This window comes from Salvia splendens, chromosome 4 (assembly GCF_004379255.2).
Source record: "Salvia splendens isolate huo1 chromosome 4, SspV2, whole genome shotgun sequence".
Classification (NCBI taxonomy): Eukaryota; Viridiplantae; Streptophyta; class Magnoliopsida; order Lamiales; family Lamiaceae; genus Salvia; species Salvia splendens.
The window spans coordinates 29,684,369-29,753,578 of record NC_056035.1 but is presented as its reverse complement, the minus strand read 5'-3'; the positions used below and the strand labels follow the sequence as shown (position 1 = coordinate 29,753,578).

The 69,210-nt window shown below is 38.8% G+C and overlaps 7 protein-coding genes, 1 long non-coding RNA gene and 7 other non-coding genes across 20 annotated transcripts in view; 13 read left to right on the top strand and 2 right to left on the bottom strand.

Annotated features, from left to right (window-relative positions):
* LOC121800466 overlaps positions 1-1,467 on the top strand; it is a 3,399-nt gene extending 1,932 nt beyond the window's left edge. Inside the window, exon 2 of the long non-coding RNA XR_006050514.1 lies at positions 1,202-1,467. This is a non-coding gene — a long non-coding RNA (uncharacterized LOC121800466). The remainder of the gene's footprint in view (positions 1-1,201) is intronic.
* Positions 1,468-5,385: 3,918 nt separating this feature from the next.
* Positions 5,386-9,484, bottom strand: LOC121799375 (cellulose synthase A catalytic subunit 7 [UDP-forming]-like). Its single transcript, XM_042198724.1, has 11 exons — positions 9,260-9,484; positions 8,996-9,191; positions 8,645-8,941; positions 8,483-8,570; positions 7,784-8,396; positions 7,445-7,708; positions 7,158-7,370; positions 6,896-7,082; positions 6,627-6,823; positions 6,183-6,536; positions 5,386-6,104 (listed from the first exon to the last, which is right to left on the bottom strand). The coding sequence occupies exons 1-11, from the start codon at positions 9,332-9,334 to the stop codon at positions 5,523-5,525; spliced, it is 3,066 nt and encodes a 1,021-aa protein (XP_042054658.1). The 5' UTR covers positions 9,335-9,484; the 3' UTR covers positions 5,386-5,522.
* A 7,177-nt stretch (positions 9,485-16,661) lies between these two features.
* On the top strand, positions 16,662-24,496 carry LOC121799374 (eukaryotic translation initiation factor-like). Its single transcript, XM_042198723.1, has 9 exons — positions 16,662-17,081; positions 20,157-20,228; positions 20,643-20,738; positions 20,999-21,223; positions 21,342-21,433; positions 21,636-21,723; positions 21,870-22,220; positions 22,346-22,588; positions 22,976-24,496. The coding sequence occupies exons 1-9, from the start codon at positions 16,920-16,922 to the stop codon at positions 24,005-24,007; spliced, it is 2,361 nt and encodes a 786-aa protein (XP_042054657.1). The 5' UTR covers positions 16,662-16,919; the 3' UTR covers positions 24,008-24,496.
* Positions 17,576-17,679, top strand: LOC121801667. The gene has a single exon (XR_006050611.1). It is a non-coding gene; the product is annotated as a small nucleolar RNA snoR103 (small nucleolar RNA).
* Positions 17,726-17,830, top strand: LOC121801664. The gene has a single exon (XR_006050609.1). It is a non-coding gene; the product is annotated as a small nucleolar RNA snoR103 (small nucleolar RNA).
* On the top strand, positions 17,877-17,981 carry LOC121801666. The gene has a single exon (XR_006050610.1). It is a non-coding gene; the product is annotated as a small nucleolar RNA snoR103 (small nucleolar RNA).
* On the top strand, positions 18,028-18,132 carry LOC121801668. The gene has a single exon (XR_006050612.1). It is a non-coding gene; the product is annotated as a small nucleolar RNA snoR103 (small nucleolar RNA).
* On the top strand, positions 18,385-18,489 carry LOC121801663. Its single transcript, XR_006050608.1, has one exon. It is a non-coding gene; the product is annotated as a small nucleolar RNA snoR103 (small nucleolar RNA).
* On the top strand, positions 18,536-18,641 carry LOC121801669. The gene has a single exon (XR_006050613.1). It is a non-coding gene; the product is annotated as a small nucleolar RNA snoR103 (small nucleolar RNA).
* On the top strand, positions 18,687-18,792 carry LOC121801670. Its single transcript, XR_006050614.1, has one exon. It is a non-coding gene; the product is annotated as a small nucleolar RNA snoR103 (small nucleolar RNA).
* A 7,489-nt stretch (positions 24,497-31,985) lies between the features above and the next one.
* Positions 31,986-36,658, top strand: LOC121800215 (protein MULTIPOLAR SPINDLE 1-like). Of its 4 annotated transcripts, none has more exons than XR_006050455.1 (12): positions 31,986-32,202; positions 32,293-32,350; positions 32,571-32,711; positions 32,798-32,860; positions 33,263-33,348; positions 33,429-33,483; positions 33,951-34,064; positions 34,174-34,360; positions 34,442-34,512; positions 34,584-34,769; positions 35,148-36,151; positions 36,368-36,658. XR_006050455.1 is itself a non-coding variant. In XM_042199798.1 (11 exons), exons 1-10 carry the CDS (start codon positions 32,020-32,022, stop codon positions 34,766-34,768), a joined length of 1,143 nt encoding a protein of 380 aa, XP_042055732.1. In that variant the 5' UTR covers positions 31,986-32,019; the 3' UTR covers position 34,769; positions 35,148-36,658. The 4 variants fall into 4 exon arrangements, 2 of the variants coding, with proteins under 2 accessions (XP_042055732.1, XP_042055733.1); XR_006050454.1 differs by having other exon boundaries at positions 36,364-36,658; XM_042199798.1 differs by having other exon boundaries at positions 35,148-36,658.
* Positions 36,659-39,622: 2,964 nt separating this feature from the next.
* On the top strand, positions 39,623-42,313 carry LOC121799372. 2 transcript variants are annotated; one of them, XM_042198719.1, is made up of 4 exons: positions 39,623-39,645; positions 39,727-39,845; positions 40,138-40,664; positions 41,555-42,313. In XM_042198719.1, the coding sequence occupies exons 2-4, from the start codon at positions 39,761-39,763 to the stop codon at positions 42,110-42,112; spliced, it is 1,170 nt and encodes a 389-aa protein (XP_042054653.1). In that variant the 5' UTR covers positions 39,623-39,645; positions 39,727-39,760; the 3' UTR covers positions 42,113-42,313. The 2 variants fall into 2 exon arrangements, with proteins under 2 accessions (XP_042054653.1, XP_042054652.1); XM_042198718.1 differs by lacking the exon at positions 39,623-39,645 and having other exon boundaries at positions 39,654-39,845.
* A 77-nt stretch (positions 42,314-42,390) lies between these two features.
* LOC121799373 lies at positions 42,391-45,030 on the bottom strand. 2 transcript variants are annotated; one of them, XM_042198721.1, is made up of 4 exons: positions 44,339-45,030; positions 43,669-43,739; positions 42,934-43,414; positions 42,391-42,859 (listed from the first exon to the last, which is right to left on the bottom strand). In XM_042198721.1, the coding sequence occupies exons 1-4, from the start codon at positions 44,444-44,446 to the stop codon at positions 42,665-42,667; spliced, it is 855 nt and encodes a 284-aa protein (XP_042054655.1). In that variant the 5' UTR covers positions 44,447-45,030; the 3' UTR covers positions 42,391-42,664. The 2 variants fall into 2 exon arrangements, with proteins under 2 accessions (XP_042054655.1, XP_042054654.1); XM_042198720.1 differs by having other exon boundaries at positions 42,934-43,429; positions 44,339-45,029.
* Positions 45,031-57,991: 12,961 nt separating this feature from the next.
* On the top strand, positions 57,992-61,952 carry LOC121799370 (signal recognition particle receptor subunit alpha homolog). The gene is made up of 10 exons (XM_042198717.1): positions 57,992-58,148; positions 58,681-59,690; positions 60,139-60,223; positions 60,359-60,454; positions 60,616-60,768; positions 60,847-60,954; positions 61,051-61,170; positions 61,317-61,442; positions 61,528-61,611; positions 61,687-61,952. Exons 2-10 carry the CDS (start codon positions 58,705-58,707, stop codon positions 61,810-61,812), a joined length of 1,884 nt encoding a protein of 627 aa, XP_042054651.1. The 5' UTR covers positions 57,992-58,148; positions 58,681-58,704; the 3' UTR covers positions 61,813-61,952.
* Positions 61,953-64,145: 2,193 nt separating this feature from the next.
* On the top strand, positions 64,146-64,955 carry LOC121800492 (mavicyanin-like). Its single transcript, XM_042200058.1, has 2 exons — positions 64,146-64,311; positions 64,528-64,955. The coding sequence occupies exons 1-2, from the start codon at positions 64,167-64,169 to the stop codon at positions 64,890-64,892; spliced, it is 510 nt and encodes a 169-aa protein (XP_042055992.1). The 5' UTR covers positions 64,146-64,166; the 3' UTR covers positions 64,893-64,955.
* The last annotated feature ends 4,255 nt before the right edge of the window (positions 64,956-69,210 follow it).

Here is a 69,210-nt window from a genome sequence, read left to right as displayed (position 1 = left end):
GGCCTTATCAAGAGACGAGAAGTTTTACCTGGAACGGAGATCGACGCCGGAGGTCGAGAACTATGGCAGAGAAAGGGAGGGCGTGAGGCAGAGAGGAGAAATGGGAGGAGAGAGAAAAGAGAAAGAAAGAGAATTGAGACTGTCGCTCGCCAGCGACGCCAAGACCGGCCGAGAAAAAGAGAGAGTTAGGCGTGAGATTTAATTTGAGTTTTGGGTTCATCTTTGGGCATAATTATTAATGAATACTTGGGCTCTTCCTTTTCTTTTGTTGGGCAATTTCTTTAGAATTTATTAAATAGAAATGTTTGGGCCTTTTTTTATTTATTTTTATACCTAGTTTAATTTAAGTATGAGTTCAAGCATTGAATTTTGTTGGTTTTAATGATTTTTTTTGTTGTTCTGTAATTAAATTATTTGGAGTGACCAAATGATTAATTACTTTTAAAATAGAGATCAATAAGTTTTGACAGAATGAAATTATTTTGTTGGAACCTCGAACATAGGATGCATACCCATGTAGGATTATTGCTTGTCATGCACCTTAGGTTTCTTCTTCAGACAATGGAATCAATATCCTCTTTTAAGAAGGGCGTGTTCATAGAGTTTGATTTCCGAGGTCGAGCTTCTATAGAGTTTTATTTGGAAGCTTTGAGGAGAACTTTATATCCAACACATTAAGTGTGGATACAATGATCAAGTATATATGAAATGATCTTTTGTTTGATAAAATCGCACTTACTTTTTTTCAAATATTATCGTGCCATAAATGATTTTGTTTTATGATGCCTATTTGTTTGGCGATGTCAAATGAATGAATGGATGAAGGAAGGAAGGAAACAAATTTGGACTCCTATAGGACCAAGATCCTATTCGAGTTAGTGTACACAAAGGAATTGACCGTGTGTCATCGTAAGGGTTGGACGGTCAATGTGATCGTGGAAGGTGGCCACCTTCCCGACACATAATGAGCTATCAGATATGGCGGATTACTGGAATGAACTTGGTCTGATCAGACAAACTTTATGAAAATGAACTTAGTAAGCTCGGGCCTTTAAGAAAAACCTCTGAGTGTTAGGGTGATGGCATGATGATGATGATGATGATGATGATGATGATGATTTTTCTTATATATGTGTAACCTTAGGCAAGGTGTCCACTGAGTACCATGTACTCAGCCCTACATATATTTCTAAATGTGCAGGTTGAGCAGTGATGAAATGGTGGTTGGGTGGAGTTGGTGGTCGTCTCATCTCTTTTGTAGGATTTTCGTGGCATATGTCTTCATACATATGGCCATGTGTTTACAACTCCTTCCGTTGTGCACTATTGTAATATTATGTACTAGATGGATCATAAGAACAATGGTTAGTAACGAGTGACTTATGTTAAACACTCTTTGAAATTTCATGATTCTTTCGTTGTCTTGTGAACCTCATTTGTATTATTAAGAAGTACTTTTTGGTCTTATAGTATTTCTTTCACCCCCTTTCAATCCCCTCTTCTTAATCCCCTCCCCTAGTCACGATTTACCGAGCAATGTTATCCTTAGCAAGGCGCGGTCGTGACAAGATAATAGAACAATAAAATGTCAAAGCAACCCTAAATTGGGTTGCAGTATACTAAAAACATTCATAAATCTAACTGTGATTACATAAATTTACCATACGGGCCGTAGGTCCTTTATAAAAATAAAAATATTTATCACAAATATATAATTAATCGGGTTTAATCGGGTATTAGTAGGGTACCCTAATACGGGTTTCGGGTACCTTAAACCCAAAAAATCCTAGCATTAACTATCCAAACCCGTACCTGAACCCATAATTTCGAGTTTCGGGTACCCAAAACCCGTCGGGTATTGAGTCGGGATCGGGTATACCCGAAACCCGAGAACTAAATTTGCACCCCTACTTGAAATTAAAATTCAACATCATTCTTTATTTTTATTTTTTTGGAAAAATATCAATATATACTCCTTAGATATATCTGCAACAATATTTTACAAATTAAATAAAACATTATTATTACTGCTACTATATTTACAAAATTATTTTACAAGTCATCATATTGTTATCTAAGAGGCAGATGTTATTTTATATTCCATCAAAATAACACATATATCTACAATACGTTATATAGGGTCCTCTTATAATGCTTATATAACATCATAATTCTTAACTAACACTAAATCTACAAACATTAAATTTTGAGATGGGTGGATGAGATTAAAGCTCACAAATATTAATAAATAGTAGACAAAATATCAACAAAAGGGTAAGATCGTCATTTTATTATTATATGATAATTTTCGTGATTTTTTATATTAACATAATGTATTACAAAATATCAACACAATGACATGTGTATTTAACACAAATACACAAAAATATCAACACGGTTTTATTGATATTTTTCATGCATTATATTGAAATATTTTGATGCATTTGTTGATATACAAAAACTGAAATAAAAATCATCAAATTTAATCATCTGAACGTCGTCGGAATAATACAATTGAGATCTCGATAGAATTCTTATAAAATTACATTTAATTTGATATATTTTTTGAAAAAACATAATTGAAATCGAGAGAGTTATATAAATTTAAAGTTATCAGATGATTTTGAAAAGAGAAAAAGTAGTTAGTTTTAACTAATATATATAAAAATTAACATTAATAGCCTTTAATTTTATTTAGTAATTATTTAAATTTAAGATATAATCCACTTAACACTATTTCAACCACTAGATCTCCTAATTTAATGACTAAGAATTGGTCTTAATTTAGGATTGCTAATTAGTTAACATTTATCACAACCAACATTTTATATATTGAATAGATAATACTCCTTCCGTTTCTGAAAAGTATAAACATTTGGTTCGTCATTTATTTTAATGTACAATTGGTAAAGTAAGAGAGAGATAAAAGGTGCCTGATGCAATTTTCAATCCAAAATGCCCTATAAAAAATACATTTTCCCAAAAGATAGAAGAAAAAGAAAAAAAAAAGAGAAAAGAAAAAGAGGAAACATAAACTAAGGAGAAAAAAGAAAGAAGAAAGGAAGATAAAATACTAATAAGAAAGAAGAAAATGAAGAAAAAAAGAAAGAAGATAGAAACTAAAGAAGAAGAAAAAAGCACATGTTTGGTACTATTTAATTGAGAATTTTTAAAAATATCCTATATAACCAAAAAATAAGAAAATATCGAATGTTCGTGTATTTGCAAGCTAAATAACATGTCATATTGATTTGACACATTTTGCCACGATGTGGTAATGTGCCAAGTTTATTCCCCACCAGCTTTGATTTGACGGAATTATATTTTAAATTTAAAAATAGTTAAATTATATTTTAAGTTTAAATGTAAACCCTTTTGAAATAGTTAAACAACACATTACTCATACACATCATTTTGTTGGCTAGTGATAAAATGCAAAGTCTATATATTTTACAAACTCCAAACTCTTCAACACGGTGTCAACACAACATCAACACAATGTCAACACAGTGCGTAAAATTTTAAGATTTTGATGTCAATACAATGTCAACACGACGTCAACCGTTGACACTGTGTTGATATTTTCTGTTGATGTTATTTTTGTCATCTGTTTGACATTTTTTAATGGTTCAGATCATAGTTTGGAGTTCGTACAATATATAGAGTTTGCGTTTTATTACATTCCTCATTTTGTTTACAACTTCATTACACTACACTACTAATATGTGGAGTCCACCCTCTACTAAGACTACATTTTATCTCTTTCTCTTACTTTATCAATTATATATTAAAATACATGGCAAACCAGATGTTCATACTTTTTAGGGACGTAGGGAGTATTATCTATTCAATATATATAATGTGGGTTGTGATCAATTGCTATCTAGTGGTTGAAATAGTATCATGTGAATTATATTTTAAATTTAAATAATCAGTAAATAAAATTAAAGGGTATTAATGTCAGTTAGTTAAAACTAACTACTTTCCCCCTCTTCAAAATCATCTCAAAACTTTAAATTTACTTAACTCTCTCGATTGCAATTATATTTTCGCAAAAAATATATCGAATTAAAGGTAATTTTATAAGAATTCTAATGAGATATCAATTGTATATGTTATGCGACGTTCGGATGATTAAATTTGATAATTTTTATTTCAGTTTCGTATATCAACAAATGCATCAAAATATTTCAATATAATGCATGAAAAATATTAGTAAAACTGTGTTGATATTTTTGTGTACTTGTGTTGAAATACTCATGTCATTGATATTTGTAATACATTGTGTTGATATAAAAAAACCACGAAAATTATCATATGATAACAGAATGACGATCTTACTCTTTTATTGATATTTTATCTAATATTTATTGAAATTCGTGAGTTTTAATCTCATCCACTCATCTCAAAATTTAAGGGTGTAGATTTAGTCTTAATTTTGGATTATGTGCTATAAGCATTATAAGAATACCCTATATAATGTATTGCAGATATATATGTTATTTTGATGGAATATAAAATAAAATCTGCCCCTTAGATAACAATATGATGACTTGTAAAATAATTTTGTAAATATAGTAGTAGTTTTAGTTGATTTGTAAAATATTGTTGCAGATACAGGAAGGAATATCTATGTAATCTTGTTGTTCCACAATACAATTATGTATATATTGATATTTTTCAAAAAAGAAAAAAGAAAAAAAGAATGATGTTGAATTGTTAACTTCAAGTGCTCCAAAATCCAAATAACTAGGTCTATTGTGAACCAAGAAAGAATCATTGTTGCAAGTGAGAGGGAAAATCCAACAAAATTGAAATGGGAGTCATGAGATTATTCTTTGACGATTTCAACACATGGAGATTCATCGAAAATAGTTATCTTTTGGCTGCTCGCAAAAATTTTAAAGATATTACATATTGAATATTTTAATACTCCCTTCATCCCTAACTAAATGTCCACATTTACTTGAACTTTAAGAAAATATAAAGAAAAGTGGGTTGAAACAATGAGACAAGTTCCTTTTGTCTCGGTGGCAGTAGGAATTCGTATGTACTTCTACTAGGCCCAATATTTGCGTTGTTGTTAACATGGTAGCAAAATATCAACATGTTTTGTTGTTATTGGCCAAAGACATGGATTGCAAAAATGTGTGATTTTAAATTAATAAAAATTAGAATGAAAATTAATTAATGTTTCGTTAATTAAAGAACATTTGTCAACTTCGAAAAACGTACATAGGAATCCGATCCCAATCAGTTGAACATGCAATTGCACAAACATATAAATACTTCAAAGCTTAGTCTATGAGCATACTTTCATCATAATCATGCATATACGTTCGCACACACACAACACAACACAACACACGCACGCATACACATACGTTTCAACCATCAATTCAAAACCTTTTTTCACTCGATCTATATGTATGTGACTAAAGAAAATACCGATTAAAGTACAAAAAAAGATGGGAAATCGGTGTTCCAACTGCGTACAAAATTCATGAGTGTGGGAAAAGAAATCAGCAATTGATCCCACATTTGTTTGTATCAGGACCCTTAGTCCTGAGTATGAATGGATCAATCCTGACCCAAAGCAATGAGAAAATGGAGGCAAGAAGGATAGACCATATGACAACAATGGTGGGAGTCCTGTTCTGCTTTCCCATCAACCCCTTGAGGAATGGATAAAGATGCACGATGACCCAGAAGGCGAAGAAGAGCTTTCCAAAGAGAGGGCCCCACGATTGGTAGCCGTTGTTGATGGCATCAGATATCCCAGCCACCACCCCCACCAAGTTTATGATGAGGATGGTGGTTGGTGGGATGAGCAACGTGGTCCACTTGAAGGCGTACAGCTCGCTGAAGTCCTCATCGTCTGACGCCTTAGACGTGACCGTGAAGTTGGTGTCTATCCCCGCCAGCACCTTCAACACCCCCTGGATCACCGCAAATAGATGTGCCGATATGCCTCCAATCACCCAGAACTGCTCGTTCCTCCACCACTCCTCGATGCTCACCCCGCTCCACCTCAGCTCCAGGATCCCTGTGATGAAGATGGACAGGAACAGCGCGATGAAGAAGAGGCTCGCGAAAGTGCTTATCTGGATCACAATCAATTTCATTGTTATATATACGAGTACAATATTTATTTATTTATACCATACCATACCATACCATACCTCTGGCATTATGAATTTTCCTGTGAGTAAGCAGATGGCTGGGAGTGTGCAGTAGGCCAGTAGGGGCAGAGCAGTGAAGGGATAGACGGTGGTGTTGACGTATGCAAACCGCTCCAGCCACTTGAGCTTGCCCTCCTTGTGACCGTACAAGAGGGGGCTGTGGTGACTGAAGAAGATCTCCACTGATCCCAGGGCCCACCGCAGCACCTGGTTCAGACGGTCCGACAGATTTATTGGAGCTGATCCCTTGAATGCAGGCCTCTTAGGCATACAGTAGATTGACCTCCACCCGCGGCAGTGCATCTTGAATCCTGTCAGGATATCCTCTGTGATTGACCCGTAGATCCACCCTAACTAAAGTAGTCATGATCGATTGATCAACAAATAAGTTCAAGTTAGTATTTATTCTGTGAAGTGGAGTAGTATTTATCTGTGTTACGTTACCTCTAAGCCCCATTCTGTTTTGTCTTCATATCCGCAGCTTATCACATGGATGGCTTCCTTGAGCAGAGCTGCAGGGCTGGAAGAAGGTGGTACGCCGCCTTCCACCATCAGAGTCGAGGTCACAAATATGGGCGACTGCCCGAATTTCTTCTCAAAGTTCATCTGCGACTTGAGGACCTCCTTGTCGTCTTCAAATCCTGCACTTGTTTCTGTTGGTTAAGAAATATCATGATGACTTGAATGGTCAATAAATAGAGAAACAAACACACCTTGAACATCTGCTTCTCCGTGTGGGATCTTCTTGTGGCGGCGTCCGAAGCAGCAGTCGCAGCTCACCATCTTCGGCCTCTTACGCCCCTTTGGAGGATCGTAGCCGTACAATGCTTGTCTCCTAAACACGCATCCTGTTCCCACATACACTGGGCCTTGAATCCCATCAAGACCTTTCATGTTGATCTGTAAAAACAAAACAAAAATGAATTTACTAACAGTATGTATGTTGTGGGGAAAATGAATTTACTACTAACTTACATCGAAAAACACGGTGTTTCTATTGGCATATCGGTCGTGTCTGTCAATGCCATCAAATCTCTGAGGGAATTGCACATAACAGACCTTCTTCCCAACCTGTGGATCCATCAAGAAGCACATGGCTTCTCTCACAGCCTTGCTGTTGTTGATGTAGTGATCGCAATCCAAGTTGAGCATGAAGGGGGCATTGGTCAGAACACCGGCAACACGAATCTACAAACACAATAATTAGAGTATATACAATATATATGGAGTAACAAAGTAGAATGTGTGTGTGATATCTTTACCAGAGAATTCATGGCGCCAGCTTTCTTGTGATGCTGGAAGCCCGGCCTCTTCTCACGGGAGACGTAGACGAGGCGAGGAAGCTCGTGGCCTTCGACATCAAGCCCCCCATTCTGGCCTAGAAACACTTGAATCATACCAGGATGATCTTTGGTGTTGTTGCCCGGCCAGGGCGTCCCATCTTGCATGATCCATCCTCCCGGGGGCACCTTGGTCGCCTTAGCCACCATTGCGTTTATCCTCACCTTGAACTCCTCGTATTCTCTCTGTGTGATTGTGTGATCAGTAACACAACAAATTAAATTAATTAACACTATTAGTAATAGTAGTGCTTTCTTTACCTTCATAGCTCTTCTCTCCTTGACAAAAGTTGGCTGCACTTTGTCCTTGAGATAGTCCACCTTCTCAGAAAAGTACCATTCGGGCGCTCGAGGCTCGATGGTGAATTTCTTGCAAAAGGGCACCCATTTCCTGGCGAACTCGGCGGTCTCAGAGAGGGCCTCGAAGGTGCACATGGAAGCACCATCATCAGAGATGTAGCAAGATATTTTGTCAACAGGATAATCCACAGCCAGTATGGAAAGCACAGTGTTTGCGGTAACGAGAGGCGGCTCCTTCAACGGGTCCACCGTACTGACGAATATGTCGACAGGGGCTAGCATGTTAGGCTCACCCTCTCTCTCATACCTGAGGGAGAGGCGGTCGAGGTAGGTCTCGCGATCGATGGGGAACCATTTGGGGAACTGGTCGAGGATCCAGGAGAGGGCGAACCAGATCTCGCAGACGATGGAGGTGAGCCAGAGGCCGATGGCGTCATGCACCGGGTTCAAGATCCGATAGCGGAGGAACAGGGCCAGCACCACAAGGCGGGTAACGATTACCATGCGGTAAGGGTTGATCTTGCTCGAAGCAATTGGCACTTTCCGTGACAGTGGCTGCCGCGCCTCGTCTATACTGTAAGTAAATATTAGTAGTAGTATACAAATTAGTATGGAGTAATTAAATTTGCACAAGAGTAATTAAATTGTAGGAGGACTGACATGGCCATGTCAGGATCTGCTAAATCATCATATTCATCCATTCTCTCCTTCAATACCAAATCTTTCCTATCATCCCATCTTCCACTTGCTGCAAAATTCATGTAGGAGTATTTATGTATATGAAGTAGTAACAAAACATATATATATATATATTAGTTATACCATGATCATCGGTGACGGGATGCACCCGCTTATGCAAAGTGGTCCCCATTTGATCTCCATAGGTTGAAATGGGGAACTCTCCGCTGACCGGACGGGAGCGGCCGCCAGAGATAACCGGTGGATACTGGGCGTTTATGTTTATATCGTCATGATCTTCATGGCCTCTCCCATAGCTCATCTTACCATGAAGCATCGCTTCAGCAATATCAGTGTTCTTTTTGTGCTCATCAATGTTGAATTCATGCTCGATGTCGTCAGTGTCCTCCTCCTCGTCGTCTCCCTCAACCCGAGGGCTCCCTGCAAATTAATAATTAGGCCTACATATAATTAATTTAGTACTCTATTACTTGCCTTTGAGGCGCTTGTATCTGGTTTTGCACTGTGGGCAAAGCTGGCTGCCCTCTCTCCTCTCGTACTCGTAGCAAGGCCGGCACACTGGGAACCCGCATTCGTTGCACGCAACAAACAGCTCTCCCTCCACCGTTAGCCCCATCTCGTCCCCGCATATCTCGCATACTTGCCCGCTCAACTTCTTCAAAGGCTTAGGCTGCACAAATAATATAATCTCTCATTTTAATAAATATAAATACTACTACTACTACTAAGTTTACTTACCTCTTCATGGCCGTGGATGACGACGAGCTCGTTCCGGTTGTGGGAACCGGCCACCAGCCCTGCGCTGGCTTCCATTGTAATTGTGTGTGTAGATAGATCTCAAGTTTCCAATCGATCGAATATATTTAACTTTACAAGCTACGAAAGTGTATGTGTGTGCGTGGAGGGTTGCTTGCTGTTGGTTGCAGAGTCTCCATTGCCTCCAACTTAAGCTTCTTTTGTTTCAACCACCTTTCTCTTTCATCTTCCACCAAACTTATACACACCAAATTACACACCAAAACATACCATACTCTGATACGAAATTTATTATTAACTTTTAATTATAGATCGTGAATTCCACCGACTACCTTCTCCGATCTTTTAATTAATTGGAACTTGGGCTTTGTTGTTTAGTGTTTGGGCCGGCAGGTGGGAGTAATAATGTTAGACTGGAAATTCAACTTGGGCTGTTGGTTTAAGTAAGAAGATTGGGCTGGAGTTTTAGTATGTGGGCTACGAATAAAATTTCAGAACGAAGAAAGACCAAAGGAATAGGATTTTGGGAATAAGATGAATATCACATAAGATGCATGCTTTGTTTTTAATTTTCTAAAATCGTGACTTTCACGTGCTATGTTCTTTCAATAACGTGATTTTTGCATGTTATTTTAAAGCCAGAGTGGAAAATCGAGTTGAGAAAGTAAGCATGGGCTTTTTTAAAAAAATTAAGGATTATGTCCTAAGTAAATTTGATATGAAATGCGAGGTGGAGTATGTTTATTATGTCGTGTTTTGTTTTTTATGGAACCTATCTAGAGTGGTTTTTTCATGTATAGTTAATCAAATTTGGGTCTGGGTGTAGGGTGAACCCTACTTAGGCTAGTGTACACTGATGGTAAATCGTGCACCATCTTTCCAGTTGGCCGGTCTAGTGACTTGGAATGTGACCACATTCACTGTCATGTATAGTTCAAATATGATTGATATTTATGGATAATGGGTCGCGCCACCATGTTTTTACGATGGAAATGATTTTGGTGTCTCGGGCTCTTTCTAAAGTTAAAACCATGAGGTCACTTAATGGTGACATGATAAATAATTTTGAGAAAATATTTTCGGCATAAGTCCAATGAGTGCATCAAGTACTCAGTCATGCATGTGTTTTATGAATGTGCAAGTTGAGTTGTGACGAGCGTGCTGCGTTAAGCAAGGCCTATACGAAGTTGTCTAGTTAAAAGTTCTGAATGTGTTATGTCTTCATACTAATACTATTATTCTCTCAAATGCTTCCGCTGAACGTTGTTTAGTTTATCTTTTAATATCTTTGAATATTGTTTTTGTCAATTATTGAACTACTATGACTTGCTACTCTGACTTGAATGGTTGAATTTCCACTTTTGATTCATGTTGCGAACCGCTGATCTTTTTTCCATTTCTTCTCTGCTTCTTTAATCTTTCACTAGTTGCGATCAAATGAGATTTTCATCCTTGAAAAAGGCGGTCGTGACATTACTACTTGCAAATATACAATGCAAAAATAGTGTAACTAAAGGTAAATACCATGATATCGAACATAGAGAATATGATTGCAATTGGCTATTATATACTCCGCTATCTAGAGACACGTGATTCTGAGTTTGAATTTATAAACTAGGTAGAACTAAATAATTAAATAAATAACAGAAAGCATATAAAACAAGATAAATCGGACAAAGAATGGACTTTCATGAATTATGATTTCACAACTTAGTCTACTAATTAACGGTTCATCATCCAAACGGTAGAGCACAAACGATATCTTTCACGACCAACCACCGACAATACAACATGGGGTACTATCTCGCCGATGAGATCTATCCGAAGTGACTGACGTTCATGAAGACACTCAACATGCTACAAGAATCCAAGCGGATTCTTTTTGCCCAACTACAAGAGAAGGCTCGAAAAAATGTCGAAAGATCATTCGAGGTTCTGCAAGCACAATTCAACATTGTTAATGCCTCGGGTCGAATGTGGTACGTAAACAATCTAACCGGCAACAATTTATGTGTGTATTGTCCTACACAACATGATTGTCGAAGATGAAGGTCCAGCTGCGGCAAATGGGTTCGACGATGATACCTCCAGAAGCTCAATCGTAAGCGACTACGCCAGAATGCGTCGAACCATTAAGCGGGCACATACGTCGTCGAGCACTTGCACGCGTTGCTGCTGCCCACGCCCAACTCCAAGAAGATCTAATTGAACATTTGGGCGAGATTTGACAACGAGTTAGTGATTCTCAATAAATTGTAATTTTAACATTTTAGTATCATTTTATTTCTAATTTCATTTTTAATATAATGTCTTTTTTTAATATAAATGTTATTTCTAAAGCTTATCTACTATATTGTTTAAGTGAATTAAATTGATTGAAAAAATAAAATAAAAAAGAATAAAATAGTGAAATCCATATATAATTTAGAGATAAGATAGATGATTGTAGGTTCTGTTTTTAATTAAAAAGTTTATTAAAAAGGATTAAAAGTGTCATAAATCATTAAAGAGATTAAGAGATGAGTTAGATGGTCATCCGCAACGCTGTCTCTTATCCATCTCTTAACCGTCTCATCTCTTCATTATTCATGGACCCCACTGTACTTTTCATCTCATCTCTTAACTAAGAGACATCACATGCAACCCTCCATCTCTTAACCATCTCATCCCTTAACTATTCATTCAATTTCATTTTTTATTTTTATTTCCAACAAATTCAATTAATAAAAACACACTTAATTAAATAAAATAAAATTACAACTTAAAATTCAAAAAAATAAAAAAAATACATAATTAAAATCCTAAAAAAATAAAAATTACATAATTTAAAATACAATTTTATTGAAATTATAAAAACTACTCCGCCGGCACATTTGCTTAAATGGATCCATGAATGGATTAAATTTGGGAGAAGAATAATGTTTTGAGATGAAGAATGTAGAGTGTTTGAGAGTGTTTGAGTGATAATAGAGTGTTTTTTTGTGGATTAATTTGTAGGAATGATTTGATATTTATAGAAGTGATTGGGGGCTTAAAAAAATAAAAAATTTGTAAAAAACGACTATAAACGGCTAGTATAATTTTGGGATTATTTTTATTTTTCGAATTTGTTTTCTGAATTTTAGAAAAAATAATAAAAAATACATTTTCAACGGGAATAAACGACTCCCACTCGCGGGCCGGCGAGTGGGCGTCACGGACGAACCACAACTCGCCACGACGCCAACGCGCGTGGCGAGACAGCTCGCCAAGTGTCTCTCCGCGACGAGTTAAGGGACGGGATGGGGACGAGACGGAGCCCGCAACGCTGTCTCGCGTTGCAGCGTCCCGTCCCGTCACCATCCCGCCGGATCCCCCGTCAAGCCGAGACGCCGCGCGAGACGTCACGCCACGCGCTCCCGCGACGTGGCGCGCTCTGGGGCCATGCGTGACGCCCACTCGCCGGCCCGCGAGTGGGTTTCGTCACGTTGACGCAATAATTCATTTTTTTTTAATTTGAATTTAATTAAAAAAAATAAAATTTTGAAAACGGTAATATTACCGTTTTCGACCATTTTCCTTTTTTTTATTTTTATTTTATATTTTTTACTCTATAAATACTCATATTTCATTCTCATTTCACACGCCAACACACATCTAATCCTCTCAAATCATCTCTCTTTCCTCTCCAATTTTCATCTGAAATCATCTCTTTTATTCTTCCTCCAAATTTAATCTATCTAATGGATCCATATGAGCAAATGCGTCGAATAATGGAAGAATCACTTGAAGAAGATCGACGTCGGGAGGTGGAGGAAGTCGTGCCGCCCAAAGACGCTCTCGGACTTACATCCATCGTAACCGGGAGGAAGCCGCCGCAAGGTTAGTCCGCGGCTACTTCTGCGATAACCCGGTGTGGGGAGATGCATACTTCCGTCGTTGTTTCCGCATGCGGCGACCGCTAATTCTCTAGATCGCAAATACATTGGCAGCCCGGGAAGAGTTCTTCCAAGAAAGGTTCGACGCCATCGGCCGTCCCAGCCACACGACGCTGCAGAAAATGTACTGCAGCAATCCGTCAGCTTGCGACTGGACAAACGGCGGATGTGTTTGACGAATACCTCCACATTGGAGAAAGCACTGGGAGAATGTGCTTGATCCAATTCTGCAAAGGCGTCCGGGCAGCCTTCACCGACGAATTTCTTCGGAAGCCAAGCACGACATATTGCCAGTTCCTGCTCCGCCTTCACGAAGAAGTGCACGGATTCCCCGGGATGCTTGGCAGCGTCGATTGCATGCACTAGCAATGGAAGAATTGCCTAGTAGCGTGGATGGGGTTGTACACGAGCGGCCACAAAGGCACCCACCCCACCGTTATACTTGAGGCCGTCGCCGACTACCGGCTATGGATCCGGCATACGTACTTCGGGGTCCCCGGCTCGAACAACGACATAAACGTGCTCCACCAATCCGACCTCTTCGCCGAAGTTTTGGATGGTAAAGCGCCGGCCATCAACTTCACCGCTAACAACCGGCGCTATAAAATGGGGTACTATCTTGCCGATGGCATCTACCCGAAGTGGTCAACCTTCGTGAAGACGTGCACCAGGCCTGTGAACGCAAAGCAGGCTCTTTTTGCGCAGAAGCAGGAGGCTGCTAGGAAGGATGTGGAGCGGGCGTTCGGGGTTCTCCAAGCGCGTTTCAACATTATCAAAGCCCCGGCTCGTACGTGGTTCATGGAGAGCATGGTCGACATCATGTATACGTGCATAATCTTGCACAACATGATTGTCCAAGATGAAGGACCCGAGGCGGGAAATTGGTTCGACCCTGAAGCCCCCGAAAGCTCAACCGCAAATAGTCCGCCTCGAAGTGGAGTGCATCCGTCTATACAAGAACGGTTGTCTATTCGGGCAAGGACACATTACTCTACCACCCACGCCCAACTCCAAGATGATCTAATGAAACACATTTGGGCAAAATTTGGAGGAGGAAATTAAATTATGTATTTTTAATTTTTTTAGGATTTTTAATTATGTTTTGTTTTATTGTTTTAAGAATGTGATGTTGTAATTTTATTTTATTTAATGAAATGTGTTTTTATTAATTGAATTTGTAGGAAATAGAAATAAAAATAAAAATGAAATTGAATGAATAATAATTTAAGGGACGGTTAAGGGACGGATAAGGGATGGAGGGTTGCAGGTTCCGTTTTTTAGTTAAGAGATGGAGTAAAAAAGTTAAGAGATAGAGTAAAAAAGTACACTGAGACCGATGAAAAGTAATTTAATGGACGGTTAAAAGACGGATAAGTGATAGCGTTGGCGTTGCGGATGACCCTTAAGGGTGTCCACTATGGCATGGACGCGGCTACGGGCGGGCGGCAGGTGGGCTATAGTGGAGGGGGCGGGCGGACGGCGAAATCGGGGCGGTAGGGGGGCGGACGGGCATCAGCCGGCTCCGGGGCGAGGACGCGGCTATAGCCGAAATTTTTTTTTTATTTTTTTTTTATTTTTACATTTCAATTCACCTATAAATACACCTCACTTCATTCATTATTTTCACACAATTCCAACTCTATATCTATAAAAATTTCTCTCACTACAATTTGGGGTCGGAAATGAACAATTTGTGGAGAGACAGCTGGAATGCTCTGGTTCAACAAGTGCAACACCAGGCCGCCCAGGAGGAAGCAGCCCGTTTGGCGGAGGAGGCGGAGAATGTGATCCCTCGTGCTATTACTCATCGGCGGACAATCCCACGAGACCACGTCGGTGCGCACCATCGTCTAATGGATGATTACTTTGTGGACGAGATATTCCGCCGGAGATTCAGGATGTCGCGACGGCTGTTCAACTATATAGCGACGAATTTGGCAGAGCGTTACCGGTGCTTTACCCTCCGGCGTGATGCGGCTGGTCGGATCGGGTTGTCTACGCAACAGAAGTGCACCGCTGCAATCCGGCAGCTTGCCTACGCCGGACCAGCGGACATGTTCGATGAATACCTACATATGGGTGAGACGACTGGCCTCACGGTGCTCAGACAGTTCTGTAAGGGGATCCGGGAAATTTTCGCTGGGGAGTTTCTACGTAAGCCCAATCCGGATGAGTGTCAGCGCCTACTGGATATGCACGGTTCGATGCACGGGTTCCCAAGAATGTTAGGAAGCATCGATTGCATGCATTGGGAGTGGAGGAACTGCCCCGTGGCATGGAAAGGCCAGTTCACTACTGGATTCAAAAGCAAACATCCAACGATGATTCTGGAAGCCGTTGCGGACTACCGTCTGCGGATCTGGCATGCGTATTTCGGTGTGGCAGGTTCGAACAACGACATCAATGTTCTTCAGTCATCGCCGCTCTTCAACGAGGAGTGCCGGGGGGAGGGTCCAGAAATCAGCTTTGTAGGAAACGGTACGCAGTACAGTAGGGCCTACTATTTGGCAGATGGGATATATCCGCGCTGGCCCGTATTCGTGAAGACTGTCCGCCAACCGGTTGGACCGAAGAAACAATATTTTGCGCGCAAACAAGAGAGTGCTAGGAAGGATGTTGAGCGGTTTTTTGGTGTCCTCCAATCGCGGTTGGCTATTATACGGTGTCCGGCATGAGTTTGGCACGAAGATGATGTCGCGAATATTATGTTAGCCTGTATCATATTGCATAATATGATAATAGAAGATGAAGGCTTTGCGGCAGAGCGATTGGCACCTGAAGAAGGCGCAAGTACAAGTCACGGTGTTGCCTCCGCGCCGATCCAGATGGGCGTACCACGAAGCAATGAATATTTGATCCAACGCTTCGCTGATATGCGCAGGACCACATCACATAACACACTGCAGGCCGATTTGATTGAAGAAGTGTGGGCGCGTAGGGGAGGTGGTGGCGCAATGTAAACATGTTAGTGATTTGTACTAGATTAAATGTAGTGTGTAATTTTAATTTTTATTTAGTGGGTAATTTTAATTTTAATTTTAATTTTAATTTTAATTCTACTTCGTATAGTCGTGTTCTTCTAATTACGTATAGCACGATAAATTTGTTCATAATTACTTGAAACATTATAAAATGAAAGTTGATTATAAAATTTGAGGGCTATTGGAGGTGTCCACTATAGTGGCGGAAATAGAATTTTGGGGCTATGGACAATAAAATTGGGGCTATGGACAAAAATTGAGGCGGGGCTATTGGGCGTGTCCGTCTTATAGTGGACACTCTAAGACCTGAATGATTTAAGCAAAGTTTTATCTCTCTATATTTCTATAACAATAGTGAGACTCATGAATAGTAATTTAATGGACGGTTAAAAGACGAATAAGTGATAGCGTTAGCGTTGCGGATGACAAACTTGAATAATTTAAGCAAAGTTTTATCTTTCTATATTTCTATAACAATCGTCATCCCTCCTAAATAAGGGTTTTTCTCTCTCTTCAATGCCATAGGCCTCCTTCTCATTCTCACAGTAGAGAGAGGAATCGAGTTTCTGTCTCTCTCTAAAATTCCACCCTCTCCTGTCTTCATTTCCCTTATCTATCAATATTTTCAAAACATAACTAGCATCAATCAATATATATTTGTAAATTGTATAGATCAATATACTTATACACCTGTAAGAGATTATTGCGGCGATCGAACAACATTTAGTTTTCGATTTGTGAGTTATGCAGGCTGATCAGACGGTATTGAGCTTGAGACCAGGTGGCGGCACTCGCGGTGGAAGCAGAGTATTCGGCCCCCGCTTTGATTCCTCCGCGACGAGCTCTGATCGTCCCCTGCTGCGTCCCCACGCCGGTATCGCTGCATCCTCGCTCACTTCCCTCAAGGTCGACTTTTTATTCATCTTTGTCAGATCTAGGGTTTTTTATGTCTTTTCTTATGGTATCTTTAAAAAAATTGTTCTACATTAGAATTATGCAGATGTTTCTGAATTGGTACACACGGATATGTCTGTAGAGCTAGTGAACTGATTTGTTAGGTAAATAATTTTTACTCGATTATTGTGAAACTAAGTGATTCTTTGCATAATTTATGTTAGTTATCCACCTTTTATGTCTTTAAGATTGCCACTGTAGCATGTGATATTATTTGCTTAGAGCTGTACATAAAGTTGCAAGGTTACATTGTTAATCCTTTGAGATTTTTGGTGTTTGAGCTCATCGTTGAAAGTTACACTTTTTTTGTTTTCATGACATCTAGATGAGTTTATATACTCCTAAAAATAAGTCAACACCTTATCAGTCTTGTAGTATCAGACCGACAGTCTTGTTTACTTGGTTGGGAATCTATTAAAAATTACTTTCCTAATTCTTGGCAGTGCACTTGAGTAGTGTATTTGATGTAAATATGGACGTAAAGCAATATGTAGGCTTTAGGTGGATGTTCAAGAAGAACTGCTTGTTCATAAAGAAACCTACTTTATTATAATTTGTGTTTAGCTTGAAATTTGTGTCCTAATTCTTGGCAGTACACTGGAGTAGTGTATTTGCTGTAAAAATGGACGTAAAGAAATATGTAGGATTTATGTGGATGTGCAAGAAGAGTTGCACGTCCATAAAGAAACCTACTTATATGATAATTGGTGTTTAGCTTGAAATTTGTGTCCTAATTCTTGGCAGTACACTGGAGTAGTGTATTTGCTGTAAAAATGGACGTAAAGAAATATGTAGGATTTAGGTGGATGTGCAAGAAGAGTTGCACGCCCATAAAGAACCCTACTTATATGATAATTGGTGTTTAGCTTGAAATTTGTGTCCTAATTCTTGGCAGTACACTTTAGAAGTGTACTTGCTGTAAATGTGGACGGAAAGCAATACATGGGCTTTAGGTGGGTGTGCAAGAAGATCTGCATGTCCATAAAGATACCTATGGATATATACTTGGTATTTAGCTTGAAATTATTGTCCCATTTCTTGGCATTCACTTAGGAGTTTATTTGCTGTAAAATATGGATGCAAAGCAATATATAGGATTTAGGAGAGTGTGCAATAAGAACTGCATGCCCATAAAGAAATCTGTGAAAATGATATTTGGGGTTTAGCTTGCAATAATGACTTCTTAGCTGAATTTGTGTTCATTGAGGTTTAGCTTCTGTTAGGCCTCATTTCCCGTCCTAATTCTTGGCAGTGCACTTGAGTAGTGTATTTGCTGTAAATATGGACGTAAAGCAATATGTAGGCTTTAGGTGGATTTGCAAGAAGAACTGCGCGTCCATAAAGGAACCTACATATATGATAATTGGTGCTTAGCTTGAAACATGTGTCCTAATTCTTGGCAGTACACTTAAGAAGTGTATTTGCTGTAAAATGTGGACGTAAAGCAATATATAGGCTTTAGATGGGTGTGCAAGAAGACCTGCATGGCCATAAAGAAACCTATGAATATGATACTTCGTAGTTAGCTTGAAATTATTGTCCCATTTCTTGGCAGTGCACTTAGAAGTGTGTTGGCTGTAAAATATGTACATAAAGCAATATATAGGCTTTAGGTGTGTGTGCAATAAGAACTGCATGCCCATAAAGAAATCTGCAGATATGATATTTGGGATATAGCTTGCAATACTGGTTTCTTAGCTGAATTTGTGTTCATTGAGGTTTAGCTTCGGTATAGCCTCATTTGAGGCCAGTGTTGTTAGGGTCGAGGGTCGCACCGGGTCGATAAGGTGAAAATTCGGGTCGCGGGTCGACGAGTCGACTGGGTCGAGAGACCCACTAATCTAGGCTAATTTTTTTGCCTTTTAATATTAAATCAAATAAATATATTACTCTAATGTTTATAATATATCAAATAATATAAATGTCGACGTAATTCATGTGAATAGAGATAAAGTGGAAAATAGAAATTATCAAAATATCAAAACAATTCATAAGTCATAAGTATAACACAAAATAAATAATTGAAACCATTGTCTAAATACTTTTTTAGTATTCAAAATTATATTATGAAAATTAAGTATTGATTTTTATGTTGAATAATATTTCTTTATAATAATACTTCTTTTATAATAATATAATTTGTATATTGCAATAATACTTCATGGAATAGGTGTAATTAACAAAAAACTAAGTGTTACTAAATGTATTAAAACATACTGCATCATACGAAAAAATATTCATTAATATGTAAAGAAATAGTAATATACAACTTGTCAAGACCAACTAGCAAAACAGAAGTGGTCCCCACCTCATATGCAAAAGCCCATTCACTCTCTCTCTTTCACTTTCCTCTTTCACTTTCCCTTCCCCATTCTCTCTCTACGCTGGTTCCGTCGAAACCGACGATTTTCTTCTTCTTCCTCGCCCCAGCTGCTCGCCCCAGTCGCTCGACCCAGCCGCCTCAGCCGCCCCAACGGCGACCCCTGAATCTCGTCCCACCCACCCACAATGGGGCGACGTCGGTCTCGACCCTTGCGACCCGCGACCCAAGCGCGCTCGGGGCGCGATTTTAACAACACTGTTTGAGGCCGCTCTTGGAAATAATGATTTCTTAGCTGAATTTGTGTTTGTTTCTTTATGTGCTACATTAAAGCTTATGGAAAATTAGATTAATTGCCTGCAGTCTCCAATTTTTTATCAGCCCCTAAATAGCATTCCAGTATATGGTTCTTGAATTCTTATTTGGTCACATATTCTAGCTTTTTCACTTTTTGGCATCCTCGATTATTTCGCACCCTTCTTATGCCTGTATGATACATATTACCACTCTGACTTCATCTTCATATCTTGGAACCTTGCTGTTACATGAAACTTAATATTCTATCCTTATATTTGGAAATAATAATCCCTTTATTATCTGAAAAATATGATTCATAGCTTGTAATCTACACTCCTAGGCCTATAGTACTCATTCTTTTATTATTTTTTACATGTTGCTAACCTTTTATTATATTTTTAACATAACAGACTGGAGAATCTCGATTTGATGGGCATGAACGGATCCGTTATACTAGAGACCAGCTTCTGCAGTTAAGAGAGGTAAGAGTTGATTTTGTTGTATGCATTGCATATTTACGTGCATAAAAGTCATTTATTGGTTTTATTTAATCAATGCTACCGTTTCTCATTGGATTATTGGACATTAAATGTGGGTCTTCGCATCATGGATACTGCTCTAGCAATAAACAGAATTGACACTCTTCTAGTATCACCGTGCCTCCAGATCTACTTCTTAACTTCAGCCTAAATAGTTGACTGGGTTGTTGCTAATAATGGATTCAGAGAGAGCCTGTTAATTAGCTCCATTAATTTTTTTTACTGATGTTCCTGTTTATCATTTATAGTTGATTAATTGATCACAGTTGAATTACTTGGATATCCTTCTGTATTTTGTTTCATAGCTTTTGGATACATTTTAATTGTTTTTTTTCTATATTTGGTAATCTTTTGTAGGTGGTCAGCATCCCTGATGACATTCTAAAAGTTAAACAAGAAGTCCAAGCTGAATTTTTTGGCGCAGATCCTACCTGGGGTCGAGCAGAAACCAATGTAAGCTCTAGTTTGTCCTCATCCTTATAATGTGTTTTGACTTTTGCCATTGTTCTACCAAGATGATTTACAAGTCTGGCTTTTATTCTTTGATTCAGAACATCATCTGTAACCTGTCTCAGTTTCTATCATCAGTTAATGTGTATTAGTTATATAATTTGACTATGGCCTCTTTCAAAGGATTATTACTATTAATTTTTCTTTACTTATTGAAATGTTTGGTTGACAACTAAGGATGTTCTTTCCTTCTCTCTCTCCAGCTGCCAACTCAGACTCAGAATCGTTATTCTGAACCAGACAACCGTGACTGGCGCAATCGTTCTGCTCAATTCCAGCCTCCAGCAGAGGAGAGGCCATGGGAGGCGACGAGAGACAGAGAATCTGGTGGGCGGTTTGATTCTAGGCATCAAGATGTGAATCAATACAATAAGCAGGAGCAGCTGAACTTTCAGTTTTCAAGAGCACAAAATTCTTCCAACCAAGGGGTATTTTTTTCGGCTAATGTTCATAGCTTTGTGCCGTGTTCATCTCAATTTAAAATAGGTAGCATGTTCATATAATTATTTCTTCCCATGGGTTCTTACAATTTATTCTATGGAACAGGTAGCACCTGCTCTAATTAAGGCTGAGGTGCCATGGTCTGCTCGGAGAGGAAGTCTTTCTGAGAAAGATCGTGTTTTGAAAACTGTCAAGGGGTATGTGTTACTAATTTTTTTGTATGCATTTTATGTGCTTCACCCTCACCTCTAAGGCTCTAATCTGTTTGCCATATGTGTTATTGAGCTTTTGGACTTTCTGACCGAACATGTTGGATAGATTAATTTTACCCAGTTATTATTTAGTTGGAGGTGGCCTTGTTTGAATGATATTATGCTAATTTAAATATGTTTCTTGCAGCATACTTAATAAGTTGACACCTGAGAAGTTCGATATTTTAAAGGGCCAATTGATTGACTCTGGAATCACAACAGCAGATATTTTGAAGGTATTTACCTGCTTATGTAATACTCAAGTTTTGTATTTCCCCTCCCCATTTCCCATTTCTTCTTTGTTTTATTGGTTTTGTTTGTTACTTTATGCTATATCCCTTTCCCTAGTTCTGATATGATGGTCTTTTTATGCTTTTTGTAGGATGTTATTTCTTTGATATTTGATAAGGCCATATTGGAGCCAACCTTTTGCCCCATGTATGCGTTGCTATGTTCAGATTTAAATGAAAAGCTTCCTCCGTTCCCATCAGATGAGCCTGGAGGGAAAGAAATCACGTTCAAGCGTGTACTTTTGAATAACTGCCAAGAGGCTTTTGAAGGTGCTGATAAGTTGAGGGAAGAGGTTCGGCAGATGACCGCTCCGGAGCAAGAATCAGAGAGAAGAGATAAGGAACGGCTTATCAAAATCCGCACACTTGGGAACATCCGCCTTATCGGAGAACTTCTTAAGCAGAAGATGGTTCCAGAAAAGATTGTTCATCACATTGTTCAGGTAAATACTCCTTTACTTTTCATCTATCTGCTGATAATTAGATGCTTTGTCTTTTTTCTTTTTTTTCTGTGGGTAACTTATATTTGTCCGTTTATCATTGATGAGATGTCCTTGATTCTGAACAGGAACTATTAGGTCAAGATACCAAGAGTGTTCCGGAGGAGGAGAATGTTGAGGCCATATGTCATTTCTTCAAAACTATCGGCAAACAGCTTGATGAGAACCAAAAATCAAAGCGTATTAATGACATGTACTTCAATCGCTTAAAAGATTTGTCGACAAACCCTCAGCTGGCTGTAAGACTCAGGTTCATGGTCCGTGATGTTCTTGATCTGCGTGCCAATAACTGGGTTCCAAGGAGAGAAGAGGTAAAATTCGTAGCTTATGACTGTTTTTATACTCCCTCCGTACACAAAAATAGGGCACTTTGTGAATGCCACGGGTTTTAATGTAGAATTAGTAAAGTAATAGAGAAGTAGTGTTAGTGGAATGCGGGTCCATATTATTAGTATGAGAGAAGGGAAAAAAGTAAGAGAGAAGTAGTGTTAGTGGAATGTGGGGCCCATATTATTAGTAAGAGAGAAGGAAAAAAAGTAATTGAGAAGTTATTGAAAACTTTCATTTTTTGAATGTGCCCTATTTTTCGTGGACAACCAAAAATGGCAAATGTGGTCTATTTTTTGTGGACGGAGGGAGTACATAATTTATAATTTATTTCCAAAGTTAATTTGTAATTCTCTGTGCTGATTTACCAGGTAAAAGCTAAGACCATCAATGAGATCCACTCGGAAGCAGAGAAAAATCTGGGGTTACGTCCAGGTGCTGCTGCTGGCATTAGGAATAGTCGAGCAAATGCTTCTGGGGCTCAAGGAAGTATTAGTCCTGGTGGTTTCCCAATGAATCGTCCTGGTACAGGTGGTATGATGCCTGGGATGCCGGGAGCAAGGAAGATGCCTGGGATGCCTGGAATGGATAATGACAATTGGGAAGTTCCTAGATCCCGAACTATGCCAAGAGGTGATGCATCTAATGTTCATACCGGGCGTGGTCAGTCTCCGCTTATAGCCAAGTCGCCTTCAGTAAACCAGAGACTTCTTCCTCAGGGTGGTGGTGGTTTCATGAGCGGTAGGATTAGTGCCCTTGTGCAGGGCAGCGGGGCATCACCTGGAGGATATGCTGCAGAGCAGAAGCCTGAAGTTGCTACTCCATCTAGGCAGCCTCCAGCTCCCTCTGTTACTCCAGTTACTGAAAAACCATCAGCTCCAACTACAAAATCTAATCTCGGTGAGCTTAAGAGGAAGACAGCATCGTTACTAGAGGAATACTTCAGTGTCAGACTTTTGGATGAGGCATTGCAGTGCGTTGAAGAATTGAAGTCCCCTGCCTATCACCCTGAGGTTGTCAAAGAGGCGATCTCACTTGGTTTGGAGAAGAGCCCACCTTGTGTCGAACCTATTGGTAAACTTATAGAATACTTGTGTGCGAAAAAGGTCCTTGATTCAAAGGATGTAGCCACTGGCTGCCTCTTATATGCTGCGTCACTTGATGATCTCGCCATTGATTTGCCAAAAGCGCCTGCCAACTTTGGCGAGATCATTGGTGCCCTAGTTGTGGCCGGATACTTGGACTTCAAGGTAGTAAGAGACATTCTGGCAAAGGTGGGTGATGACTATTACAAGAAGGCCATATTTACTGCTGTTACCAAGACCGTTGTCGACAGCCCTTCTGGGAAGAAGTTGCTTGATTCTCAGGCTTCTGATGTGGCAGCATGTGAGAGCCAATTTTAGAGCGAGCTCGCTCGTTGTTGTAAGAGCCATTCACTTGTAATCGCTCCATGGAGGGAGGCTCCGTTGTTACCGTGGTGGAGCTGCTTGAAGCAGGTGATGTTGGTATCTTGTGTATTGTACTTGATTGAAGTGTCGTGTCATTAAAAGATGATGAAATGAACATAAACGATAAAATATAAATAAATAAAAAAGGTAAACAGCAAATTTTGTTTCTGGGTTGGCCTAAGGGATGATGATGCCAGGGTTGCTCCAACTTGTTATTATTTTTTTGTATTTATTTAGTTTTTAATTTATTATTTGTCGACCTATTAAATTTCGTCGGATTTGTGACTCATTGATATTGTGCAAAGAAAAAAAAAGAAATATGTCACGGTATATTTGTTTTGATGTATCTGGAGCCTTATTATTTGTGTGGTTAATTTTTTTAACTTCAAAGAGATTTTTGTTGTAGAACTCAAAATTGTTGGGATAATTTAGTGAGATTTGTTACATGCTGTTCTGTTTCATTCTAGAATATAATATCCTTTATAAACTCATAATACCACATAAAAGGCCATAAAACTGGTCATTATCCCATCTTCTCCACCATTTGGTAACGGGCGATTTTCTCGGTGAACCCGGCACAAAATTTTCGGATCTCGGTGAAATTGACAATAAAATCGGCGATTCTTGCAATTTTCGGATATTAATTTTTTCCGCTTCTCCGACTTCTTGTTTTGGAGTTTCATGCTCAAATTGCGCCCTTAGTTTTCGATCTCTACAAACACAGAGTCAGCACTAGACACTCCTTGGCGGCGGTAATTCGAGGTTTTCGACAACCACAGGTATCCCGTTACCGGCGTCGCTTATTTAAACAACTCAAGTTTAAATTTTGGGGCTTACTCAACAGGCTTCGGATAAAGCTCAGGTCAAGATGCGTCAGCGAAGGCAATGCCGCTAGCGATTCCGGAATCGGGCCAGTTAGCGAATTGGAGGCGAGGGAGAGATTCTGGAGAGAGGTCAAGTGGCCGATGGTGGGCGGGATCGTTCCGTTGAGGGAATTGGAGGAGAGATTGAGATGGGCGATGTTCTCGAGGAGGGTGAGGGAGATGGGAATCTTGCCCTTGATGTGATTGGCGGAGAGGTCGACGGAGGTGAGGTTTGGGGTGCCAGTGTTTGGGGAGGTAGCCGGAGAGGTTGGTGTGTGAGATGGTGAGGGAATGGAGGGATTTCATGGCGCCGAAGATGATGGTGGGTCCGCTGGCGGAGATGGGGACGGCGGAGACGGTGAGGGCGGTGAGATTGTGGGGCGGCTGAGCCAGACGCCGGTGAGCTTGTGGAGGCTATTGAGGCAGGTGAAGGTGTGGAGGTTGGAGGTGAGTTGGGAGGGGAAGCGGATGGGGGAGACGTGGCAGTTGGAGAAGGTGAGGGTGGAGAGGGATGGACCATCGAAGCAATTGAATCTCCACTGCATAAAAATCAAAACTTCAATTTGGAATGTGGAATTTGGTAGAGTTGATGATGCCAATGATGGCAAAGAGCATGGAAGCAGCAGTGATGAAATGGAGTGAGGAAATGTGCAATGGTGGGGAAGTGGAGGTGAATGTTTCTGATTTGTTCCAGAATCTTGTTGAGGATGTGATCACAAGAGCTACTTTTGGGAGAAGCTATGAGGAATGGAAAGCCATTTTTGAGCTGCAATCTCAGCAGATGGTCCATGCCACTGAGGCTTATCAGAAGGTCCATGCCACTAAGACTTATCAGAAGGTCCATGCCACTAAGGCTTATCATAGAAGGTCCTTTCGAAGCCATCGAAGCAACTTCACTCGGAGGATGCTGTTGAGGGTGGATTTGCGATGAAAGGAATGTATGGAGCACGTGCTTCTATGGTGTGAATGTGGAGAAGATGGCGCCAATCTGGGAAGATGTCCGCGCCAATATGCAGATATGCAAGGACGATGGAGGGTATGGGAGACCTTTCACTCGAAAAAGTGGGGGGGGGGGGGCGGCATATTTGTCATCACAATGGTTAATATAATGTTGGGATATAATGACTAATGCCTACCAAATAATGGATTAAGTCATAAAACATCTTCTACCAAACGCCATTATAAGTAAGATTAGCTATTTGTAATCATGGAAAAAGCTTTTACCTGTAAACTTACTAAAACCTCTATCAATTCTACCAATCACACCCTTAATGCATGTTGCCTTATATGATTTCAATCAATCTTTCTCCATTTTACTATAATCATGTGATAGCGGTTTTAAAGTATTTAATGTAAAATTGATAAAGTAAAAAGTGATACAGAAAAAAATGATTATAGTAATATTAAGCCTGCATTCCACTAGTTTTCTACAATAGTTAAATAATTTCTTAAAACACGCATCGGTTAAATATGAGACATCTATTGAGTACGAAGGGAGTATATTAATTTATTAATAACAAGAAGAATTCTAAAAAGTACATATCTTAAAATATTAAAGAGAATACTCGACTGATATTCGACGGGGTGAGTACGACCAACATGAGGTAGGAGACCTGTCTCGTGAACTGACGAAGCGAAACAGTATTTGGGATGACTTCACAAACTCGTCCATCTCATGTCGTCGATCGTAGTTGTAGAAAAGATAGCTGGAATCATTGCTTGTTAAGATTGGATGACTAAACCGATCAACAACGAAGAACACTTTCTTCTCCGAGAACTCAACGAACAAATAACCAAAACTATGAGAGATTGCAGAATTGAGTGAACACAGCAGTTTACGTGGTTCGGTTCAATCGAACCTACGTCCACGGGAGAATCACGAACACTTTATTTCTCACTATCGGGGTTTACAATCGCACAACTCCAAGAATGCACTCTAGAATCGATATTTCACTCTTCACTCAAGAACTCTCATCAAGAACAAAGGTGAAAACTCTAATCGACTCCTCACAAAGATAATGCACACTCTCTTGATCTGTTGTAACTGCTATGAGCTGTTATAAGCTTTATATCACAGCTCCTTGGACTCTTAAAACATCCAAACCGCTTTCACAACCGAACCGTCCGTTGATAGCCGTTGCAGCCAACTTTTGAATCTGTAGTCTCAGATTTTGCTATTCAGTCCCTGAACGTCTCTCGGTTATTTATTTAAGTATCCACCTTTCAACAAATCTCCACCTTGGATCTTGAATTGAAATAACAGTCGATCATCTTCTCCAAAACCTCAAACCTTAGTATCTTACCAGATTCACTAGCTCCAAACAATACTTCAACTTGGAACTAGGAATGGCCTTGGTTAGAATGTCTGCAGCATTATCCTCTGTAGAAACTTTCTGAATTCTCACCCTTCCCTTGCTTACTTCATCTCTGATGAAATGCAACTTCACATCCACATGCTTGGATCTCTCATGGAAAGTTTGATGCTTGGATAAGCATATTGCACTATTGTTGTCACACATGATTGTCACTGCATCTTGCCTTACTCCAAAATCAGAAAGTATGCCCTTCAACCAGAAACTCTCCTTTACCGCCTCTGCCATGGCTATATACTCAGCCTCTGTCGTGGAGAGAGCTACTACAGACTGCAGGTTTGATTTCCAACTCACGGCTGAGCCATAAAGGCTAAACACATAACCAGATTGCGATTTTCTGGTGTCTTGGCTCACAGCAAAATCTGAATCACAATACCCCATTACAGCATCAGTTTCATTATCAAACTTCTGGCCACCATCAAACAATATGCTGTAGTCAGATGCCCCCTTTAGATACCTTAAAATCCATTTTAATCCATGCCAATGTTCCATCCCGGGATCTGCCATGAATCTGCTCGTGACACTGATGGCATGGCTAATATCCGGCCTTGAGCACACCATAGTATACATGATGCTTCCAACAATGCTTGCATAGGGTATCTTCATCATCTCCCTTCTTTGCTCATCCGTCTTTGGACATTGTATGGATGACAATTTAAATTGTTGTGACAGTGGCACTGTGACTGATCTGGTATCCTTCATGTGAAATCTCTCAAGGAGTTTGTTGATGTATTCTTTCTGGGAAAGCCATAACCTCTTCTCCTTTCTACATCTAATAATATCCATGCCTAGAATCCTTTTAGCATCTCCCAAGTCCTTCATTTCAAATTCTGATTCTAGCTCATTCTTGATATTCTGAATCTCAGACATTGTTGCTGCTGCTATAAGCATATCGTCCACATAAAGCAATAGATATGCAGAAGCCATTTTCCCTTTCCTCTTGATGAAAACGCAGCTGTCATACAAGGATTTCTCAAATCCCACTCTCTGTATAAACTCATCAAATCTGATGTACCACTGTCTTGAACTCTGTCTCAGTCCATACAAGCTTCTCTTGAGCTGACAGACTTTCTCTTCTTCTCCCTTCTTCACAAAACCCTCTGGCTGCTCCATGTATATCATTTCCTCTAACTCTCCATTTAGGAAAGCCGTTTTCACATCCATCTGTTGGAGTTCCCAGTCCCTGTGAGCAACAATGGCTAGTAATATCCTTATTGAGCTATGCTTCACCACAGGAGAGAATATATCATTATAATCAATGCCTTCTCTCTGTGTGTATCCCTTAGCCACCAGCCTAGCCTTATACCTCACTTCATTATTTCTGAAAGCTTCTATCTTTTTCTTGTACACCCATTTGCAACCAATACATTTTTGGTGCCTTTGTCTTAATACCAGAATCCAGGTATGATTCTTGTACAAGGAATCGATTTCCTCTTGCATGGCCTTGAGCCACCTATCATTCTCTGGGCTTCTAATTGCCTCCTTATAGGTTGAGGGTTCATGATATTCAATTTCTTCTGCAACTGTGAGCGCATAGTACAACATGTCATAGTCACTGAACCTTGATGGGAGCTTAATCTGTCTCTTCGGCTTATCCCTTGCTATAACATGACTTTCCTGCCTCTCACTTGATTGCTCTGTCTGAAATGTAGGTGGAGACTCCTCACTTGGTGCATCAACATCACCATCCTTCTGCTCATCCCCAGTGAGCTCCACCTCAAAATGAGTAGTCTCCAGTTTCTGAGCCAGATATGGCATCTCATCTTCCTTGAATACCACATCCCTACTGATTACAACTTGCCCCAAACCTTTCTCTGTGCACCACAGCCTGTAGCCTTTTACCCCCCTCTGATAACCCAACATGACACATTTTAATGCTCTTGGATCCAGCTTAGTTCTCTTGGCATGAGCATACACCCTACACCCAAAACTCTTCAACTTTGTGTAGTCTCCTGCAGATCCGTACCATCTCATATCAGGTGTATCATTCTCAATCGAAGCTGATGGGCTCTTGTTGATGAGAACCACAGCTGTAGATGCAGCCTCGGCCCAGAAATGTTTTGGCATGCCTGATGAAATAAGCATGCACCTGAGCCTTTCCAAAATGGTTCTATTGGCCCTCTCAGCCACTCCATTCTGTTGAGGGTTGTGAGGGACAGTCCGGTGTCTTCTTATTCCTTTATTCTTGCAGAACTCACCAAATTTGGATGAAAGGAACTCAAGTCCGTTGTCTGTTCTGAGGCATTTTAAACTGACACCCTTTTCCTTCTCAACTTCAGTACACCATTCTTGGAACTTAGCAAAAGCCTCAGATTTTTCTCTCATCACATAGAGCCAAATTTTCCTAGAGAAATCATCTATTATAGAAAGGAAATACCTCCCTCCACCCATGCTTTGGATTGGTGATGGCCCCCAAATGTCTGTATGTGCATATTCCAGAGGCTTTGTTGAAGTATGTTTTCCAGCAATATATGGCAGCTTCTTGCTCTTTCCAAGTATGCACTCCTCACAAGATCTAAGTTTCTTCTCATCTGATTCCCCTTCAAAAGCAATCAGTCCCTTCTTGGCAAGTTCTTGGAGACCACCATATCCCAAATGGCCCAGTCTATGATGCCAGTCAGTCAGCCTCAATCTGACCACTGTATTCACTTGATGTGCATCCACGGCATTAGCTCTGAGATAATACAAGTTATTCACTCTTTCAGCCACCATGAGAACCTCATTCCCCTTCAGAACTTTCATAAAACCATCAGCAAGAATGGTTGTGAAACCCTTTCTTTCAAGCATTCTAAGAGACACAAGATTTCTCTTTATTGATGGGATATATCTCACTTCTGATAGGATCTTCTGTGATCCATCTTCCATGGCCAGCCTCACGCTTCCCATGCCCTTCACCTGACATACTTGGTTGTTTCCCAGCAGTACTGAACCAGTAGCATCTTGAAGGTCCATCAGCCACTTCTTCTTGGAGGTCATGTGAAAGCTGCATCCAGAATCCATCACCCACACATCCGGTGCATCATCCTCAGTCACATTCATAACCGGAGCAACTTCAACCTCCTGAGTAACATCAGCAGTGTCTCGTGCATTATCACCCTCAGCCTGCTTCCTCTTCCAAGAATAGCAGTGCTTCTTTATGTGCCCAGGTTTCTTGCAATAGTGGCAGGATCTGGTCTCCTTCTCATCTCCGAGTCCATCCTTCCATGGCTTCGTCTTCTTATTGAACTTCTTTTTTTCAAATTTCTTGGGACCAGATCTGATGTTGAGGCTTTCAGTAGCCGTATCAGTGACTTTTTCAGCCACTTTCTGGAACTCTTTCATCTTGAGAGCAGAATGCACTTCCTCATATGTAATCTTGGAATCTCTTCCGAGCAAGATCGCATCCTTGAACTGCTCAAAGCTTCGAGGCAGAGAATTGAGGAGCATAAGAGCTTTATCCTCATCTTTAATCTCTTCTCCTATATTTTCAAGATCATCCAAACACTTGGCAAAGTCTTCGAGCTGCTCCCCTATGTTTCTTGATTCTGAGAGCTTGAATGTGAACAGCTTCTGCTTAAGCAAAAGCCTATTGCTGAGGGACTTGGTCATATACAATGATTCAAGCTTGGCCCATACCCCAGCAGCGGTCTCCTCCTTGGAAACCTCCCTAAGCACCCGATCACTCAGGCTAAGGATCAGCGTGCTATAAGCTCGATCATGAAGTTCCTGAGCCTTGATATCAGCCTTCTCCCTCTCTGCTGCCTTGCCATCTTCTTTCTCTCTTTCTGGGTCGGATTTGTTCTTCAACACATCCCACAAACCCTGTTGCATAAGAACCGCCTTCATCTTGAGACGCCATAACCCAAAATCGTTTTTGCCCGTGAATTTCTCCATGTCAAACTTCGCGGTCGTCATCTCGTGGATTGGATTCCCACAGACAGCGCCAATTTGTTAAGATTGGATGACTAAACCGATCAACAACGAAGAACACTTTCTTCTCCGAGAACTCAACGAACAAATAACCAAAACTATGAGAGATTGCAGAATTGAGTGAACACAGCAGTTTACGTGGTTCGGTTCAATCGAACCTACGTCCACGGGAGAATCACGAACACTTTATTTCTCACTATCGGGGTTTACAATCGCACAACTCCAAGAATGCACTCTAGAATCGATATTTCACTCTTCACTCAAGAACTCTCATCAAGAACAAAGGTGAAAACTCTAATCGACTCCTCACAAAGATAATGCACACTCTCTTGATCTGTTGTAACTGCTATGAGCTGTTATAAGCTTTATATCACAGCTCCTTGGACTCTTAAAACATCCAAACCGCTTTCACAACCGAACCGTCCGTTGATAGCCGTTGCAGCCAACTTTTGAATCTGTAGTCTCAGATTTTGCTATTCAGTCCCTGAACGTCTCTCGGTTATTTATTTAAGTATCCACCTTTCAACATTGCTCATCGCTCTTAAATGAATACTATGAAAGAGGTAGATAGTAAACGAGGAATGGAATAAAAAGTTAAGAAGACTCGTCGCTCCACCATCTCTCGCCGCCTCTCACATTATGTTGTCGATGCTCTAACTTAGTGGAGGCCCATTGGCCCAATCGCTTAAATCCACAACTACATAGTGGAGGCCCATTGGCCCAATCGCTTAAATCCGTTCTTCTTCATCACTTCTCTCTTAAATATCCAAATTCAAATATCAGCGGCAAGTCCCTCGCTCCATCAATTTCTTCAACCTAACAAATGGAAAACTCATCAATAGAGTTGGATCCATCTCTCAAACTTGCTATAGCGATGGCCCTAGCTCATTCCAGGCGCCGGCAGGGACTTCCTCCCTCCGCCGCTACTACCTCTGCTCACCACGACGATTCTCGAGCCAAATCCGGTGACAATTCAGAGGCTGATGCGATCAAATGGAAAAATAAGGTTTCGTAATCTCACATGTCTCTAGTTTATCGTGCTCGTGTGCATCAGCTGAATTGATTTAGATTTATCTTTTGAATCTGGACATTTTAGGCCAAACAGAGGAAAGGAGAAATTCTTAAGCTGAAAGAAGATCTGAAGATTGCGGAAGGCGAGTTCACTTTCCTATTGATTCTCCGTTCATTCTGCATATGATTTTAAAATTAACTATTATACCTTACTTCTTCATTGCCACGATTTACAGTTGGTTTCTACATGTTCGTGCTAATGTGGAATATGTATGAAGTCATATAACAGGATTTATCTCCTCAGATTTGAGCTAACTCTTGCTGGTTATTTCGCTTATGTTATTTGCTGATTTTACACATCAGAAGGGATGCAACATGATCTATTTCCCCAAAATATTTCGTGCAAATGCTATTTCTATGATAACTTGGGGCAGCTAAGTCCTAGTCACGGATCCTACCAGGACAGAATTAATGATGTGTTTCACCGTAGATTTCTAAGACAAGGTACTCTCTGACACTTCAAGCTCTAGATCGTTCTGTTTCACAGGTCTCCTTCTTTCTTAGCATTGAATGATCTTGGTTAATCACAGTGAGATTAGCTGAGAGGAAGAAGAGAAGACATAATGGCTTGGTGGTGCAATCTTATGTATCAGGTAAAGCTGCATTTCGGTTTGAGAAGTCTCTAAAAGAATAAGATTTTGTGTTTTTATAGTGTCAGGAGAATTGATTGTTCAGTTTTCAGCTTTTTCTGATGGCAGTTGCATGAAGTTTTTTCTGTTTTGTGTGATGAACTCTAGCAAGAGGAGCATATGCACGCGACTTTATAAGTATGCACAGAAATTAACAAGATTTTGTTAAGTATGTGAAGATCTCATAGGCATTGGTGGTTTCATGCATGCTGTTTATTACATGTTGCTTTCTTCCTTGTAAAGTTTGGAGTCCAAGGGGCAAAAATTATAAAATAAAGGGAGATTAAACCAATGAGAGACGTTCCTACTGCCACTTCATTGCTTCATAGCTGCTATTGGTATAGTAATGCTTCTTATTGGTCACAGATAGTGCTGCTGAAAATGAATTGGAGCAATTGAAAGCTTCAGTTGATTTTCTTGTGGAGCTTTGTGAGACTTCCTCTCCTACGGGAGTGCGTGGGACAACCTTGATCACAATTTATTAAGTGCTTGATCACAATTTATTAGGTTCGTGAAGTCATAATTTTTGCAGGCAGAGGAATCTAATTTCAAAAATTGGTCGCACCAGGCTGCTGACTTTATTCTTGGTATGCCAAATCAAGATGAATCTCAATTCTGCTGCTGTAAAGTTGATAACATATTTTTTATAAATGCAAATTAGGCGGCCAGTCATTTAACCTCGGTTTATTACTTAATAATAATGATTGAAATCTCATCTAATATTGCTTTCGGTGTCGATGTGTTGGAAACATCATAAAGTATAATATTAGGCATGTGAACTGCTGCTTAATAACAGCTACGACTTTGTATTGAAAAAACCTTCTGATCATTCCTTAGTTATTTTGAATGACTACACTTGTCATTATCTTTTGATCCTGTAGCAGTACCAACTCAAAATTACTTTAATAATGAGTTTCTCTTCTCATGGTAATGATATGGACCCTTTTTGGGCCATGATATGTGGGGGAGCTTGCAGTCCTCTATTGATTTTGGCTGGAAATTCATTTTTTACAGTATACTACTATAACTTAACTTACTAGATGATTTCTTGAAGCTGCATTGAAGGATCTGTCACTTGGGGAAAAGTTGGACGAAACCACTAAAAGCATTGTGAGTTGTTTGATCATGCGGCTGATGCAAATGATGTGCAATGGATCACAAAATGATGGTAAGCTGTTGGTTGATCCTGGTAATACTGAATTATTTCTGCTCACCATCCTTAGCATCATTTCAGTTTTGTCAAATTATCTTGATGAATTTTTTCTTTACCTTTCCAGAATCGGTTCCATATAGTTTCAGGATATATATTCAACATTTGATGCGAAAACTTGGAAGCGACCCCTATATCGGTCAACACCTTGTTCTTGCAGTTTCTCTGAGGATTTCTATGGCTGCGGAAAGTTTACTCTTTATGGATCCATTTGACAATGCCTTTCCGAAAATGCACAGTTCCATTTACCTTATGTGAGTCTAAATTAACAATCTTCAAGTCCTCGGCAATTTTGTAAATTTATGTTGCACTAAACTAATTAATGCTGATGGCAGGATTCAGCTAATCGAGTTTCTGATTTCAGACTACTTACTTTCTTGGTCAACCAGGAGAGACTTGGATTCAAGTATGTGCATTCCTTGTTTTAATCTGCTGTTGCTATGTAGAGTGATTCTTATAACTGGATTGTATATACAGAGCTTCTAGAAGACTGGGTGATATCCGTTTTTCGTGCTGGAAAAGCTTTGGAGCTCTTGGAGAATAGGAATGCAGTATACACTCTATACATGGATCGCGTGACTGGAGAGCTCACCAGACTTCTCGGTCGGGACCCCTTCCCGCAGATGCTCAAACCAGACACTCTTGCTAGATTGTTTGGTTGACGTAAGTCACACTAAACTTTACATTTTTAAGCTTGATGCAAATATTTGGATGATTATACTGTTAAGATACAACTGCAGTGGGGTCAAATTTGGCTACTTAGGAAAGAAATCCAATACCCCCATCATCATGTTAAATTATTTCCATTATCAGTATAGAGGCCCACATTTGCTTAATTTCTTGAACTCTATCCACATCCACCAACTCCACCACCAGATCCTTCCACATTGCACAAAAATATTTTTGCATCTTATCAGTAGTATGAAGAGAACGAAACGTGCAATCTCTCTCATGATAGTAGTAATATTGGTGGCATCTGATTTTCCTCGGGTGACGTCGACTGCTCATGGCATGATCTCTGTTGCCCCATCTTTGCAACAGGAGAGAAAAGAGGCCTGCTGCTGAGGTCGAGGAAGATGGTTGTTGTAAACAAGAGGAGGGTTCGCGCCACCATCCCACGTGGTGGCGCCTGTGGAAGCTCCACGTTTCGCGCCAGCCCGTCTCTTCTGCTTCAGATTTGTTTTGTTCTCGTTTTCTCTATGTCTTTTGCTCTTTTCTCTTTTTAGGAAGATATACTACATATATGTGGATCTTGAATTGTCGTTGATATCAGTTTGGTTTTACTGTCAAATTTTGGTTTGTTGCAATAGCCGTTTATTTTGTGGTTTTCCTATTTTGATTTCTTCACTTCAACTTTTAAATACTATTATTTTTAATTTTAAACAAAAGACATTATTTCATATATAAATGGGACAATTGAAAAAAGTCAAATTTTGTGGCTGTCCTAATGAGACTATTGCACAAATGAATAAATGATACTATAATCTCTTAATTCACTGGATAATAAACTATACTCCTATTAATAAAGGTTCAAATACATAATTTAACTTATTCCTTTTAGATGACGGATTTTCCTCATTCTCTAATTTGATTCTTCCTTCATCAAGTATTGGCAACCAATTAAATATGAACATATTGATATTCGACATACATAGTCTTCATTCATATCTATGTTTGTTCGAATAGTTAAGATGATGGTCATGGCATTCAGTGCAACATTTCTTGTGGTAATGAGTGAAGATGCGTTTGCTTTCACCAACTCCAATTGATTTTCTCCACCTTGGTTTAGTAATTACTAGCAGTAGACTAATTTGTTTACTTTAACAAGCTTTTATTCTCATGCATTTTAAAGTAGGTAACATGGCAAGTGCTACAATAGCATGTGTCCTTTATTCTTCATCCAACATTCATCACTTTTCCTTTTTTCTATATATATCAATAGCAATAGCAATAGTAGCAACCATTCAAGAACATGAAGGTGCAATCACTTTTGTTCATCTTCTTCTTAGCCATTGCTTTGATGGTATGCATTTCCACTGAAACAGGTATATATGCTCTTCGTTATTTCCTCAGTTTCGTCTGATAGAAATCTATTAGTTCCATACTAAAACCAATTGGTGATAGCATGAGGAGCCCATGAGACTTATATAGTGATTTCATTTCTCTTATTACACTAATGTGTGACGAGTTATAATTTAGTACTACTATATTTTTTAGTTTCAATTGCTAACACCGTCTCCGTTGCTAACTGCTTTAGTCAGATGTGGATGTGAAACCGATTCCAGAAACGGGAAACAGCAGACGAGCGCGGAAGCTGTTGTTCATGATCGCAGAGGAGCTAACGGAGGCTCGGATCTTACAACAAAGCCTTCGCAAACCAGGAGTATTGGAGCCGCTAATTTACCTGTTATGAGTTTCTGTGTTTCTATGTTTTTGACTAGCTTCTTTATGCTTCAAATTTGACTCTCATCTTCTTCTGTTTGTTATCTCAGCTTGTAAATGACTGATTCACTCTTTACCCGAATCAAATCAGAGCATAAATTTGTGTGAAATTGATGAAATGCCAAATTAAAAATTTCTACCCTTACTGTGGATTTTAAACGTAATATCAAGATGATGATGATGATGATGATGATGATGATGATGATGATGATGATGATGAGGAGGAGGAGTTACAATTATCAATTTATCATGTGAGAAAGCTGCTCTAGTATAAGGAGATCGAATATTAATTCCCTAGAGAAGTTGCTGCAGAAAACACGACAATAATTTAGAGCAAAAATTAGATTCAGTTTAGAGAATATGTATGCTTTCTTATTCTAGATTTATTTATTTCTTACACCAACTGACTAAAACACAATTCACTTATTAATTAAGTGTTCCGTTTATAGGGTCGGAATTACTTTCCTTGAGGAAGCCACTTGCCTGTGTGGGAATGGAGGAATCGATTAATTGGAGATTAAGAAATCAAGATATGAATTTATAACAAGAATAAAGAGTAAATTGATTAAAAATTATGAAAAAAATCAAATCAATGAGATACTTGTGAGATTAGAATATATTTTTCATGTATATCTAGAATTAACCATTTTGAGAAATCATTCAAGTCTAATACTCCATTTGTTTCTTTATAGTTGAGACACTTCCATTTATCACTTCAAATCATCTCTCATTCATCTCTCATTTATAATTCTCATACAAACTATCTACACCTTCATTTCTCACTCAAAACCTCAAATGGATTTCACCCATCTTATGGCGGAAGCGGAGCGCGAAGAACAAGAATACTACGAACAACATCGTGCCGCTTACGAAGCATATGTCGCGGCGAATACCCCCGCTTCTCCTCCTCAACGAACTAGATCAACTCGCCGCTACATCCATCGTGACCGGGAGGGAGCCCACGAAAGACTCGTTGCCGACTATTTTGCCGACCAGTCGCGGTTTCCGGCAGATTACTTCAGGCGCCGTTTTCGCATGTCAAAGCGCTTGTTTATGCGAATTGTCAACACATTGTCCGCACGTGTTGAATTCTTCCAAACAGGTCCAGATGCAACCGGCCGGCAAAGTATCACGCCGTTGCAGAAGTGTACGTGTGCCATCCGACAACTCGCTACTGGGCAAACGGTCGACCTCTTCGACGAGTATTTGCATATCGGTGAGTCCACTGGAATCCTTTGTCTAAAAAATTTTTGCGATGGCGTTCGTTCAGCCTTCGGTGATGAATTCCTTCGGGTACCCACCACCGATGATTGCCAAAGGTTGCTTCGTCTTCACGAATCAGTCCATGGCTTTCCCGGAATGCTTGGCAGCATTGACTGCATGCATTGGAGGTGTAAGAATTGCCCGACTGCTTGGAGGGGGCAACACTTAAGCGGTCACAAAGGCGGCGGCCCAACACTTATCCTTGAGGCGGTCGCCGACTACCGCCTATGGATTTGGCATGCATATTTCGGCGTTGCCGGATCCAACAACGACTTGAACGTGCTCTATTCTTCACCACTCTTCAATGATGTGATGAATGGTGTAGCACCGGCGATCGACTTCATCATCAACGGAAATACATACCACATGGGTTACTATCTCGCCGATGGTATCTACCAAGGTGGTCGACTTTCGTGAAGACGCTCAGCAACCCGCACGACCCGAGACGGGTTCTTTTTAGTACAACCCGCACGACTATCGTGAAGACGTCAAGAGTCCGCGCGGAAAGACGTCGAAAGAGCCTTCGGGGTCCTTCAAGCCCGATTCAACATTGTGAAGGCCCCGGCTCGGCTGTGGTACGTGAATAATATCGCCGACATCATGCTCACGTGTATTATCTTACACAACATGATTATAGCCGACGAAGGACCGAGAGCGGCTAGCTTCTACGACGAGGATGAAGCCGGAAGCTCAACCGCGAGGTCTCCCCCACGCCGAGGTGTGCATACGACGGTGGGCCAGAGGATCGAGACAAGGCACACAATGCGCTATACCCGAACCCACATTGAGCTACAAGAAGACCTAATCAAACACATGTGGGCGAAATTCGGCAACGAGTAGTGTTTTTTTAATTTTAGGATTTTAATTATGTAATTTTTAATTTTTAGGATTTTAATTATGTCTTTTTAAATTTATTTGAAATTTGTAATGTTATTTCGGTTTTTTTAATGAATTTTCATATTATGGAAATGTTTTTGTTTAATTGAATTTTAAATTGAATTGTGTTCGTCCTTGCGGAAGAGCACAGCTGTGAGTGTTTTGCTCTTGCCAGAGAGCAGACAGAAAAAGTGGGGTCGGACCCACAACCGTGCTCACTGGCAAGAGCACGGTTGTGGATGCTCTTAAGTGGGTAGGTAAAAAAATATAAAGAAAGAAAAAGAAAAAATAAAGATAATAAAGTAGAATATAAAATAGAGAGAATGGAGTAGTAAAGAAAAACTGAGTTAAAAGGAAAATTTCAAATTAGAAAAATGAACAAACTATGAAGGAATAGAGAAATGTAGTCAATAAAGTTATTTGTTTCTTTTTATTTTCTGCATTTCAAATTTTTTTGGCATTTTGATGCCAAATTCACCATGTTATTGTGGACCTCTTTTCACCAGGTCGGGCACTCTGGATTGTTGCTCAATTCCACTAAGTTGTTGGGACCAATCCTACATTCCTACCTGACTATGTCTCTTTCTCTTCTTCTACTCCAACCTTTTTTCTTTGTTCGTTCTTGCTTCTTCTTTTCGGCTTTAGTTTTTGGCCCTGAAATTACACCAAAATAACTTTACATTTAACCTTAAAATGCACGAAGCAAGATAATAATAATTTGATTTACATCAAGATGATCATAGGCTGGAATAATTTTTTTATACATATGACATAAAATCAAACGATGCTAGTTTAATTGTTAGTAGTAGTCACCATTATTAATACAGACACATTACACCATAAAATCAGCTCGTATGTTCTACAAAATTTCAATTGAGAAAAATTCAAATAATGAGGAAACAAAATTTAATTGGCCAAAACAAAATCGAATCATTGAGTGGAAGCTGAATAGTCCTTGGTCGTTCCAATTCCGCTATTTCATTAAATTTGAAAACCCTAATTAATTCAAATTTTCTAAATTCGTTGCAATTTGCAGCAGCATTGCTTTCCAAGAGAGGCAACCAATATAGTTAATGGCGTCCGATTACGGAGGGCCTAATCGCCCTCATTCTACTCACATTCACCACTCCCTCACAGTGCCACTACCACAGTGTTTTGGTCAGAATTCTATCCTAATTTCTTCTTAAAATTTGATTGTTCAATATACATGAGAGATTGACATTACGAAAAATTACTCATATTTGCTGATTTTATATCAATTAAATATTGAATCTTGCTATCATGCTTTTAAACATCACATCTCCAATTCGTAGTTTGTTGTTTGCATTTCATATTCTCGTGATCAATCCTATTCCGTCTCTAGTAAAACAGAGATCTTGTTTGTACTTTGTGGTGTCTATGATTTCTTGATTTTTTTTTAATTTCTTGCTGTGTTTTATCTGTGAACTAGGGAGGGTGCATCATCAGCATTTACAGCATGATCAACCTCAACCTCAACCTCAATTTCATATTCACCCACATCCGCTTCCTCAGCCGTTATCTTCAGCTCAGTCCCATGACTTGCACGGGGTGATACAGAGAGAAATCGAGGAGGAGAGGATCAGACACGAGATAACCGTGTATAAGATCCTTACGAGGCGCGCCTTGGAGGCTGAGGTAAGGAGGGATCTCGTGATGGTTGAAACCTTTCTTAAGAGAGGAGGTCGTGATGGGTTTCCATTTGAATCTCCATTGCAAATGGGGTTGGACTTGCCCGTGAGCCTTCCACTGGCTGAGGAGAGGTTTCTTGACGAAACAAGTATGTTGCTCACGCAGAGGCACATGTTGAACGACATGTGCGAGGGTGGACGATCTGCATCCTTACCGTTTCAGAGAGCATCAATTGATGAGAGAATGGGAAGAGACTCAATGGCAAAAGAGTCAGAGGTCAAATGTGTCCCGGAGGGAAGCAACAAAAGAAACGAAATAATTTTAGAGGTCAGTATGCCACTCCCTGAGTGTACGTGGTGTCTCTCTCTGCTTATAATTTTGATTGTTGTGTTTGTAGAGCCTTGAACTTTAATGAAACTTTTATGATTTGGAACATTTATACTGGCTTGAAAATGGATACTTTTGTGTAAAATGCAATGCAATCTAAATTTGTTGTCTAAATATTTCAAAAGTATTTTGATTGCATAGGTTAGTGTTTTTTTTGTGTCGATAGTTTCTTCACACAACCCAAATCCTAGGTTTTTGAGCTTGAAATTAGGTGATATGGTCTGTTCCTGGTTGAATGCTGGTAGATACGGACATCGGAAGGTAAGGATATGGAGATAAAAGTGGAAACAGGGTGAGAAGTGCGGGTAGAGAGAAAATAGAACGAAATTTCAAAAATAATTTATACATGAAAGAGTTAGAAAAAATTGATAAAATTTTAGAGTACTCTTTTCTTGAATAACTATACTTTCCAAAAGGTATAGAAAAACTTGTGAAATGACATTTTTTTGAGTATTTGTCTACTTTATTGTAATTTTAGATTATATGTATTCATATTGAAACCTTGGAGTATTCTGTTTTTTTTGTTTTCCAGACTCCTCGATGTTCTTTCCTTTCCCTGCTTTCTCACTTCTTCACATTATTCGTTCACTGTGGATTTCTATAGGGATTTCTATAGCGATATAAAATTTTGGATTTCTTTATCACAATTCTAAATTTGCGAATTTGCAGAATGACGAATGAAATATACATGGCAGAACTCAGTTATTAAAAGCTCCCATCGTATACTGGTCGATGTTCTTTCTTTTTTAGCTAAAAATTCTGTAACATCAAATCAACATGTGTAATTTTTCTACAATACTTATGATCAGTATGTTTTGTGAGTATTGCAGGCTAAGCCGGTCGAAAATATAACTGGAGCTAAGAGGGTTAACCCTGGATCGGGCGCCAGTGCCCAATCAGATGCCAACTTGAAGAAGCAGAAGAGAGTGAATGACGATTGGAGTTGCACACTTTGCCAAGTTACTGCAACCAGCGAGCATACTCTGAACGAGCATCTGAAGGGCAAGAAGCACAAGACGAAGGAGGCTGCATCGAAAGCGAACAAATCTATGATAGGACTTTGTACAAAAAATGCTGCCAAGCCTATCCAGAGTTCAGGAACTTCCAATCAAGTCATAGAAGTGAAACTTACACCCAAACCTTGGTTGTCATTTGGTAAGCCCAGCTCAGAAACAGATGGTCCGCTGCCTTTGCAGGGAAAACCCAACCCAGAAAACTTAAACAAGAAAGAATCAGTAGTGACTCCACAAGGAAAACAGAAGGGTGAACATAAGAAGGAAGCATATAAATTTTGGTGTGACATGTGCCAGGTTGGTGTGCTCGCTGAGGAGGTCATGAAAATGCACCAGCAGGGTAAAAAACATAAACGCCGTCTTCTTCAAAACTAGGTAGTGGAGAAAACAGCTGCAGAAGTACTCACAGCTGTGAAGAACTCTCAGGTGAGAAAGCTGATGCTTTCTTGAGTTGAGCTGCTATGGTTCATGTCCAGTTAGTCTAAATGTTGTTTGCCATGGCAAATTCGTTCGCGTTTAATTTGTACGTATATACTCTTGACAATTTAAGCTGTCTTCTTGCTTCTTATTTCAACAGTTTGGGTTTAAGAAACTATAAACTGTCTTCATATTTGTCCAATTTGTGGGCTAGGAGAATGCCTATTGGGATAACATTTTATAAACAAAAACTTAAAATTACATCAAAATGAGAGGGAAAAGAGCTGAGTCTATTTCATGATTCATCAAAATCCTATGCAATATGGCAGATTCTATACTAATTGAAGTGATTTGCTTCCATCATACCATTCTGTATATAGTAGTAACACAAAACTAGCTACATTGAGCAGATGCATAACCCTACAGTTGAACTTCAAAGCAGTTCGAGACCAGTCAGGCACGTGCACGACTACACATCCATCTGTATCCTTGCCTACCAGACTCCTCCCTTCAAACTCTCAGTGCAACAGGATCCTGCCATGATATTTTTCGCTTCCCAGAACAAGGCGAACCCTCCCCAGCATTTCGACAAATGGACAGTTTCAGATCATTTTGCTGCTCTTCGTTTATGCCTCTCATTAAACTCTTCCTGGTGTCATCAAACTTGTTTGCTTCGCCACCACCCTGGAAATCCTCTTCCCCTGTCTGGAAATATCTAGAACAATTAAAATATGCAGTAAACGGAACTTTTCATAGGTTGAGTGAAAACAACCACCTACCGAGATTTCATTCAGATCAAATATTGGAGCTCGGGTTGGCAACGAAACGTCTCTCTCACTAGGAATAGTCTCAAGGTTCAAATCAAAAGTAGCAGCAGAATTCCTGAACATTGCATCATTTGTGCCGAATATTCTTTCCTTGGAGTTTCTGTCAAGAGCCGCCACTATGTTTGCTTCGTTCCTGATATGCATTGCTCCTTTGTGGTTCAAATCGAAAACCGGAGGTGGAATACCATGTCCCTTCCTGCTGTATGATTTTTTCTTGCGAGGCTGATCACTAACTGGAAACGTATCAGGCAGAGCAACTAGTTTCTTCTTCGAGATGGGCTCTGGAGCGAAAGGCAATCTATGCTGACTCGCTTCTTTTCCAATCAGAAGCTGTTGCTTTGTGATTTTAGCACGCTTCAGTAGGTTCGGGGCCTGTACAAGATTTTGTTCTTGTGGTGAATTCGCATCCTTAGTCTTCGCAAGGTACCTATGCCTTTTCCGCAGAAACCTAATTGTTACATTGTGATAGTAATCAGTGTAACACAAGCATAGGATGCTAAAATAAGATAACAACGAACTTAACTAGCCAAAAGTTAACGCAGCACAAAAATAACAAAGAAAGAAACATATAGTGTAGACAAGACATGGACCAAGCCATTGATAGAAACCACCATTTTTGTCGGAAACACATACACCATGAGAAAATTTTGGAGGCAAAGGCCTAAGGTATCTACTCAAATTGCATACCGAACTTCAGCTAAGAGCATCAGCTTTCTCTCTTTCACCATCTCCAATTTGCTTCTCATGACATCAGCCTCCTGCAACATCATAAACCTATAAATCAATCTATTCAGCAACTAAAGTAAATTACGTTCTCTTAAATAAAAAATCAGTCAGATAACTTAGCTTTATCTATCCACCCAAACAATGAAAAATATACTCCCTCTGTCCTATTTAAAATAAAACGTTTTTCTTTTTGGGTTTGTACCATTAAAAATAAAACGTTTTCTAAAATAGAAACAACATCATATGTATCTTTTCATCTCTTAATTTACTCTTAATTTATTATTTCTTCATATACTCACAAAACAACACTACATAAAATTCAGTGCCGAAATCCAAATGTTTCATATTTATCGGGACACGAAGAAGAGATGTATAGTGTGTCTCATACAATCTCACGAATTGCATTAAAGCTAAAACAGGCTTTCCTTCAAGATCAGATCTAATAACAAGCCATAAAGATGTAAGCACAAATCAAATTAAGGGACAAAACAAGAACATCAAGAACCCAAAAATCAAAAGGAAAAACATGTATTTCATTCAAGAGTAAGATCACAAAATCAACAAACATATCAAATACGTATAACATAACAAAGCCTCAGATCTCCCAAAAAATAAAAGAAAAATTAAACACCTTTTCCAGCTCATGATAGTCCTGCATAAGCGCCTGAAACTTGACCCTAGCCTTGGCGCCCCCAATTCCATACGGATCCAAAACCGCCCCTTTACTCTTCCTAGACATCCGATCACAGAAAAAGCTGCGATCTTTAACAAGATCGGGGGAAATTAACACGAAATTAATACGAAATTAGGCGTGTGAAGGGAGAGGGTATTTGATGCAGAGAGGGGGATGGAAAATTGGTGAAAAGGCAATAAAGAGAGGTGGGTTTGTATGTAGAAAAAGGAAAAAAAATGGAAAAGATAGAGATAATAGATAGGAGAGGGATTGAAATGAGAGAGAAAATTGGGGAGAAGGTTGTTTCTCTCTTTGCTTTCCTGTGAAAAAATTTCTGACCGAAAAAGCCCACATAATTTGCGCCAAAATAAAAACATTGTTGTTTGGAAAGACAGTGAAGTTGAGGATGAAGATTGGGATTTTGGGGTGTTGCAGAGGGGCATTTCTGGCAACCCAATTTATCCCCTTTTTATGTGAGTTAATTTACAGGACTACTTCTTCCCCTCTCTGTTTCTCTCTCTAGAAAGAACACCTGTTTTTTTTATATAAATTAAATTGAGAGAGAGAGAGAGAGTAGCGTGAGATTGGTGATGGGAGGGTGCTGAAAAAGCAAGAAATTGGGGATGATTCTGTGTCCTGATGTGTATTGCAATTTGCAGTTGTTGGTAGTAAGTACTTGGACCTCTGATAGCTGCTTTGCTTTGATGGCGATGCATTTTTAATTGAGGAATGGAAAAGACGGCTGTGCCCCTCTTCTCCTCTTTTCTTCGTGCTCCTGCTATTCTCCTCTTTTCTTGCGGTTCGTACAGTTGGAGGGTATAATCGTCTTTGCGTTCTGAGAAACATCATCATCTTTCACATTCCATCCAACGACTGTGGCAAAGCTTCTTCCATCAACTCTATGTTCCGAAATTATCGAATTTTTCTCTTTGACCATTTTTTGAGATACATATGTTAGTTAAAAAATTATTATCACAAGATACTTTTTCGTGTCTTTTATGTCGTTATGTCCTCTTTTAACCATTACTAATGTCATACGAACTATCATGCCATCCACGACACTGTCATTAAACCGTCCATTAACCATCCCTTAAATTACTATTTACGAGCCCTACTTTACGTTTTTACTCCATCCCTTAATTAAGGGACGGAACCTGCAACTCTTCGTCCCTTAACCATCCCTTAAATTACTATTCATTCAATTTCATTTTTTATTTTTATTTCCAATCAAATTCAATTAATAAAAAACACACTTCATTAAAAATAAAATAACATTACAACATAAAATTCGAAAAAAATTAAAAAAAACATAATTAAAAATCATAAAAAAATTAAAAATACATAATTTAATTTCCTCCGCCAAAGTTTGCCCAAATGTGCTCCATTAGATCATCTTGGAGTTGGGCGTGGGCGGTAGAGTCATGTGTCCTTGCCCGAATAGACAACCGTTCTTGTATAGACGGATGCACTCCACTTCGAGACGGACTACTTGCGGTTGAGCTTCCGGGGGCTTCAGGGTCGAACTAATTTCCCGCCTCGGGTCCTTCGTCTTGGACAATCATGTTGTGCAAGATTATGCAAGTATACATGATGTCGACCATGCTCTCCATGAACCACGTACGAGTCGGGGCTTTGATAATGTTGAAGCTCGCTTAGAGAACCCCGAACGCCCGCTCCACATCCTTTCGAGCAGCCTCCTGCTTCTGCTCAAAAAGTGTCTGCTTTGCGTTCACATGCCTAGTGCACGTCTTCACGAAGGTTGGCCACTTCGGGTAGATGTCGTCGGCAAGATAGTACCCCATTTTATAGCGCCGGTTGTTAGCGGTGAAGTTGATGGTCGGCGCTTTACCATCCAAAACTTCGGCAAAGAGGTCGGATTGGTGGAGCACGTTTATGTCGTTGTTCAAGCCGGGGACCCCGAAGTACGCATGCCAGATCCATAGCCGGTAGTCGGCGACGGCCTCGAGTATAACGGTGGGGTGGGTGCCTTTGTGGCTGCTCGTGTACGACCCCCTCCACGCCACCGGGCAATTCTTCCATTGTCAATTCATGCAATTGACGCTGCCAAGCATTCCGGGGAATCCGTGCACTTGTTCGTGAAGGCGGAGCAGAAACTGGCAATCTGTCGTGCTTGGCTTCAGGAGAAATTCATCGGTGAAGGCTGCTCGGAAGCCTTTGCAGAATTGGAGCAAGCACATTCTCCGAGTGCTGTCTCCAATGTGGAGGTATTCGTTGAACACATCCGTCGTTTGTATAGTTGCAAGCTGACAGATTGCTGCAGTACATTTCTGCAGCGTCGTGTGGCTGGGACGGCCGACGGCATTGACCCTTTCTTGGAAGAACTCTTCCCGGGCCGCCAATGTATTTGCGATGTAAAGAAATAGCGCATGTGGAAACGACGACGGAAGTAGGTATCTCCCCACATCGGGTTATCGCAGAAGTAGTCGCGGACTAACCTTGTGGCGGCTTCCTCCTGGTTACGATGGATGTAAGTCCGGGAGCGTCTTTGGGGCGGCGCGGCTTCCTCCGCCTCCGGGCGTCGATCTTCTTCAAGTGATTCTTCCATTATTCAACGCATTTGCTCATACGGATCCATGAGATCGATTAAATTTGGGGGAAGAATAAAAGAGAGATGATTTGGGATGAAAATTGGAGAGGAAATGGAGATGATTCGGGAAGAATAGATGTGTAATTGTGTGTAAAATGAGGATGAATTAGGAGTATTTATAGAGTAAAAAAATAAAAATAAAAATACGAAAAACAACTATAAAATGGTAATATTACCGTTTGCCAATTTTTATTTTTTTTTAAAAATTTTAATTCGAATTTTAAAAAAAATGATTTATTGCGTCAGCGTGACGAATCCCACTCGCGGGCCGGCGAGTGGGCGTCACGCATGGCCTGGGAGCTCGCCACGTTGCGGGAGCGCGTGGCGAGACGTCTCGCAACGGGTCTCGGAGGGACGGAACGCGGAACGAGCTGAGAATGAGACGGGGCGCTGCAACACGTCACGCCGCCGTCCCGTCCCTCCGTGATTGAATACGGGCCACCCGCATGACGCGTTGCGTGTGGCCTCAATATTTATCGAAATTTTAAAAAAATTAAACAATATTTACATGGCATAACAAGTAATGAAAAATTTAATAAATAAATAATACTCTGTATATATAACACTAACATTGTTATGATCATAAATCTAAAATTAAATTTAATTATGTATAGAAATTATGGAAAATTTAGAATTTTAATCAAATAAATTCATATATGCATAAAAAGTGAATTAATCATTATGATAATTACGTTGAAAATATAAATTATAATTTAATTTATTTATTTGCTATAATAGTGTTAGTGTACATATATTTGTTAAGTACACTGAGATTACTGATTGATGATTCATTATACGTATAATAAGAATAATAGATTTTATCATAGGGTAGTGATAAAATGCAGACTCTAATGGGTAGTGATAAAATGCAGACTCTAAATATTATACAAACTTTAAACTATGATCTGGATTGTTAGAAAAGTTAACAGATGACAAAATAACAGCAACAAAAAATGTCAACACAACATCAATCGCAAGAAAAACCACTTGCACTTGTCATTTACTTATTCTATTTCACAATATACTAATAACATATTCTCTTCTATTTTTGATAACTTCTTTCTTTCTAATGAAGTAGACATTATTATCCACTAATAATACTCTAATATTTTATTTTTCTATCACTCTTACTTTATCAATTGTACGTTAAAACTTGTGTCGCTCATATATCCATGTTTTTATTGAACGAAATGAGTATATAGTACTCATAAAAATTGGTGGGGGCCATAGACCCCCTGAGCCTAACGTGGCTTCGCCACTACATGAGAATCACCACTGTGAAACACTCCTTTTTACACCGCGGTCATTAAAAATTGATTAATAGAATTGATATTTATAGAACATCTACTAGCTTTTGGCATTCTTTTATGATCTCTTTCACATTTTTTTGTATAGATTCTTAGTGAACCTAACTTAATTTATTTAAATTAATATTTCATACGTCCAATAAAAATATGTGCACTTTCTATTTCAGTCCATTGCATAAAAATATGAGCATTTCTATTTATAAAAAGTTGTCTCAACTCATTATTTATAAACATCAATTTATTTACAACTTATACTAATACGACCTACTATTACAACTCATTAAACACTAATAATAATGTGGATTTTACTATCCACTAACACTACTTTAACTATTATTCTATTCCTCTTTTTTACTTTACCAATTATATTTCAATTCTCATATTATTTTAAATGCATATTTTTACTGGACGAAGGGAGAAATAAATGCCACAAATTAATTTATTTTATAGAGTATTAGTTTAAATTTTAAAAATTAGGTAATATATATGCCATAAAATAATATAAATAGATATGTGTGCAACAACAATTTAGTCTTATACAAAATAATGAAAACAATAAGTATATTCACAAATAATACGACATACTATACCGAGATTATCAAATTGATAATTTTGTACTATTCATTTAACTTTTTACAATTAAATTATTACCACCAAAACGTCCATCATATATTGTTAAATTTATATTTATAATAAAATATAAAACCCTAACCCTGAACCTTAAATTCTAAACTCATATCATAATAATTGAAAAAACCTTTTTGACCTCTATCAATCTTCTTTTAAAATAATTTCACTTCTTTCATTTATTTATTATAAGAATCTTTTGATTTCTCTCACTTTTGACATGATTTTATAGCAATTATATGACTTTATGTTAATTTTTTTTCAAAACTCCCCTAATTTAATTTTTTTTCAAATTAAGTAATATTACATGGCATAAAATAAAAGTACTATGTATTATCAATTATTGAAAGTTATAAAACAATATTTACATAGATATATAAAAGTAAATTTATAAATATAATAATTGTCAATTAATAAAATAGAGAAAATACTCCATCCGTTCTATAAAAATATGTGCACTTTCCATTTTCGTCCGTCCCACAAAAATATGTGCATTCTATTTATGGAAATTTATCTCAATTTAATAATACTAATAAATGTGGGTCCTACTATCCACTAATACTAATTTTGTCTTAATTCTCGTGTCATATCACATGCTCATATTTTTATGGAACGGAAGAAGTATAAATAATAATTTAATTTAATTATTTATTTAATACAATAAATCACATAACAACCGTAACATTAATTGTAATTTTTATTTAGTACTCCATCCGTCCGCGAATAGGAGTATCGGTTCACTTTTTTACCATAAATGATAATAAGGTTTCACCTTCCACTACCTCTTATTCTATTCACATTTCATTTAAAATTAATATATATGACTAACTTTTTTCCACTCAATTTTCTTAATATTTATTAAAATTCGTGACGCCAAGGAATGAGAGGGAGTAGATGATTACAATAATCTAATTACAAGCCGCAGAGCAGAGAGGCAGTTCCCGAAAAATTAGAATTTTCATACAGTTATGGTTCTATATGACTATATTTACTTCAACTTGGACAATTGTAGATACTTAATTCTTAGTCACAAGAATAGGACTTCATGCCTTACTTTTTTGTTGCTGAAGAACAGAGCTTTCTGTTTCTGCTCCAAATAATAGTTCAGCTGTAGTGATACGATCCTCTATATTTTAGGAAATCACTATTATTTAGTTATCTTTTATTCTCCAAATCTTTTCCATATCTTTGTTTTCTTATTCAATAAGTTAGGTTAGTAGTATTCTAGTATTATAAATAGGAGAGCTTGTTATCATTTTAGGCAATCAATGAATGAAATATTATTTTGCCCACAAGATTGTGAAATATTCTCGTAATCCTAGTTTACTCGCTGCCCGACGGAGGAGTTCCGCGCACAGCAAGACACTAGAACAGCCGCCGATCTCCGTTAAGGAATTACGTCCTTAACAACTGGTGCTTTCATTGAGAGCTGACCCTCCCACCATCTCGAATCAAAGCTCCACTGCTGCCCGACGGAAAACATTCCGCGCACAACACCTGCTTTGGTTGCCGAGTCTAGCCTGTCCGCCGAGCTCTAGCCGCCGGACAATCCTACTTCTGCAAAGCCCGACGGGAAGGATTCCTGCGTGCCGCGTTGAAGTCAGACCATTATCCATAACCCACCATAAAAAAGGAAGAAAACCACCAAACAGAAGCTTCCCCCTTCCTTCGTAGAAAACATCCTATCTTCAGTCCGTCAACATGTCATACGACTATGCCGGCTATCACCGTTATCAATGCTTGTCCTATGATCAGCCACCACCCAGGTACAGGCGTGAACCCTACGGTCCACCGCAACCTCACCGAATGGGGTTTGTCCAGACCGCCGCCCCACTTGTTGGGATCCACCCAGACAACGAACCGATAACTGTTATCCACCACCGTATCGTGATCCAGGTATGGTCCCAGATTCATACGTCGAGTCGCGAAACTCCTACGCCCGATATCGCCCGTGGCAGCCTCAATATCACCCTCGTCCAGCCACCAAAGCGGAGGACCCGATTAACGCAAAGTTAGACCGCTTATTGGAAGCATTTGACAAGATAGAAACTTGGTTCGATGCCATAAATCGCCGGTTTAGCAAATTTCGAACGTTACCGCAGCCCGAGCCCGATCTTGATCAGCCCCATGTTTCTGCACCACTCCGAAAGATGGCATATCCTCCATCAAGAAATAATGAGGCTTCTTTTGGGCCTTCGCGTTTAGTCCCCAATGAATCAACGGCTCCACCACGTCACCGCACCAATTCCGATCAAGCCCCAGCGCGTCAGCCTTCATGTTGGGAACCCCCTCTAATGGCCACCCTTGCTGTAGACCAGATCCACCAACCCTACCAGCCACCACTGCCGCTGCCGCGATTAAATCTCCCGCCGCAGTCGAGTCCAGCACAGCCCTTGGAGCTGCCGCCCTACTCCACTCCAGGCCCTCTCCAGCCCTTGCAACCGCTACCGGAGACAGCTCCATTGTTGGCCTCTAATCGTCTTCCGCAAGCTGCTGTCCCGAGCTCGAGGCCAAAGGAGTGGCAAATGAATATGCAAAAGGCTGGTGAGTATGGTTTGATAAATAAAGTTGTACCTTGTTCTCATGATGTTGTAGGAGAAAAGAACATTGTTGAAGATAAATGGAAAGAGAATGGGATGGGACCGAAGGGTTTAGTTGAGAGTAAAGACGATGAAGTTAGTGACATACTTAAGATGATCGAAATGATCACCGTGCGCGCATTCGATCCTGGTATATGTGTCAGTCTCAGCAATCAAAAAGGAGAATTTCTTGCTCTGCAGATAGAAAAACCGGATCTACGTGATAGCAAGAAGGAGCTTCCGCATGAAGAAGTAATCAAGTGCTTGTTTGCCACGGGGACCTTTCGCATAGAGCTACCCATGGCTGCAAACCATGTTGTCTTCAATACTGCTCCAGAATTTAATGGGGATTTGAATGTCACTGATATTACAAGCATGAATCTTCGATTACCATCGCTCGACGCCGATGCAAGGTTGATTCCTCCACGAAATAACAAGCCCTGTTTGATCATTCAGGGACGTGTGGCAGAGCTTTCCATTTTAGCATTGAATTTGGATGACCACATCAGTCTGCCTTCGTTGATTTTTATGGAGGTGATGAAGGGACACGCTCAGCTGCTCAGTGTGTGTTTGATCCAGGAGGCGACGCCTCGCCAACGCTTTTGCTGTCAACTCTCGTCGTTGCTTCGTGGTTTCCACCTTGAGGACAAGACGGATTTTAACGATGGGGGAGTTGATACGATCCTCTATATCTTAGGAAATCACAATTATTTAGTTATCTTTTATTCCCTAATCTTTTCCATATCTTTGTTTTTTTATTCAATAAGTTAGGTTAGTAGTATTCTAGTATTATAAATAGGAGAGCTTGTTATCATTTTAGGCAATCAATGAATGAAATATTATTTTGCCCACAAGATTGTGAAATATTCTCGTAATCCTAGTTTACTCGCTGCCCGACGGAGGAGTTCTGCGCACAGCAAGACACTAGAACAGCCGCCGATCTCCGTTAAGGAATTACGTCCTTAACCTCTCAATGAAAGCACCAATTTGATAGGATAAACATCCTATCGGGCTGATCGGCGTCCGTAGATCGGCGATCGATAAATGTTTGTCGCGGGCGAGTGCCCGTCGAGCACGACAGTTTTCTCACTTGGAGAAGAGAATGAACGATAATATTGATATTCTTGATTGATTTCTCAAATGATTACAATAATTCCTATTTATAATGCTAATAACTTACTTAACAAGAAAACAAAGATATGGAAAAGATACGCAAATAAACAAAGATATGAAAAAGATACGCAAATCTCTAATTTAACTAACTAAATAATGCTTGTATCATGTAGCCTTGTTGAATGCAGCCAAACTTTCGATTGGTAGATACTGCACATTGTGATGCATATTATAAAGATGGTGAAAATATTAAGCATTGCAATGTGAAAGCCCTCAAAAGTTTTGATCTCTTTATCTATGAATTGTCTTTCAAGTGTTCCCATCACCAAATTCACCATTAGTGTCGTTGGCAAACCTTTCCCCATCAAAGTCATGGCCAATCCCATATTACTGGCTTTGCCTCTCCAGTTTGGTCTTGTTCAGACAAAAATTGCACTTGAAGCTTGCATATGTATATGATCCTCTTTTATCTCATTCTCCCATTACTTTTATTATACTAATAATTCATATTTTTGAACTATATATTCCACATTCTTGCTTGATTTGAGATTGTCGATGCACCCATACAATAAAGGGACCTTTTTCATTTCACTTTCAACAATTATTGAAACAAATAATGTTGTCTTCTTCAACTATTGAAACTTCGTCTCGGCAAAAAAGTCAAAAATGTTTCTTCTTTGATTGCAATAATAGCAGCCACATAATCGTGTGATACATATTAAAAAAACAAAGACACATTTGGGAAAAAATAATAAAGATGAAGAGATAAGACACAAATACAGAAATAAAAAAGGATAAATAGTCATTTAAATCATCAAGGTCAAAATCTGGTTTATCCCACAAGAGTTTAAAATCCGCTAATTAAATCACCAAGTTTCAATTTTTCTAATTTATCCCATGAATTGAATTTAAGGTGGAATCTTTGTTTATGTGGATTGAGATTTCAAGATGAATTGAGATTTAAATCACGAAAAAGATGCTTGCATAGTCCAAAATGTAATCACAAGGACCTTGATCTTAAGGTTGGATTGAGATTTCAAGATGGATTCAATGTAGAGATGCAAAGATTCCACATAAAATTCGACACATGGGATAAACTAGAAAAATTGAAACTTCGTGATTTAATTAGCAGATTTTAAATTTTGTGGGATAAATCAGACTTTGACCAAACTTGATGATTTAAAAGACTATTTACCCAACTAATAAATACCCTCTAGTGATGTTAAAAGAGAAGAGAAAAATGACATAAAAAGATTCTAAATGATGAAAAAAATCCCCAAAATGTGATATACACATACATAGATTCTCATTGGGGCGGAGAGGGGCGGACTCGCCCGCGGCTTGCGGACACGGGAGGGGCGCGGTCGTCGCGGGACGTCCGTGCGCGGACTTCCCATTTTTTAATTTTAATTTTTTTTTATAAATCTATATATACGGCTCGTTGCACTGGCGACGGGGACGACGAGGAGTGAGACGGGGGTCACATTTGTCGAAGCTAGGGGATGTATTTTTCTTGTTTCAAAATTATGTATTTTTTTAGATGATTATGTATGTTTTTTTTGTTTTTAATTAAGTTGTTGCATTTTCCCCGTATTCGTGTCGAAATTTTAATTCCGTAAATTGCATATTTGTGAATTTGTGAATTTTTTTTATTACGGGAAGTCCGCGCGGGAAGTCCTTGTGGATGTCCGTCATTGTGCAGTGGATGTCCTTATGACGTGGCAGTGCAGTGTGAGGTCCTTATGCCGTGGCAGGAGGGATTTTTGGGAAGTCCGTTGGGAAGGGCGGAGGGACATCCGCAGCATTGCGGATGCCCTAAGGGAAGATAACCCCTTCTTGGGACAAGAGATTCTTATTTTAAGGAGTTTAAATATAGAAAAAAGGTTGTTACTGTTTTAAAGTACTCCCCCTGTTCCGCTTTAGGAGTCCCGGTTGACCAATTTTGAACGTCCCGCTTTAGGAGTCCCGGTTGAGATAAACTAATAAAAAATGTCTATAAAGTAAGTAATTTTTTTTTAAGTGGGTCCCGACATCACTTCAACATTTATTTACTACACATTCAATTAAAAGTTGGTATCAACATCCAATACAACATTTATTTATTACACAATCAAACACTTTCTTAAAACATGTGCCCGACTCAATCGGGACTCCTAAAGCGGGACGGATGGAGTATGAAAGATGAATAAAGTAAGAGATAAAATTGTTGGATGTTTTAAAGTAAAATAGATGAATAAAGTAAGATAGAGAAATAGTAGTTGAATATTTTAATTATTTCCTAAATAAGTAAAGAGTAATCAGGTCATCTTCGATGAGACAAATGAAGTATTTAGGCTATATTATAATAATTAAATACCCAAGTGAAGACGTGTAAAGCTCACACACACGTAGCCGAGAGCTAGGCCTCAATCTTAGAATTATATCTTGTCAATTAGTCTTCGGCTTTGAGCGTTATCAATGCTCAACTTAGTTTCTTTAGACTGCGAAAGTCAACACAAGAACCTTCCGTCTGGGACCAAGTCTAGCGCCTATGGCACCAAGAGTGATATTGCCCGTTGAAAAGTTGCTAAAATGTGATATTACCTCCGTATTTTAAAAATAGAAACTATTTTCATTTTGGGTCTTCTCTTACTTTACCAATTCTTTTCTTCCACTAACTCTATTTTCACTGCCTTTTGTCTTCCTCTCCTCTCTCTCTTACTTTACCAATTCTTTTCTCTTATTTGACTAATTGTGCACTAAACCTGCGTCGTTTCAAATGTTTTTATTTTTCAAATACGGAGATAGTATAAGATGGACATTGTTAGTTACCTCAACGATTATTCCAAACCTCCTGATGTACGGCATGATAGAGGCTGACTATAGTGGGCGGGGCGTCCGCCCCGTAGCGGACAAATTTTTTGGGGCGGAAGGGCGATCGGTGAGTAGACGCCGAGGCAATGCCAGTGGGAGAGAGGCGCGGCGGCCGCCGGTTTTTTATTTATTTAATTTTTTTTTATTTTCGACATTTTTAGAGAGAGGGGGGATTGGAGAAGGAAGAAGGAAGAAGGGGAGATAGGTGTTTTCTAAAAAAAATGCGAGAGAGAGAAAGAAGTAGTACACGTTTTTTGGAAAAGGGAGCATGAAATTTAAGTGGATGAGAGGCGGTACACGTTTTTTTTTGGAAAAGGGAGTATGAAATTTATTTTTTGTTTTTAAAATGGTATTGGAGTGTATACATAGGCATGCACAACGGTTCCGAACCGCCAGTTCCGGTTCATGAACCGCCGGTTCACGGTTCAAATCCAATATACTCTCATCCAAGTATTGGCATTTTAAAAATCAAATCCAACTTTAAGTACGGAATATTGTTTTTTTGTCTTTTTAGTCTTTATTATGTATAAAATGTGCATAAACAAATTTTAAACAATAAGGTGAAAATTACAATTTTATTGATAATAAATTTGAATAAAACTAAAAATTACAACTTATAATGAATACATTTTATTTATAAAAATTAATAAACAATACTTAAAGTTAAACCTTTTGATTTTTAAAATATCAATACTTAATATTGGACTTGAGCTATTAAATTGAAAGAGTATTGGATTATTCTCTTTTATAGTTACACATTCTTGGATGTGTTACTCTTTCTTTCAATATGAGATAAAAGTAAATATTTGTAAGTATATGATAGATCGTCCATCATTCTTCGTCAATATTAATACTCTATCTTCTATTATTATAATTTAACAACAAATATTATTACATAAACTATTATTCATTAGTTCTTTATCATTAATGATTTGCTTATGTTTATAAATTTATGTATATGTTAACTAATAAATAATATTATACACATTGAAAAAATAATTCTTATACAAATTGTATAAACCTAACAATAATTATTATACAAATAAATATTTTCTATATACAAATCATATTTCTCAATAATTCTTTATTTTTATCAATCAAGAATATATTTGAATAATAATTTTGTTTATATATATCATATAAAACATGAAGAAAAGTAGAAGACAAAAGAAAGTTTTGTATCCCACATTGGAAAAAGATGAATGAATGCTCTAAACATGTAGTTATAAAAGAAAATACTTCAATATATTTTGTCACACATTAAAAGTGAAACATAAAACATTCAAGAATGTCTCTATAAAAGAGAAACAACCAAAATGGTATATACGGACTATTATGAATTTCTTGTATTCATTTATTTGTAAAAATTGTTTTTAAATATAAAATCAATTTTTATAAATAATTTTTTTTAAAAAATTTCGGTTGAACCGCCGGTTACTGTTCATCATTTTTCTGAATCTGAACCGGCCCGCTTGAACCGCTGAACCGCCAGCCGGTTCGACCCGCCGGTTCCGGTCCCGTTCATGAACCGGCGGTTCCGAACCGCCGGTTAACCGCCGGACCGGTTCGGTTTGTGCATGCTTAGTGTATACTTGTGTTTTCTTTCAAAATTGGGAGGATACTATTTTGTTTCTTTCCTTTCATTTTGAACTGGTATAATTTAATTAGGATTGGAGAGTATATTTGGTCCTAATACTTTTTTTTAAAATTTTAGTATTTTCTCGTTTTCTAATTATTTGCATTCCGATAATTTTAATTATAATTGAATTAAAATATATAAAAAAAGTGAAAAGTGGCTAAAAAAATTGTCCACTATTGCTGCGGACATTTTTTTTGTGGCCGCAGACAAATAAGAAGTGGTTGTGGACAAAAAAAGTGGCGGGGCTATTGGAAGTGTCCACCTTATAGTGGTTGCTCTAAGAGCATCTACTATAGGGGCGGCGAGCCGGCCGCCCCCGAACCGTCGTCGTCGCGCCTACGTATATAGCGTGGGAAGCATCCGCCCCGAGGCGGACGTATTTTTTGGGGCGGAAGGCCCATCGGCGAGAAGACGCCGAGGACGCGCCGGGCGTGCTTCGCCGCGCCAATAGGCGCGCCGGCAGAGGCGTGGACAAAAAAGTGGCGGGGCTATTGGAAGGGTCCACCTTAAAGCTTCAGTAATGGCGCCCGTCCCGGCGGAATTTCGACTGGCGTGCCGGAATTTCGCTGCGGACGTCCTCCATTGTGCATGGTATGCACGGATACGGAATTTCGCCGAGGACACCGCAGTTCCGCAGCGTTACGCGTAATTCCGTCTCTACGGGCGTGCGGACGTCCGCCATTGCGTTGACTCCCACGAACGTCCGCGCGGAATTCTCGTTTATTGTGGGAAGTCCTTTGGGATGTCCGCCACTATGCAGTGAGAAGTGCTTATGATGTGGCAGTGCAGTGAGAAGCCCGTATGACGTAGCATGAGGTGTTTTAGGGAATTCCGCGGGGAATTCCGCGCCCCTGTTGATGGTCTTACAGTGGATGCTCTAATGACACGGTATGACCCCCGCCGCCGGTTTTGGCCGACCGACCAAACATTCCTAGTCAGCCCCCAATATATATAATACTCTCCATATTCATATCTCTCAAACGCAATCCCTCTTTCATTTTCCTTTTTTTTTTAAAACAGAATTGGCGTCAAAGATTCTCAGGTGATGAATTTATTATCAGATCTGTAAATTTATGGATTTGCCTGCTTCTTTTGTCGTTTAATTTTCGGTATTTTTTTGATTCCTAATTTGTTCTTCATCTGTTCGGATCCCGGAATCTGGGTAAGCTATCTGGTTAATGAATTATCCTCTTCTGAGATGTTCTGTTTCTCATCTTCAATTGGAATTTTGTTTTTCTTTTTTCTCGAGTTAATCAATCATTCACCCCTGTTGTTTTTGATCTGGCGTTTCTGTTGGGATCTGATGTATTTCTCCGATTGATTCAAATAGAAGTAAGACCTTGGAAAATTCATGGATCGTGATTTTTTAGCAATCATAGAAAATTAAAAGAAGTGAATGAAAGACTTTTTTCTTTTTTGTTCGTTTCAATGTGTACTTCGCTTTTGACTATGATGAATTGCTCAGTGGTTTTTATGAAGATTTTCAATATGTTTTAGATATGATTGAAGATTTAACTTGTAATCATTTTATAGAAGGTTTCTGAAAACATTAAGTTTTTGCAATACTTTTTCAGGATACAACTTTCTGAGCTCTAGAGATGTTAGAGCAGTTAATCATATTTACAAGAGGAGGTTTAATCCTCTGGACTTGCAAGGAGCTTGGGAATGCTCTTAGAGGATCGCCCATCGATACCTTGATAAGGTCCTGCCTTTTGGAGGAAAGGTCAGGCTCTGCGTCGTACAATTATGATGCGCCGGGTGCTTCATACACTCTTAAGTGGACATTTCACAATGATCTAGGGCTTGTTTTTGTTGCTGTGTATCAGCGTATTCTCCATCTCTTGTATGTTGACGATCTGCTTTCTATGGTTAAGAAAGAGTTCTCGGAGATTTATGATCCAAAGCGGACTGCATACAACGACTTTGATGATATATTTCAACAGCTTAAGAAGGAAGCTGAGGCTCGTGCGGAGGAAATGAGAAAATCAAAGCAAGTGGGCAAGCCTATGAACAATAACCTTGCCAGGAAGCTAGGAAATGTGCAAAATGGAAACATGGATGGAGGTAATAAAAAAAAGAGTGGAGGTGAGCCTGGAAATGACTGTGACAGTGACAATAGCAAAGGGCGTCCTTTAGAAAATGGAAATATTAGCAATAATCATATTGGGAAAGGGGAAGCAACTATGAAGGTTAAAAATAATGGAAAAGAGAATGGTGTTTCCAATACTGGTGCTTTTGATGTAAATAAGCTACAGAAGCTTAGGTCGAAGGGTGGAAAAAAAACTGAAAATGTATCGAACAAGGGTTCCAAAGTGGAGCCTAAAAAGATCACTAAAAAGAACAGAGTTTGGGATGATTCACCAAAAGAGGCAAAATTAGATTTCACTGATCCAGGGAGTGAGAATGTGGAGCAGCAGCACATATCAGTTGTAGCTGCAGATCAAGGTGAGAGTATGATGGACAAAGAGGAGGTTGTTAGCAGTGACAGTGAAAGTGAAAGCGAAAGCGAGGAGGAAGAGACATCAAAGGATAACAAGGTTGATGGAAAGAAGAAAGGGGGGTGGTTTTCATCCATGTTCCAGAGGTACATTATCTGACTTTGACCTGAACTGAGATAAATTTATTTTCTCAACAACGTATAATTGGTTGAATCTATTGAATACTATATGTATCACTTGGGAAATGTTGCCAGGGCTGACTGTCCTCAAATATGTACATCCTTCATTAGTTATGTGTAGGGAAAGTAAATGAGTAATAGGTCGAGTAAGTTATGTAGTTCAAGTTAAGATGTACTCTTCCATACATTTTACTGATTAATATGTCCATGAGAGTGCGAGTATTTCTGTTTTAGGCTGAACTATTTATGATCATGCTGCATTCCAAGCTAATAATGTTAGTCTTTTGTGCTAAAATTTGTACAAATATAATTTTAGCAATGTTATAAATTATAACTTGGATATGTAATTTCTGCCCTATTGTGTTTCTTTTTTTGTAAAAGATATCTTTTAATCCTATTTTTTTTTCTGGTTCAGTATTGCCGGTAAAGCAAATTTGGAGAATTCTGACCTAGAACCAGCTCTTAAAGCTCTCAAGGACAGACTTATGACCAAGAATGTGGTAAGTTCTGATGGTGTCTTATCTACGAAATGGGGTCTATGACATGAAAACTGGTTTCTAATACAAGTTAGCATTGTATTTTGCATAAAGTGTTTGTTTGTATGTTTCTGCACTTACTTTGAATGTCGCTGGCAGGCAGAGGAAATAGCTGAGAAACTTTGTGAATCAGTGGCGTCAAGTCTTGAGGGCAAAAGGCTAGCTTCTTTCACAAGAATCTCATCAACAGTTCAGGTATCTAAGAATATCTGAACCTCTTCTTGTAATCATCAATTTCAGGCTAAGTGAAAAAATCCACCTCTATATGGACAAATAGGCATATTTGCAGCTATCTATTTCTCAAGATTTGCGTACAGAATTTTATTAGTGATCTAATGTTCTCATGATTCTTCCAGGCTGCTATGGAAGATGCACTTACCCGCATTTTAACTCCTAGGCGCTCAATTGATATTTTGAGGGATGTTCATGCTGCAAAGGAGCAAGGGAAACCTTATGTTGTAGTTTTTGTTGGAGTTAATGGCGTAGGGAAATCTACCAATCTTGCTAAGGTTGTTCACGTCTAATTCAAATGAATGATTTGACCAACTGCACACTTTTCTTATGGTTTTCCCATGTGGCTTTGGCAGGTTGCCTACTGGCTTCAACAGCATAATGTTAATGTTATGATGGCTGCCTGCGACACATTCAGATCAGGTGCCGTGGAGCAGCTGCGTACCCATGCACGAAGACTCCAGGTATATATATTATAGTATCACACTTATATTACCTGTGATATACGTCTTAACTGCAATAGCTCTAACTGGAATGGCATATCATCTTGAAACCGCCAGATTCCCATATTTGAGAAAGGTTATGAGAAGGATCCAGCAATTGTGGCAAAAGAAGCTATCCAGGAGGCCAGTCGAAATGGTTCAGATGTTGTTCTGGTGGATACAGCTGGACGAATGCAGGTACTTATTCTGGGTTTTCATGTGCTTATTGATATTTTGCTACTGTTTAGTTAATGTTAAAAGATGCCGGTATGCTGCCTCCGTGTTATCTTGAGTGCATTTTCCTGCCAAATGTGTATTCATGGAGATATTTTTGTATCTTGCAGGATAACGAGCCACTGATGCGAGCTCTCTCAAAGCTCATCTACGTCAACAGTCCAGACCTGATTCTGTTTGTTGGCGAGGCACTTGTGGGGAACGATGCTGTTGATCAGTTGTCGAAGTTCAACCAGGTTGATTAGTTGTTCCTTTTCATTTGTTCATATTACTACTTACTCATATGGCAGTTAACCGGTCAACCTCCTTGAATATGTACAGAAACTGGGTGACCTCTCACCCTCACCAGATCCCCGACTGATCGACGGGATCCTGCTGACCAAGTTCGACACTATTGACGACAAGGTGTGTGATTGTTTTATTCAACATGACATAATAGTTGCAACCAAATTTATTTACTTGGAAGAAAAAATGATGTAGGTGGGAGCTGCATTATCCATGGTTTACATTTCTGGTGCACCTGTGATGTTTGTTGGATGTGGGCAATCCTATACTGATTTGAAGAAGCTCAATGTGAAGTCTATTGTGAAAACGCTTCTCAAATAGTAGGATCACAGCCTGCCTTGCTTTTGCTTTTGCTTTCTCCTATTTTACTTGGATTTCCATCTACTATGTTTGTTTCCCAAGCTTAACCCTCCCTGTTATATTACTACTACTACTACTGAAGGTGGTTTGTTCCTTTCTCATCTTCCTTTCTCATCTTCCTCGCCCTCTCTCGTCTTCAAATCACGTGGCGGATAGGGCGGGCGAAAGTCGAGACTTTTTAAGAATCTAGATTGCTTTAAATTGCATGTTCCCCTCCAGAACACAACTTCGACTTCAACTAAAAATTGTTTGATAAGTTGTAAAACGTAGTATTTGATTACGCTTCAATCTTGCCTAAATTTTATATTTTTCAACCATCATATGAACCTTAGAGCGTCCACTATAATGAGGACGCGGCGGACGCCGCGTTTGGGGCGAAAGCGGGGCGGCTTATAGTGGGAAGGGTGTCCGCCCCGGGGGCGGACGCGGCGAAGGGGGAGGGAGGCGGCGGACGCTCGATAGCCGGGTGCGGGGCGAGGACGCGGCGGGGGGGGGGGGGGGGGGGGGGCTATAGGCGCGGCGCCTATAGTGGGGGAGGGAGGCCGCGGCAGTTTCTGCTGCCAAGGAGATTGCAACCGAATGGAGAGAGAAGTGAGAATTGGCGACGAAAACACTGTAGCACTGTAGTGTATGGGAGATTTAATTCTTTGAATAATAATCAATAAAAAGGAAAAGGAAAAAGACATGAATTTGTTATAGTCGGCTTCCAATTATTCGTATAGTCGGCTTCTAATTACGTATAGCTCGATAAATTTGTACATAAATACTTGAAACATTATAAAATGAAAGTTGATTATAAAATTTGGGGCTATTGGATGTGTCCACTATAGTGTCGGACACAAAATTTTGGGGCTATGGATAAAAAATTAGGGCTATGGACAAAAAACTGGGGCGGGGTTATTGGGCGTGTCCACCTTATAATGGATACTCTTACAATAATCATGATTGTGCACAATATCAGCCATCTTATATTAGGACTACCTACCATACTTGTAGCAATTAACTATACAAATAGTCATATTTTGTCAAAAATGATATACTACTATACGAAGAAATGTGACTTTGTTTTGAGCAATATAAATCAATTCGAATTCTAATATAATAATACCAAAAGTCATCGTTAATAATAATAAATAATTCTGTACTCATTTGATTACCGGAATTGTGGTCATCATTATCAATCGCATGGGAATTGATCTAATATTTATTAAAATGCTCGATTTGGTTAGAGCATATCCGGTGGTCGGCGAGCGAGCGGCTCGCCGAACTATTGCAGCCGGCGAGCGCCAAATCGGCGAGAATTTCGGCGAGGGCACGCCGATTCTCTCGCCGATCGGCTCGCCGCTATTGCAGCCTCCCGATCGGCGAGGAACCGGCGAGCCAATTTTTTTTAAATTAATGTAATTTTAAAAATTTAATATTATTAGAGAATTTTCCCGTGTATGTGTCGTAAATTTAATTCCGTATTTTGTATGATTGTTTAATTATTTGTTTTTAGTGCTGATGATGTGGCAAGGCTATGGCTGGGCTATTGCTTGTCCAGTTGATATGACAGGAGGAATTTAGTGCTGCTGATGTGGCATGGCTGGGCTATGGCTGGGCTATTGCTTGTCCAGTTGATATGACAGGAGGAATTTAGTGCTGCTGATGTGGCATGGCTGGGCTATGGCTGGGCTATTGCTTGTCCGCCGACCACTGGAGATGCTCTTAGTGTAAAGTTTTATCACACACAATATGTTAATTGATTTATTGATTTAAAAATAAGTCAACGATATATATTTTTAGCAACACGTGAGCACAGTTAGATGATATCAGTGGCGGACGCGAGATTTTGATATTGGGGTCCAAACTAACGTTATCAATTGTTGCGATTTACATATCGAATTGGTTAGTAAAAGTATTAAGTACGAATTGGATTGGTTTATAAAAGTATTTAAGTAAAATATACAGTAATAATTATTTTATTATGACCTTATTAACTAAAACATGTCAATTATAATATAGCTGCAAAACTTTATTTACCAAATAATAATACTCATTCATGAACCTTAATCATTCATTCCCAACATTTTCAACTCAAATTCAGTCAGATATGTTTATATTTCTACATTAAAAGCAATTAACAACCTTAAAATTTGAATAATGCTAACGATGACTCGAAACGGCCCATTGATTTTCGCTAATTTCAAATAACATTTACACATCAAAACCATGTTAGGTTGTTATAAATAGGGCACATACACACCATGATATTGTACAACAAACCTCTCTCTCTCTCTTTAGATATGGATTTGTGCAAAGCGATCCTTCTCACCATGTCTCTTGTTCATTTCATGAGCTTCTCTGAAGCCCGAGAATTCCACGTCGTCGACGATAAGGCTTCGTGGCAGATCCCCGCCTCTCCCGACACCTACGAAAAATGGGCCCAAAAAAATCGCTTCCTAATCGGCGATTCCATCCGTACTCACCAACGCCTCATTTTTCATATATACTCATTTCTTATTTTCAATTTTATGCTTTTAAATTTTAAAAAATCTGAGCTGATCATGGCAGCATGACCACTTAATCACCACAATCTCATTTTCATATATAATCTATTTTTTTTATTAATTTCATATCTATTACGACAGCAACGCCACTCTACCGCTTACTATTATTTTGTGCTTGTGTTAATAGTTTTCAAGTACGACAAAAAGTTGGATTCATTGGTGGAAGTGAGCGAAGGAGACTACAAAACATGCAGCAGATCACACCCCATCAAATCCTACAACGATGGAAATACCAAAATTACCCTCGACAAGTCCGGCCCCCGTTTCTTGATCAGCGGCACCGACGGCCACTGCGAAAAGGGGCAGAAGCTGGAGATAAGGGTTCTCTCCGCCAACCACCACCACCCTGCCGCGGCTCCCTCTCCATCGGTGCGAAACGGCAGCCACCACCACCATGCCCCCGCCCCTGCCCCGCATCACAGCGGCGGTGAGATGCTTCGAGCCGGCGTTTTTGTCGGCGCTGCGATGGCGATAATGTTTGCTCTTGTTTAGGGTTTTGGAATGGAATTTGTTGGAAAAAGTTTCGCTGTTTGTTTCATCAATGGTTTGTTTCGTTTCCAGTGTCTAGACTTTTTATGTATCTTATTATTTGCGTTAAGTTTTATTGATTTTGATTTTTGAAATAGATGTGAAAATTCAATTTAATTTGAAATTCGAATTTCAAATAAACAGCTTCTCAAAGTCATAATCGTAACGATTTGGAGATTTAGTTAGTTACAAGTTCAAAAGAACAAAATTAGTTTGATACGTTCCAGATTTAATTATTAAAATCTCTATCACGGTGATTTTGCTTTAATTAAAAATGTTTAATCAGTCATCTCACAAATCTGTGTAATTAATATTTTGACTATTTTAATTTCATTTGTTATAATATAAATCTTAATTTCAGCGTTGTATCCTTTTTGGTTTGATTTTAATGCTTTATATATGTCATTAATTTTACAAATAACATAAAAATAAAAAAACATGAAGAAAAATAAATCTAACTATGATTTTTTTGTTATTTTTAATATTAATTACGTCAATAATCAATTTTAAGGTATGCCCGAAACTAAATCGACAAAATGAAAAAAATCAATATGAAAGATTGGGAATAGATTGGAAGATTGAAGGTCGAATACAAGAGAAACTTACTCGAAGAGAAGGTGTGTATAATGGTCTAAGTCTACAAGGGTAAGATCTGAATTACTTAGTAAATAATAAGCATAATTAGAAATTCTTTTACTATATCTTTTTGTTTGCTAAATGTGCATCTAAATATATATAGGATTTACTCATTTATAATCTAAAATCGATTATCTCTACATCATTTTAGAGTGATCTTTGGTGTTGGAGTGTTTCTTCCTCGAACATTCCCTTCACAAGTATAGATATGTATGTGTATGAAATAATTGGGTGGTGATTCGTGTCATGGTTATTATGCAATAGGTTATATATGTGTTACTCGAATGTGATACAGATTAAGTCGTGGTATCTTATATAATATGTCATAAATATGGAATGACACGATTGATATTGTACACGTGGAAGAATGATATGCTACATACCTTATATGAGCACCACTCTCATTTGACGTACGTATAGTATTATTCTTTTCGATTTATATATTTAGTTTGATTCTAATACATTAAAAATGAAATTTTTAATTTTTAAAAATTCAAAACTCAATTTGTTCGTTTACTATAATTTCAAATAAATTAATAAAATAACAAATCAAGCTTTGATTTTATAAATTTTTTGTGAAATTAAAAATTTCAATAACATATTTTAATATATTAGAATCAAACTAAATGTATAAATCAAAACGAACAATGCTAAACGCAAGTCAAATGAGAGTGATGCTCACATAAGGGATGTAGCGTATCGTTCCTCAGTATAATGATGATGGCAACGTAGGGAAAAGGCATGTGATGCATGGAGCTTCTTGTTAAAGCTGGTCTCTTGGGAGATTTATGTAAAATCTTGGGAGATGCATGGATCTAAAGTTATTATTATATAAATTTAAACAAATTATAATGGCATTTATGTAAGTTTCTAGAAAACTCCTCTTTTATAAATGTATAAATATTTAAAACATTAAATGGAATAGAATACAATGTTATTTCCAACTCCAAGAAGCAAAGTTAGTGAATTAAACTCCGCATTTATAGTGTATTTCCTCTTTTTCGCTTCTTCCTTTTTTTTTCCCTTTTTTATAATCTACATTTAATTTTTTTAGACTTATTTCCCTCCGTCCAACTACAAGTGAGACGCTCTAAATTTGACGTTGTTTTCAAAAAATGATAATAAATAATTAAAGTAGAGATAAAGTAAAGTAAGCAAGATAATAATGTATATGACTCTCTTCTATATTATTCTCTCTTACTTTATTTTCTTTTCACTTTAACTATTTAGTATTATCTTAGCAAAACAACTGAAAAAAGAAACACCTAACTTATTTTAGTAATTAATAAAAGACATTTGTGTAATTAAAAACTTTCTTACTAATCATTTTTAAGATTGATGATTAACAGTGTATTTTCATATTTTTATTTCTTTATCCATATTTTTTAAACACTGTTTTATTTTTTAAAATACTAAATTGTGTAGAATTTTTATATTGGTTTAGCTTTAATAATTATTTTCTTATGAGTATTTTTTAAAATTAACGATTTCATATACAAAATTGATGTGCCAAGCTTTTGACGCTTTTAAAAATTAATTATAAAAATGATTAATAATTACTTTTAAATATTCAAGAATTCTTACATAATCTTTTGTTGTTTTATGACGTTATTAATAAGAAGTAACTACTAATCAATAAGGATAAAAAAATATATATAAGAATTAAACATAACATATAAAAATCTAGATAGACATATAATGAACTAATAACTATATCATACATTATGTAAAACTTGTTAGTAAACAACAATATAATAGAATCAAATGTAATGTCAACTTCTTCATCATCGTAGACTAAAATCTCGTGACTTTTGAAAACTAGTATAAATACCTATGCTATACACGGGACATAAGAGTTTCAAATAATGAAAACAAAATATAATAAATATATAAAAAATAAGAATTCAAAGCAAAATAAAAAAACAGAAATATACTAATACTATCTCACTCAAAATGAAGAGTTTATTACTCCTTAAGAGCATCTCCATCCATGCTTTTGCCAAAAAGCATGGATGTGGGCCCGACCCCATATTTATTAATTTTTTACTCTTTGCTCTTCCCCAATAGCATAACACTCACATCCATGCTCTTCCACAAGGACATGCTCAAGGGTCCCACCATTCCATTATTTAATTTAAATACTTCAATTACTAAAAACATTACTACAATATAAAAATACTTGAACTAATATTACAAATTAAAAAAAAATTACATACTTAAATCCTAAAAAATAAAAAATACATACTTAAAATCCTAAAAAATAAAAATTACATAATTAAAATCCTACAAATTAAAAATTACATACCTATTCTATCCCCAATGTTTTTCGGAGACCTCGTATCATTGCATAATGTGCATCAAGTTGCTCGGGAGACATGTGTGACGTATTGACCATATTGAGTTGAGCCAAAAGGGTCCACAACGAGTTGGTGGGCGGTTGAGGTGGCACAAAGGGAGCAGGAGCGGCAGCGGCGCGACGGCGGTTGGCCGCCGCCTGTTTCCTTCCTTGCGGCCGGCATTGGGAACTACTCGGGTCGGCGTCGGGGTTACCCAAGTTAGCTGCGGCAAGCTGGCTAGCCACATCATCCGAGCCGACGTCGAATAACGACCTCGACCGTTTGTTGGAGGAGCTAGAGGAGGATGATAAGCCTCCCCTATACTTCGAATGCGTACGCACCTCCTGCCAAGCGCTGAGGTACTTGAATGCTTTGTAATAACAAGATTGGTAAGTCGCCATGGAGGCACTGATGATGTCGAGCTCGCTCTTGCCACTCCATGCCGAATCCTGTTCCTGGAGGTAAATCCCCTGGAACTTTTAGATTTCATCGTTGGCTCTGAAGATGGCATTGCCCACCATACTCTCATTGCGCTCGATGGTTCCCTCCGATGGGGTGGCATTGTACCAGCGAGAGACGCAGAACCAAAACCTATCCTCGGTTTGGTTCGTGCCAACCTCCGGATCTTTGGAGATTTCCAAATAGGCTTTGAACATCATATCCATCTCCCTCGGAGTGTACGGGGTGCGGATGTGAGGATCGCCGCCACGACCCATGACATGAGTGCTACGAGGAGGAGGAATAGGAGGAGTGTAACGACCCGCTAAGCCGATATTATTATAAACTATATTATTAGCTTGATTATTTATATAAGTGACTTTTAGGCGATTAAATCCGAGCAACGATAGATTGTTGTTGTTGTTTGTTTGATGATAGGAAAGTGAATAGAACACGTAAATATATTACACTTATATGAATATAATAAATATAAATAAGATCCCAAAATCCAAATTTTAATGTCCGATACATCCAACAAAAGTCCAACGAAAATTTATTTTAATACATCCTGCGTTATAAGAAAAATCGGGTACTTCAACGCGGACAGCTACGAACTTGAACCGATCATACCTACACCAAATTAAATGAACAAGTGAACATATACGCAAATAATTACTTTAATACACAAATAAAATATAAAAAAAAATGAGAGAGATGGCAGATACATAGAATCGATTTTTTTTTCAACACAGCATTTAATGCTGTATTTAATTAGGAGGAAAATCATATCCTATCATCTAACAGAGAATATTTTTTTTAAAAGATATCTTCACTTGCATCCACTTGCATCCTTGTTGTATATGTACACTTAT

Coding starts and splice junctions, on each gene's coding strand:
- LOC121799375 (XM_042198724.1), bottom strand. CDS start 9,334: ATGGAAGCCAGCGCAGGGCTGGTGGCCGGTTCCCACAACCGGAACGAG. Junction 8,571..8,644: donor TCCCGTCACCGATGATCATG/GTATAACTAATA, acceptor TGAATTTTGCAG/CAAGTGGAAGATGGGATGAT. Junction 7,371..7,444: donor CTGGCGCCATGAATTCTCTG/GTAAAGATATCA, acceptor TTGTGTTTGTAG/ATTCGTGTTGCCGGTGTTCT.
- LOC121799374 (XM_042198723.1), top strand. CDS start 16,920: ATGCAGGCTGATCAGACGGTATTGAGCTTGAGACCAGGTGGCGGCACT. Junction 21,224..21,341: donor AAAATTCTTCCAACCAAGGG/GTATTTTTTTCG, acceptor TCTATGGAACAG/GTAGCACCTGCTCTAATTAA. Junction 22,589..22,975: donor GGGTTCCAAGGAGAGAAGAG/GTAAAATTCGTA, acceptor CTGATTTACCAG/GTAAAAGCTAAGACCATCAA.
- LOC121800215 (XM_042199798.1), top strand. CDS start 32,020: ATGGAAAACTCATCAATAGAGTTGGATCCATCTCTCAAACTTGCTATA. Junction 33,349..33,428: donor AGACTTCCTCTCCTACGGGA/GTGCGTGGGACA, acceptor TAATTTTTGCAG/GCAGAGGAATCTAATTTCAA. Junction 34,361..34,441: donor CACAGTTCCATTTACCTTAT/GTGAGTCTAAAT, acceptor TGCTGATGGCAG/GATTCAGCTAATCGAGTTTC.
- LOC121799372 (XM_042198719.1), top strand. CDS start 39,761: ATGGCGTCCGATTACGGAGGGCCTAATCGCCCTCATTCTACTCACATT. Junction 39,846..40,137: donor GCCACTACCACAGTGTTTTG/GTCAGAATTCTA, acceptor TCTGTGAACTAG/GGAGGGTGCATCATCAGCAT. Junction 40,665..41,554: donor GAAACGAAATAATTTTAGAG/GTCAGTATGCCA, acceptor TGAGTATTGCAG/GCTAAGCCGGTCGAAAATAT.
- LOC121799373 (XM_042198720.1), bottom strand. CDS start 44,446: ATGTCTAGGAAGAGTAAAGGGGCGGTTTTGGATCCGTATGGAATTGGG. Junction 43,430..43,668: donor ATGCTCTTAGCTGAAGTTCG/GTATGCAATTTG, acceptor TGTAACAATTAG/GTTTCTGCGGAAAAGGCATA. Junction 42,860..42,933: donor TTGATCTGAATGAAATCTCG/GTAGGTGGTTGT, acceptor AGATATTTCCAG/ACAGGGGAAGAGGATTTCCA.
- LOC121799370 (XM_042198717.1), top strand. CDS start 58,705: ATGTTAGAGCAGTTAATCATATTTACAAGAGGAGGTTTAATCCTCTGG. Junction 59,691..60,138: donor TTTTCATCCATGTTCCAGAG/GTACATTATCTG, acceptor TTTCTGGTTCAG/TATTGCCGGTAAAGCAAATT. Junction 60,955..61,050: donor CCCATGCACGAAGACTCCAG/GTATATATATTA, acceptor TGAAACCGCCAG/ATTCCCATATTTGAGAAAGG.
- LOC121800492 (XM_042200058.1), top strand. CDS start 64,167: ATGTCTCTTGTTCATTTCATGAGCTTCTCTGAAGCCCGAGAATTCCAC. Junction 64,312..64,527: donor CCTAATCGGCGATTCCATCC/GTACTCACCAAC, acceptor TTGTGTTAATAG/TTTTCAAGTACGACAAAAAG.